The sequence below is a fragment of the Triticum aestivum genome, chromosome 1B (assembly GCF_018294505.1).
Source record: "Triticum aestivum cultivar Chinese Spring chromosome 1B, IWGSC CS RefSeq v2.1, whole genome shotgun sequence".
Classification (NCBI taxonomy): Eukaryota; Viridiplantae; Streptophyta; class Magnoliopsida; order Poales; family Poaceae; genus Triticum; species Triticum aestivum.
The window spans coordinates 301,471,601-301,543,689 of record NC_057795.1 but is presented as its reverse complement, the minus strand read 5'-3'; the positions used below and the strand labels follow the sequence as shown (position 1 = coordinate 301,543,689).

The 72,089-nt window shown below is 43.6% G+C and overlaps 1 long non-coding RNA gene across 9 annotated transcripts; it reads left to right on the top strand.

Moving 5' to 3' along the window:
• Positions 1 to 44,143: 44,143 nt before the first annotated feature.
• On the top strand, positions 44,144 to 51,479 carry LOC123120607 (uncharacterized). Of its 9 annotated transcripts, XR_006459540.1 has the most exons (11): positions 44,144 to 44,606; positions 44,715 to 44,856; positions 44,999 to 45,085; positions 45,706 to 45,831; positions 46,599 to 46,697; positions 47,196 to 47,289; positions 47,368 to 47,449; positions 47,569 to 47,689; positions 47,794 to 47,926; positions 48,888 to 48,929; positions 51,044 to 51,479. It is a non-coding gene; the product is annotated as an uncharacterized lncRNA (long non-coding RNA). The 9 variants fall into 9 exon arrangements; XR_006459539.1 differs by lacking the exon at positions 47,196 to 47,289 and having other exon boundaries at positions 45,761 to 45,831; XR_006459526.1 differs by lacking the exon at positions 47,196 to 47,289.
• Positions 51,480 to 72,089: the final 20,610 nt, after the last annotated feature.

The following is a 72,089-nucleotide window of genomic DNA, read 5'->3' as shown; positions in this document are numbered from 1 at the left end:
TAAGTCATTTACTGCAATCATTCTTTTGATACTGGTGCATCGCATTCATAGATATCAAGGGGATTTGTGGATAAGTATAAACTGCCAACCAAAGCCCTTAGGTCACCCATGTTAGTAACCTCGCCAGGAGCAGAGTATATGGCTAGTCTATGGTGTGATCGGTTACCATTAAGGATTGGTAACTACGTGTTCCCCTCAGACCTAATAGTATTGGAGTCGCAAGGACTGGATGTGATATTAGGCATGGATTGGTTATCAAAGTATGGAGGGAACATTGAATTCGCCAGTAAGTCGATTTTGCTTACCACCCCAGAAGGAAGAAGGATCGAGTATGTATCCCGGCATGTGCCGAAGAGAACTCAAGTAAATTCCTTATCAGGAGTTGTACAGGAGGAAGTACCAGTGTTGAAGGATTTTCCTGATGTGTTTCCAGAAGAGTTGCCAGGCATGCCACCGGATAAAGACATTGAGTTTTTGATTGAGCTTTTGCCAGGCACAGAGCCAATATCTAAGAGACCGTACAGGATGCCCGCAAAGGATTTGGAGGAAATTAAGAAACAGATTAAGGAGTTACTGGATAAAGGCTACATTCTCCCAAGTTCGTCACCTTGGGGATCACCAGTGCTTCTAGTGGAGAAGAAGGATGGATCGTTGGGGATGGTTGTTGATTATCGAGGATTGAATGAAGTGACAATCAAGAACAAGTACCCACTGCCGATGATCAATGATCTGTTTGATCAGTTGCAAGGAGCTAAAGTATTTTCCAAGATCGATCTGCGATCAGGATACCACCAGCTGAAGATTCGAGAGCAGGATATACCTAAGACAGCTTTTACCACAAGGTACAGGCTATATGAGTATACCATTATGTCATTTGGTCTGACTAACGCACCTGCCTATTTCATGAACATGATGAACAAAGTGTTTATGGAGTTTCTGGATAAGTTCGTCGTGGTGTTCATTGATGATATTTTGGTCTACTCGAAGAATGAAGAGGAGCATCAGGAGCATTTGCGTTTGGTACTTGGGAAGCTCAGAGAACATCAGCTATATGCCAAGTTTAGCAAGTGTGAGTTTTGGCTGAAGGAAGTTGGATTCCTCGAACATGTGATATCCGGAGAAGGAATAGCAGTAGACCCCACCAAAGTTGTCACTGTGACAAATTGGGAAGCACCCACGTCAGTTGGAGAGATCCTGAGTTTTCTTGGACTCGCAGGATACTACCAGAGGTTCATTGAGAATTTCTAGAAGATTGCAAAGCCCATGACGGAGTTGTTGAAGAAGGAAACCTAATTCAAATGGACTGAGGAATGTTAGGCCAGTTTCCAGGAGTTGAAGAAACGTTTAGTTACATCACCAGTGTTGATTCTGCCAGATCAGTGCAAGGATTATGAAGTGTATTGCGATGCTTATCGTCGAGGACTTGGAGCAGTGCTTATGCAGGAGGGAAGAGTTGTTTCTTATGCCTCTCGACAGCTTAAGCCCCATGAGTTGAATTATGCTACACATGATTTGGAGTTAGCAGCCGTAGTGCATGCGTTGAAGACATGGAGACATTTTCTCATCAGAAACCATTGTGAGGTGTACACGGATCACAAGAGTTTGAAGTATATCTTCACGCAGAAGGAGTTAAATCTCAGGCAAAGGAGATGGTTGGAGCTCATCAAGGATTATGATATGAGATTGCATTATTATCCTGGAAAGGCTAACGTAGTAGCCGATGCGTTGAGCCGCAAGAGTCATGTCAATACCCTCATGACCGGAGAATTACCCAAGGAGTTAGCCGAGGATCTTCGCAAGCTATGTTTGGAGATAATTCCAAGAGGCTATGTAGCAGCATTGGAGATTCAGTCTACTTTAATGGATAAGATCAAAGAAGCTCAGAAGACCAACAAGGAGATTGCCGAGATAAAGGAGAAGATGAGAAAAGGAAAAGCTAAGGGATTTCGTGAGGATGAGCACGATACCCTATGGTTTGAGGACCGCGTATATGTGCCTAATGACCCAGAGATCACAAAATTGATTCTGAAGGAGGCCCATGATTCGCCGTAATTGATTCACCCAGGAAATACCAAGATGTATTTCTATTTAAAGGATAGTTTCTGGTGGACCGGGATGAAGAAGGATATTGCGGAGTATGTAGCAGTTTGTGATGTATGTCAGAGAGTGAAGGCAGAGCATCAAAAGCCAGCAAGATTGCTACAGCCATTGCTGATACACGAATGGAATTGGGATAAGCTAGGCATGGATTTTATCACGAGATTGCCCAGGACTCGTTCAGGCTATGACTCGATATGGGTTGTAGTCGATCGCTTGACGAAGGTAGCTCACTTCATCCCAGTGAAGACCACTTACACCAGTGCTAAGTTGGCAAAGATATACATGACCAGGATCGTATGTCTGCACGGAGTTCCGAGGACCATTGTATCGGATAGAGGAACCCAATTTTACCTCAAAGTTCTGGAATCAGTTGCATGAAACTTTGGGTACCAGGCTAGAGTTCAGTACAGCCTTTCATCCATAGACAGATGGACAGACCGAGAGAGTCAATCAGATTCTGGAAGACATGTTGAGAACTTATGCACTAGATTATGGATCTAGTTGGGACGACAATTTACCTTATGCAGAGTTCTCCTACAACAACAGTTATCAATCAGATTGAAGATGGCCCCTTTCGAAGCTTTGTACAGAAGGAGGTGCAGGACACCATTGTTGTGGGACGAAGTTGGAGACCCGTCAATTGTTTGGACCAGATTTGATTAAAGAGTCTGAAGAGAAGGTTAAGCTGATTTGCGATAGGCTCAAGGCAGCCCAGTCCAGGCAGAAGAGTTATGCGGATTCTAAATGAAAGGAGACAGTTTACGAAGTCGGAGGCAGAGTTTATCTTTGTGTGTTCCCACTTCGAGGAGTTAAGCATTTTTGAGTTAAGGGAAAATTAGCGCCACGTTTGTGGGACCATACAGAGTTTTGGAACGTATGGGAGAAGTTGCTTACAAGTTGGAATTGCCAGAAGGATTGTCAGGAGTTCACGATGTGTTCCACGTTTCCCAGTAGAAGAAGTGCCACACAGAGATGGTCGATATACCTCTGAGAGATACAGTGCCACTGGAAGCGATTTAGTTGGATAGCGATTTGACCTATGAGGAGAAACCAGTCAAGATTCTCAAGTTTGCCAGCCAAGTCACGCGTGCGAAGGTTATCAAGTTCTGCAAAGTTCAGTGGAGCCACCATACCGAAGATGAAGCCACCTGGGAGCGAGAGGAAGACCTACTGAAGGATCACCCTCACCTATTTTCTAGCCAACCCGAATCTCGGGGGCGAGATTCATCTTAAGGGGGGTAGGTTTGTAACATCCCAAATTTTCAATTTGGAATGTTATACATTAGATCATCATTGCATATCATATTTTATTGCATTTTGGCTTGATCCTAGAAATTCTACGCAACTCAAGGACTGTAACATCCCAAATTTCCAATTTGGCATGTTATACATGCATATCATATTTTATTTCTTTTTCGTTCGTAATCCTCGAAATCCTAAGCAACTCAAGGACCTTCGGAGAGAGTTGGGGATTTTCTAATTTTCATATTTGAAATTTTTATCAAATAGTGAAGACGAGGATTTGATTTTAATTATTTTCTCTCCGGAAAATATTTCATTTAAAATAATAAATGAGGGGAGATAATATGACTTCTCCAAAATAATTGAAATATCGGAGGAAAATGTTAGAATCATTTTTGGGATTTTATTTGAATTTATCCGGGATTTTATTGTCCTAGAAAAATGTTGCATATTTTAAAAATTGCATTTTAGGGGCCAAGAAAAGTTCATCTTGTTCTAAATATTTTATTTAGACGGAGAAAACTTGTTTTGGAATTTTTAGATTTTTATTTATTTTTTTCTAGGAATTTTTTTTCCTCGGCGGAATGTTTTTAAAAAAAACTTCTTCGCGCCCGACTGGGCCGAAGGCCCAGCCGAGCAGGCCGGCCCAGCGCTGCGCCACCGCCTTCCCCGCGCCGCCGCCGTGCTTGGCACGGACACCGAGGGCAGGTCCGAGCCGGACTCCACCCCCGGGCGCCCCCTCGCCCAAGCCAGCCCCGCCCCCGCCCCCTATAAAGCCCGCAGCCCCGCCGACGCAACGCCACCACCACCACCGTAGCCCGTCGTCGCCACCGCAGCCCGCCGCCGCCTCCCGCAGCAGCCCCGCAGCCCGCCGCCGCCACCGCAGCCCCGCCGGAGCTGCCGCCCCGCCGGATGAGTCGCCGGAGGTACCCGCCGCCCGCCGCCGGTTTTCTTAAATAAACCCTCGGTTTTTTTTTGAAAACCCTAGATCGTTTTTTTAAAGATTGGTTTATTTTATTTTTCTTCGGTTTATTTATTTAACGAACGTCCGTTCGTCCGTTCGATCTAACGAACACGTTCTCTGTTTAGTTTCTGCTAACGAGCGTTCGCCCGTTTAGCAGTTCATCATTTTTCTTTTATTCGGATTTATTCCGCGATTATTCTGATCGCGATTTCTGATCCGATTTTCAAACCTGTTTATCTTTTCGCCCGTTCATCGGAATCAGACGATTCAAACGCCTGGAGTTTCATCGTGAAACCCTCTTTCCGAGTAATCAACTCAAACAAGATTTTTCTTCTGTAAAATTTGACCTAGATCCAGAATAGCAAAACGAAGTTGTTTCTTTCGCCGTTTGAGTTTTGTTGCTTCGTTTGATTTGATTCTTCTTGCCAACCGGAGTTCTTAAGTTGAACTCTCCAGTCAACCTCTTTTATCTAGAGTTCTACTTGTGCATCTTGATTGTTGCTTATGTATGTTACTGTTTGCTTGCGATAGAATTCCTGGAGTGCAAAGCGTGTTACTACGAGTCTCTAGGATACCCGGATCGTCAGCAAGGCAAGTAACACGTTGATCATACTCTTTTCATACCCAGTTTTTATGCATTAGTTTCAATCCTCAAACATTGCATGATTAGGATGCTTTAACATGTGGGAATTGGGAAGTAGTTGATGAGGTAGAACCTATTGCCCTGTTTATTATCAAACCCTTGGGAGTTACTTCTACGTTATGCGTATATTGCCATGCTATGCTCGTAGACGTGGATTGGGTTTGAGTGATATCCATGACAGATGTGAGATTGATAATTAATGATTTACTTAAGGTGGCAACTTTAATACACATCTGGGTGGATTGAGGCACCTGGGGTTACCAGTGATTGCCTGTTTTATTTTTGGAAATCCCGGGGTTACCGTGTGATTCTCCTATGGACCGCCACCCAGGCTCAAAGGGAACTGAGTCTATTCATGCTAGAAACTTCCGTGTGCAGCCGCAAGCTATTATGGGCTCTAGCATAGTTGAGTAAGTTGCGTGAAGCTCTTGAAGAGGTGGATCAGCAGGTAGTGGGTTTGTAGGTTTGGTATGGTCTGCCCGGAGTAGAGAGTTAATGCTTCTGAAAGACTGTGTCTCGGTCATCCGTCTCTCAAACACCATGCAGTGCGAGAATCAACGGAGGCGATCGAGTCTTGCAGGGAAAAGTGCGCAAACCTCTGCAGAGTGTACAATCTAATCATGGTTAGCCGTGTCCCCGGTTATGGACAATTCTGAGTATCTAGTACTTGAGTATTCGCATGTATCTCAACACTCCTACTAATTAATATTGCTTGGGTTGTTAATTACTTCTAATTGGGATCATTGAGTTGGGGTTTACCTTCTCAGATGATGTTTCAACTACCATGATAGTAAACTAAAACTGATTCCTTTGTAGTAGGGAAAAATTGGCTTTTCGCAAAATTGTAACCATAGAGCTTTCCACCAGCCGAATATGCATGTAGTAGTAGCATTACTCTGTTATTGCTCTTTTGTGTTACATTGCCAGCATATTCCATGTGCTGACCCGTTCTCGGGCTGCAACGTATTATGTTGCAGACTTTTCAGACGAGGAGTAAGGTTCGTAGGTCGTTGCCGTGCAGCTCAGCTATGCCGTTGGAGTTGATGGACTCACTTTATCTTCCAAGCCTTCCGCTGTTATCGCATTAGATGGCCTTAAGCCATATTATTGTAATAAGTTCTCTTTTGAGACATTCGATGTAATAAGTGTGTGATTGCTACTCTGTTATAAATCCTTCGAAGTACTGTGTGGTGTCAGCATTACTGATCCAGGGATGACACCTGAGCACAGAGACTTGACCATCTGAGGTCGGGTCGCTACAAGATGGTATCAGAGCACACGCTGAGTGTAGGACACGACCACTAAGATAAACCATAGGTCACACTTCTCTTCTCATTTCTGACTCCTCTTCTTTTCCACTCTTTAGGATGAAGGAGATGAAGACCAAGTTTGCACAACCGGATGAAGACACACCTTTTGGACGCCACTTGAAGGAAGTCACTAGGTACTTGAATATTGGAATAACAAGCTTCACTGGGACGAACAACGCCACTCTACCGGAAGAAGAGCGCTGGATGATTCAAGTACGAGTTCCAGGAAGGACGTTCTCACCAAATTCTAAACCCATAGAGTTTTCTTTCGAAGCACCCACTTGGAGCCTTGGCAAGAGTATGGTAGCTCATATTACCATGGGACGCATTGGAGAAATCTACAACAAGGAACTAGAAGATACCACCTATCAAATATGTGGGCGCCGAGATGAACAATGGGAGATGATCAGTACCAGGAAGGATAGATCTGTCGCAGCCTTTATCCAGGAACAAAACCAGCACATTCGACGTCAGGAGAACCAGATGTGCGCAGACATGATCGAGTTGAAGAAGGCGAAGACCAGGATCATCGAGCTGGAGGAAGAACTTAAGTTCACCCGCGATGGATATGAGGAGGAAATCAAGACGCTATTGGAGAAGAATGACGACCTAGTCGAGAAGATCGGAATTTTCATGGGAGGACCAGTTCCGAAAGAAGACCTCATACGTCCGGACAACTACATTATCATCGACGACACCGACTCGGATTCAAGCGATGATGATGATGAAGATGAAGCTGGAGCAGACATCATGGAGTCTTCCACCGATCAAAATTTCTAGATGACCACCATATGATAATAGTATTTTCCCCCATGTAACTAGTAGTAGTAAGCACTTTTGCGATAGTCCTAGACCGTTGTGTATGCCCTTGCTTGTTTGATTGAATGAATGCTTGTGTTTGCCTCATATACATATGGGTAGTGTTCCTCCCCTAGATCTTTTTCTATTCTAAATCTCTTCCATCTAAACCCATCAGATGCCTCCGAGGAGAGACCCCGAGTTTGTTTTCCCACCGGAGATCACCCAGTTGATCCAGCAGCAGAATGCCCTGATGCAGTTGTTAGTTCAGAACCAGGGCAATGCCAACAACAACAACCCGCCGCCAGTGGATAACCTCGCCCGTTTTCTACGGTTACAGCCGCCGGTGTTCTCCAGTAGCATCGAGCCAATAGTTGTGGATGATTGGCTACGTCGTATTGGAAGGGAGTTAACCACCGCTGGATGCACAGATGCTGAGAAGGTGCGTTTTGCCGCACACCAACTGGATGGACCTGCAGCAGCATGATGGGAGAATTTCACAGCCACCTATCCTATCGACACTGTCACATGGGCTCAGTTTCAGCAGGCTTTTCGCACTGCCCATGTCTCGACTAGAGCTATGCAGATGAAGAAGCGTGAGTTTCGCAACTTACGCCAGGGGAATCGTACTGTTGGCCAGTACGTGGATGAGTTTAACAAGTTATCATGGTATGCCCCTGATGATGTGGCCACAGATGCCGCGAAGCAGGAGAAGTTTATGGAAGGGCTGAATGATGAGATGAGTATGCAGTTGATGGTAGCAACTTTCAACAACTACCAGGAGTTGGTAGATAAGGCCCTGATGATTGAAGGGAAGCAGCAGTAGATTGATAATCGTAAGAGGAAGTATGGACAAGGAAAATACAATTCAGGAGCTCACCAGAAGCCTCGTTTGACCCCGAACTCTAGAGGACTTGTTCATAACCATGGAGGACATAACCATGCTGGAGGAGGATCGCATAATCATAATGGAGCAAAGAACGGGAATGGGAATGGAGCCAACAATAATCAGAACCGCTCTAACCCATCCACACCCGCAAAGAGGGACTTAAGCCAAGTCGTTTGCTACAAGTGCGGGAAGACAGGGCACTATGCCAATGACTGCTCTGACGGAAAGAATGGGAATGGAAACGGGAGCGCAGGGAAGAAGCCCAATCCATTCAACAAAGGACAAGTGAACCACGTTAACATGGAGGAGGTTGAAGAGCAGCCGGACACGGTAATAGGTAAGTTTTTGGTTCAGTCATTTACTGCTATTGTTCTTTTCGATACTGGTGCATCGCATTCATACATATCAAGGGGATTTGTGGAAAAGTTTAAGTTGCCAACCCAAACCCTTAGGACACCCCTCTTAGTGAGCTCGCCAGGATCAGAGTACATGGCTAGCAGATGGTGCACCCAGATACCCCTAATCATTGGAACACATGTATTTCCGTCTGACCTAATTATCTTGGAGTCGCAAGGATTGGATGTGATATTAGGTATGGACTAGATGTCAAAGTATGAAGGAAGTATTGACTGTGCTAGTAAGTCGATTTATCTTACCACCCCGGAGGGAACAAGGATTAAGTATGTATCTAGGCATGTGCCTAGGAGGAGCCAAGTAAACACCCTCACGGGAGTTGTACAGGAGGAAGTACCTGTAGTAAAGGATTTTCCGGATGTTTTCCCCAAAGAGTTACCTGGTATGCCACCAGACAGAGACATTGAGTTTTTGATAGAGCTATTGCCAGGAACAGGACCGATATCTAAGAGACCCTATCGGATGCCAGAAAATGACCTGGAGGAAATTAAGAAGCAGATCAAGGAGTTGTTGGAGAAAGGTTATATTCGTAGAAGCTCGTCACCTTGGGGAGCCCCAGTACTTTTGGTGGAGAAGAAGGATAAATCCCTAAGGATGGTTGTTGATTACCGAGCTCTGAATGAAGTAACGATAAAGAACAAGTATCCCTTACCGATGATCAATGATCTGTTTGATCAGTTACAAGGAGCTAAGGTGTTTTCGAAGATTGATCTACGATCAGGATACCATCAGTTGAAGATCCGAGAGAAGGATATACCCAAGACAGCGTTTACCACTCGGTATGGATTATATGAGTATACGGTCATGTCATTTGGACTGACTAACGCCCCTGCCTATTTCATGAGTATGATGAACAAGGTATTCATGGAATATTTGGACAAGTTTGTTGTGGTATTCATTGATGACATTATGATATACTCGAAGAACGAAGAAGAGCACGCGGAACACTTGTGTTTGGTTCTCGAGAAACTCAGGGAACACCAGTTATACGCCAAATTCAGCAAGTGCGAGTTTTGGTTGAAGGAAGTTGGATTTCTTGGGCATGTTATATCAGGAGAGGGTATAGCAGTAGATCCTAGTAAGGTTCAGTCAGTCACTTAATGGTTGGCACCCACTTCAGTTGGCGAGATCCACAGTTTTCTTGGACTGGCAGGATATTACCGGAGATTCATTGAGAATTTTTCCAAGATTGCTAAACCAATGACGGAATTGCTAAAGAAGGATACTAAGTTCAAATGGATGGAGGAGTGCGAGACAAGTTTTCAAGAGCTGAAGGAGCGATTGACTACAGCCCCAGTACTGACCTTGCCAGATATACATAAGGAGTTTCAAGTGTATTGTGATGCCTCTCGCTTGGGACTTGGATGTGTGCTCATGCAGGAAGGAAAAGTTGTTTCGTATGCCTCACGACAACTGAAGCCACACGAGTTGAACTATGCCACGCATGATTTGGAGTTAGCAGCCGTAGTGCATGCGTTAAAGACCTGGAGACATTATCTTATTGGAAACCGTTGTGATGTGTACACGGATCATAAGAGCTTGAAGTACATTTTCACACAAAAGGAGTTGAACCTCAGCCAGAGGAGATGGTTGGAACTTATAAAGGATTACGACATGAAGCAACACTACCATCCAGGAAAAGCCAATGTCGTAGCAGACGCTTTGAGCCGGAAGAGTTATGATAATGTTCTTGTGAGCAATGGAATGCCAAAGGAGTTAGCTGCAGAGATCATGGAACTATGATTGGAGATTGTTCCAAGAGGTTTTCTTGCAACAATGGAAGTTCAGTCGACGCTGTTGGACAAGATTCGAGAAGCTCAGAAGGAAGACAAAGAGATTGCTGAGATAAGAGAGAGGATGGGCGAAGGTAAAGCCAAAGGTTTTCGCGAAGATGAGCACGATACCTTATGGTTTGAGGACCGAATTTATGTACCCAACAATTCAGAGATCAGGAAGTTGATACTTCAGGAGGCCCATGACTCACCATACTCGATTCACCCCGGAAACACCAAGATGTATCTGGACTTGAAGGAACATTTCTGGTGGACTGGAATGAAGAAGGATATTGCCGAGTATGTAGCCGTATGTGATGTATGTTAGAGAGTGAAGGCAGAACATCAGAAGCCAGCAGGACTGTTACAGCCTATGCCAATACCCGAATGGAAGTGGGATAAACTTGGTATGGACTTTATTACCGGATTACCCAGAACGAAGGCAGGATATGATTCTATATGGGTCGTTGTGGATCGATTGACTAAAGTAGCTCATTTCATCCTGGTGAAAACAACATATACCAGTGCGAAGTTGGCCAAGATATATATGACGAGGATCGTATGTTTACATGGAGTTCTGAGGAGCATCGTATCAGATAGAGGAACTCAGTTTACTTCAAAGTTTTGGCATCAGCTACACCAGACCTTGGGAACCCGATTGGAGTTCAGTACAGCTTTTCACCCGCAGACCGATGGGCAGACAGAGAGAGTCAATCAGATTCTGGAGGATATGCTAAGAGCATGTGCGCTAGATTATGGATCTAGTTGGGATGACAATTTGCCGTACGCAGAGTTTTCCTATAACAACAGTTACCAGGCCAGTTTGAAGATGGCACCATTCGAAGCTCTGTATGGACGCAGGTGTAGAACACCATTGATGTGGGATGAGGTAGGAGATCGTCAGTTGTTTGGACTAGATTTGATCAAAGAATTAGAGGAGAAAGTTAAACTGATCAGAGACAGACTAAAGATTGCTCAGTCCAGATAGAAGAGTTATGCAGATTCAAAACGTAAGGAAGTAACTTATGAAGTTGGAGACAGAGCCTATCTACGAGTATCACCCTTGAGGGGAGTAAAACGATTTGGAGTTAAGGTAAAGTTAGCCCCAAGATTTGTAGGACCGTATCGTATTTTGGAACGGATGGGAGAAGTTGCCTACAAGCTGGAGTTACCAGAAGGATTGTCAGGAGTTCACGATGTGTTTCACGTATCGCAGCTGAAGAAGTGACATGCTGAGATGGCCGATATACCATTGAATGATACAGTGCCCTTGGAGGCGATTCAGCTGGATGATAATCTGACCTATGAGGAGAAGCCAGTTAAGATTCTTGAGTTTGATAGGCGAGTCACATGCAACAAGGTGATCAAGTTTTGCAAAGTTTAGTGGAGTCATCATTCTGAGGAGGAAGCCACCTGGGAGCGAGAGGAGGATATTCGCAGAGACCATCCGCACCTATTTTCTAGCCAACCCGAATCTCGAGGGCGAGAGTCATCTTAAGGGGGGTAGGTTTGTAACATCCCAAATTTCCAATTTGGCATGTTATACATAGATCATCCATGCATATCATATTTTATTTCTTTTTCGTTCGTAATCCTCGAAATCCTAAGCAACTCAAAGACCTTCGGAGAGAGTTGGGGATTTTCTAATTTTCATATTTGAAATTTTTATCAAATAGTGAAGACGAGGATTTGATTTTAATTATTTTCTCTCCAAAAAATACTTCATTTAAAATAATAAATGAGGGGAGATAATATGACTTCTCCAAAATAGTTGAAATATCGGAGGAAAATGTTAAAATCATTTTTGGGATTTTATTTCAATTTATCCGGGATTTTATTGTCCTAGAAAAATGTTGCATATTTTAAAAATTGCATTTTAGGGGCCAAGAAAAGTTCATCTTGTTCTAAATATTTTATTTAGACGGAAAAAACTTGTTTTGGAATTTTTAGATTTTTATTTATTTTTTCTAGGAATTTTTTTCCTCGGTGGAATGTTTTTTAAAAAAAAACTTCTCCGCGCCCGACTGGGCCGAAGGCCCAGCCGAGCAGGCCGGCCCAGCGCTGCGCCGCCGCCTTCCCCGCGCCGCCGTCGTGCTTGGCACGGACGCCGAGGGCGGGTCCGAGCCGGACTCCACCCCCGGGCGCCCCCTCCCCCAAGCCAGCCCCGCCCCCGCCCCCTATAAAGCCCGCAGCCCCGCCGCCGCAACGCCACCACCACCACCGCAGCCCGTCGCCGCCACCGCAGCCCGCCGCCGCCTCCCGCAGCAGCCCCGCAGCCCGCCGCCGCCATCGCAGCCCCGCCAGAGCCGCCGCCCCCGACGGACGAGTCGCCGGAGGTACCCGCCGCCCGCCGCCGGTTTTCTTAAATAAACCCTCGGTTTTTTTTGAAAACCCTAGATCGTTTTTTTTAAGATCGGTTTATTTTATTTTCTTCGGTTTATTTATTTAATGAACGTCCGTTCGTCCGTTCGATCTAACGAACGCGTTCTCTGTTTAGTTTCTGCTAACGAGCGTTCACCCGTTTAGCAGTTCGTCGTTTTTCTTTTATTCGGATTTATTCTGCGATTATTCTGATCGCGATTTCTGATCCGATTTTCAAACCTGTTTATCTTTTCGCCCGTTCATCGGAATCAGGCGATTCAAACGCCTGGAGTTTCATCGCGAAACCCTCTTTCCGAATAATCAACTCAAACAAGATTTTTCTTCTGTAAAATTTGACCTAGATCCAGAATAGCAAAACGAAGTTGTTTCTTTCGCCGTTTGAGTTTCGTTGCTTCGTTTGATTTGATTCTTCTTGCCAACCGGAGTTCTTAAGTTGAACTCTCCGGTCAACCTCTTTTATCTGGAGTTCTACTTGTGCATCTTGATTGTTGCTTATGTATGTTATTGTTTGCTTGCGATAGAATTCCCGGAGTGCGAAGCGTGTTACTACGAGTCTCTAGGATACCCGGATCGTCAGCAAGGCAAGTAACACGTTGATCATACTCTTTTCATACCCAGTTTTTATGCATTAGTTTCAATCCTCAAACATTGCATGATTAGGATGCTTTAACATGTGGGAATTGGGAAGTAGTTGATGAGGTAGAACCTATTGCCCTGTTTATTATCAAACCCTTGGGAGTTACTTCTACGTTATGCTTATATTGCCATGCTATGCTCGTAGACGTGGATTGGGTTTGAGTGATATCCATGACAGATGTGAGATTGATAATTAATGATTTACTTAAGGTGGCAACTTTAATACACATCTGGGTGGATTGAGGCACCTGGGGTTACCAGTGATTGCCTGTTTTATTTTTGGAAATCCCGGGGTTACCGTGTGATTCTCCTATGGACCGCCACCCAGGCTCAAAGGGAACTGAGTCTATTCATGCTAGAAACTCCCGTGTGCAGCCGCAAGCTATTATGGGCTCTAGCATAGTATGAGTAAGTTGCGTGAAGCTCTCGAAGAGGTGGATCAGCAGGTAGTGGGTTTGTAGGTTTGGTATGGTCTGCCCGGAGTAGAGAGTTAATGCTTCTGAAAGACTGTGTCTCGGTCATCCGTCTCTCAAACACCATGCAGTGCGAGAATCAACGGAGGCGATCGAGTCTTGCGGGGAAAAGTGCGCAAACCTCTGCAGAGTGTACAATCTAATCATGGTTAGCCGTGTCCCCGGTTATGGACAATTCTGAGTATCTAGTACTTGAGTATTCGCATGTATCTCAACACTCCTACTAATTAATATTGATTGGGTTGTTAATTACTTCTAATTGGGATCATTGAGTTGGGGTTTACCTTCTCAGATGATGTTTCAACTACCATGATAGTAAATTAAAACTGATTCCTTTGTAGTAGGGAAAAAATGGTTTTTCGCAAAATTGTAACCATAGAGCTTTCCACCAGCCGAATATGCATGTAGTAGTAGCATTACTCTGTTATTGCTCTTTTGTGTTACATTGCCAGCATATTCCATGTGCTGACCCATTCTCGGGCTGCAACGTATTATGTTGCAGACTTTTCAGATGAGGAGTAAGGTTCGTAGGTCGTTGCCGTGCAGCTCAGCTATGCCGTTGGAGTTGATGGACTCACTTTATCTTCCAAGCCTTCCGCTGTTATCGCATTAGATGGCCTTAAGCCATATTATTGTAACTAGTAAAAGTGCCCGTGCGTTGCAACGGGCAAACAAAAAAACTCAAAAAATATATAATGGCCAAATAAAACAATTCAAGTTCATCAAATTGTGCCAATCTGATGTAAATCCTGCAAATCAACTCAATAATTAAGAATAACTCATGCAAGAAAGAGGAACCTGAGCTTAAGAAAAAGAGGAACTTGCACACCATCCTGCTAGAATGTGCTTGAATGGACGCTCCTTCTGCACATGGTCCACAATCGTCTAGTGGAAAAATAAATCAAAAGGTCAATGTTTGTTTACCCACAGGGAGATCAATGTTTTGTTTTAATGTTCTACGGAGAGGTTGTGGCTCATGCCTCATGACAGGGAGATCAATGTTTGTTTTAATGTTCTACGGAGAGGTTGTGGCTCATGCCTCATGACATTTACAAGAGGAAAATTCAAATCATCTCTAGGTGCTAGCACTTAAAAGAAGGTACAGCCTTAGAGGTTCACTCTCAAGTAAAATACAAAATACGTAAACAGACCTGACAATACAACTCAATAGCCTCTATTGTGTAAGCTTGGTTCCCATCCCATGGCAAAGGTGGAGAAATTGCTGAGAACATGTTTGTTAGTTAAGGCCAACATGAAAGAAAACTAATTAAAATATCTGTGCGTTCCTTTTTTCTGATGAAAGTACTCCCTCTGTAAAGAAATATAAGTGCGTTCAGATCACTACTTTACAGAGAGAGTATGTAGCAAAAATGCACGTGTGTTGCAACGGGAGGAAAACAAATCACACGCCTTTAACCCAAGCTGTGATTTTAGGCATGAAATTATATTGTTGTTCATCATTTACAAAAACTTAAACATATAAGTATTCTGATGTTCTACAGATTGTTAATAAGTTGATGGTCATATTGAACAGCAAACTTGTGTGCCTTTACCTATAAAACATAAGCTATTTCAAATATGAAACTTGGAACGTAGCTTGACAAAAGTTGGAAGAGTCCAGTCAGGCTAGACATGGATTGGCATGGAGACTGAAAGACCAATCTCCAGTACAGGTGCGATAGCAAAGACCATGAGATTCTTATTTCTTTCCTTGAAATTACCAGTTCCGACTATTTAATTATTTATTTACTATAAGCAAGTGAGTAGATATGCAAAATAAAGGGAGAACAACTCTATAATCTTACTATGAAATGACCAGTAATGTTTTCCGGATCACAAAATTCAGAAACATGACACTGAGTGGATGAATACCCTAAACACTGACAAATTTATGGCTATTTTATTGTGAACAGTTAGCTCTTTGAAGTGTAGTTCCTGATCAGTTTAGCAACTGAACATGGATTGAGCATATTTATTATCTTTTTAATCTGCTTTAGCTTACAATTTGTACTGAATATAGTTCATCAGAATTTAACACTACGTGGGAAACTAAACTGAACGAGACCTTGTATGTAAAGCATACCTGATGCCTTGAGCTTACTACATAAATGTAGAGACAAAAATATCAGGCATAAACTGGTTAAATTGCAAGACTTCTGACTGATATATATATTGAAGCCCTGTCGCCAGAATAATCTATCAACTTCTATTCCACCTGGCTCAGATCGGCTTCAGTGTAGATCGCATTGTACTGGATAATCCCCACGAAATCAAATGAACCATGGACACTTGCCTACTCCTTAGCTGTGAACACCGGTAGCTTGGAACATCAGGTACACATGTTTAAGGTGCAGATCCAACCTTGAATACACTTGTTTCATCATTTGGATTTTCTAAATAGAGGTAAGAGTTTCACCAGAAAATTAGAACGTGTCTCAGTCCGTCGTACGCATGACATCAGACAGGTTCTAGGCGGAGGCTCGTGAACAGTAGAACAAGTTCACCAAATATGGATTGATAGTGAAAACACTAAAGAAAGAATCAAAAGTGTTCCTTGGCCATTACAAATCCATGTACATGAGGGGGGGGGCACTGCTAGCAGCTAGCTCATAGTTGTCGATGCTTCTTGCTGCTCCTGTTGTCCTGCCTCAATCACATGTGCATGTAACCAAAGAAGAATCGGAGAGATAAAATTAAGGGCAGAGAGCATGAGGACGATAAGAGAACATGCGTTGTTAAGCCACCATCGGCCCGAGCGCCATCAGCAGGCCGCACACACCAAGCTCTCCATCGCGCCACATCAATCTTCATCGGGAGGAATCTATGGTCTGCCTTGTACTGCAGGATAGCCAGAGACATTGATGAATTAATACACACGAGCCATGTTCGTCAACAAATTCAGTCCGTAGAACAACAAAACACCACTTATCCAAGCTAAAATAAATGGTTTGAGAAAAATAGAATCGATGTTGTGTACATAAACTCTTAGCTGATCACACTGGAACTGTGTCTTTTACTTGGTTCTCAAAAAACAAAATAGTACCCTGAAACATTGGTACTCAAATTTAGGTGCACTACTAGGAGTACAGAAACTAATCTAACTAATTTGAATATCAGACATTTTCATTTATATCAGATTTCAGAAAAGTTTTAAAAAGATTGCCTCTATCTTTATATATCCTTATAAGGAAATTAATAATCTTGCATTTTCAAGAATGGAAATGAGCAAGTGATCAGCTAAGACAACAATTGCGTACCAATCAATTAAAAAATACAACCTTTGTTCATTATAGCAATCATATATTATCATACGGTGCCAGTTTAAAATACTTGTACCATCAAAGAAGACACACACCATCTGATATTTCCCAGAGCTCTGAAAGTAAAAAACCAACAAGTGCAAGAATTGGAACAGAGAAGAAGCTTACCCGGGCAAGTGGGTGTGATGCCATTGGGGCTGGATGCGATGCTCGAGGCAGTAGAGCTCTCCCATTCTCTCTTGCCAAGCTCTACCTTCAATACCAGCCGCAGAGTAGCCGCCCGTGCTGCTTTCAAACTCTTCTTCCGTGCCACTGCAGGCGGACACTCTTTTTCAATCTCTCCCTCCGTTCTGCTGGTGCAGACCAGCCTGTCATGCCGCCCTGCCAAGCTCTCCCTCCGGCCCCTCATTGATGAAGTAACCTCCACCCAAAAGAAATCAACACAACATTACCAATATGCATAAATGAAGCTACACCTAGAGCCATAAACTGACAACTATACAAAGGAGCAGCTGATTAACATATGGGCAATATTCTCTAATTCAGCACAGAAAGGACAATTGACTAACTGGCATATGAGCACTACAAAATCTCGCCATCCATTACCACTTAAACTATCAAATTGAGTAGCAATACTAATTTTAGCAGCAATAGGCAGTGTATATCAGGAGTTCAGGACCCATTAGCAGCATACATATATCAATGTTAGCAAATGAAGCGATCAGCCATAGCATGTTTTCACCACAACACGGGCCAATAAGAATCTACCCAGCGCTGCCACAATATATGACTTGCAGATTAGAGAAGAGCCAATAAAAAATCTACCATCATGTTGGTACATGCGCTTGATTGATGAATGTTCTACCTATTAGTGCTAAGCAAGCATTGCACTAAAAAGGACCGTTGCATAGTGTCGGCAACTAAAACGACATCAAGGTTCCAGATGGGAGGTTGTGACCTGTGAGGTTGCCGATGTGATGGAGCAGATGACTTCGAAGAGCGGCAGCAACTGGATCATGACTTGGGGCAAGGAATCCATGGTGGTCATTCTCGTCCACCACGACGGCTCTCCCCTTCGCTCGGCCATTGCATCGGCAACTCCCCAGCGCTTATCTACGGCGCCGGTCGCCTCCGCCACCACAGCACCCCTCCCCGCGCTCCCACCACGCCGCCACACAGATCCAACTCCCCATCACTGTCGCCCCTGTCGATCCCCATCGATCTCGATCTGGAAAAAAATTGTGAGGGATGCGGCGGATCCTATCGATCTTGTGTGCATTCGGGGGCCGGGGAGCGAGGACGGGCACCGCGGAGCAAGGGATGGAGGCGCGGCGGCGGAGGGACCGTCGTTCTCGCAGAGCAGGGGGTGGGGCGCAGCGGCGGAGGAACCCTCGTTCTCCTGTGGGCAGCAATTTTAACGACGGAGTCTGGGCTGCGTACGAAACGTTTTTTCACTTACGGTCAGACTGCGGGTTGATTACTAAAACCTTTAAGGGCTTTTTTGCAAAATTGTTGACGACGTACGACCAGAAGCCATCGCTGGTTTATTAGTAGGTAAGATAAGATAAGTTCTCTTTTGAGACATTCGATGTAATAAGTGTGTGATTGCTACTCTGTTATAAATCCTTCAAAGTACTGTGTGGTGTCAGCATTACTGATCCAGGGATGACACCTAAGCACAGAGACTTGACCATCTGAGGTCGGGTCGCTACAAGGACCCACGGAGAGAGTTGGGGATTTTGTTATTTTCATATTTGAGATTTCTCAAATTTTTGAAAAAAGGATCAATTGGTTTTAATTATTTTCTCTTCGTATATTTGTTTTATAAAAATAAAAGAGGGGGAATAAAATGACTTTCCCAAAATAAAGAAATATTGGAGATTTAATATTAAATTCAAATAAGATTTTTATTCAGAGTTTTATCGCTATTTTATTTGAATTAGGAAAAATATGCATTTTTCAAAAATTGCATTATAGGCCCAAATAAATGTTCACCTTGTCCGGCATATTTTTAGAGGACGCGGAAAAATTATTTTGGAATTTTTGGAATCCGTTTAGTATTTCTTTTTTTCTTTTTCTACACGTCGGGATTATTTAAAAAAACGTCAACCGACTTGGCCCGCCGTGGGCGACCCGGACTCCGCCTCGCCCCGGGCTTTATAAGCCGCCACCCCGCCGCCCGAGCCCACCCCAACCGCCACCGAACCCTAGCCGCCCCAGCAGCCGCCGCCGCCGGAGTTGACCGCCGCCGTCGCCGTTTTTTTACGGTTTCTTTCGATAAACCCTAGATCTTGATTCGGGTTTTTTTTAATTCCGGTTTATTTTCGTTAGATCGGTTTTTCCGACGGTTTACTTATTTTGCGGACGTTCGTCCAAACGTTTGTTTTAACGAACGGTTTTCACTGTTTAGCCGCAGACAGCGAACGTTCGTTCATTAGCCTGTTCGTCAGTTTTTCTTTTTCTAGGGTTTTCCGCGATTATTTTCGATCGCGATTTCTGACCCAATTTCCGTTTTAGTTTGTCTTTTCGCTCGTTTATCGGAATCAGGCGATTCAAGCGCCTAGAGTTTCGTCTCGAAACTCTCTTTCCGTTTAACCAACTCAAACAAGTTTTGCTACTGTAAAATTTGACTTAGGTCCAGATTAGTAAATGAAGCTTGTTTCTTTCGCCGTTTGAGTTTCCTTGCTTCGTTTGATTTGATTCTTTTTGCAAACCGGAGTTCTTAAATTGAACTTTCTGGTAAGATCTCTTATTTGAGTTTTACCCGTGCTTGTAGTTGAGTGCTTATTGTATGCTTGTTTGTTTGCGATAGAGTACCCGGAGTGCGCAGCGTGCTAGTAGTAGTCTCTAGGTTTCACGGATCATCAGCAAGGCAAGTAACACTTTGATCATACCTCTTTACTACCTAGTTTTATTGCATTAGATCAATCCTCAAACAATTGCATGGTTAGGATCTGATTAATATGTGGGTTTTGGGAAGTAGATGAGGTAGTACCTTTTGACCTGTTTATTATCAAACCTTTGGGAGTTACTTCTACGTTTGCTTATATTGCTATGTTATGCTTGCAGACGTGGATTGGGTTTGAGTGTATCCATGACAAATGTGAGATTGTTAACTAATGGTTAACTTAAGGTGGCTACTTTAATACACATCTGGGTGGATTGAGGCACCTGGGGAACCCAGTGTTGCCTGTATTTTTTGGAAATCCTGGGGTACCGTGTGATTCTCCTATGGACTGCCACCCAGGCTCAAAGGGATCATAAGATTATTCATGCTAGAAACTTCCGTGTGCAGCCACAAGCTACTATGGGATCTAGCATAGTTGATTAAGTCGTGTGAACTCTTACAGTGGTAGACCAGCAGATGTAGGGGATGTAGGTTGGTACTGTCTACCCATCGTAAGGTGCTAACGCTTCTGAAAGACTGTGTCTCCGTCATCCGTTTCTCAAACATCATGTAGTGCAAGAAATTCAACGGAGGAGATTGAGTCTTGTGGGGAAAAGTGCGCAAACTTCTGCAGAGTGTATAAACTAATCATGGTTAGCCGTGTCCCCGGTTATCGGCGTTTTGAGTATCTAGTTCTTGGATTATCATGTGAATCTCGACATGTTACTTAATTTAATTTTGATTGGGTTAAATGATGATGCTTAATTGGGATTGAGTTGGGTGAACCTTCTCAATGTTTAACAACCACCATGATAGTTAAATAGAATTTATTCCTTTGTTGTAGGAAAAAATTGGCTTTATGCAAAACTGTAACCGTAGAGCTTTCCACCAGCCATATATGCATGTAGTGATAGCATTATTCTGTTCATTATTCTCTATGTGTTACATTGCTAGTATATTCCATGTGCTGACCCGTTTTCGGGCTGCAACGTTCATATTGCAGACTTTTTAGACGACGAGTAAGGTGCCTTAGGTCGTGATCTTTCACTCAGTGATGCCGTTGGAGTTGATGGACTCACTTTATCTTCCAAGCCTTCTGTTGTTATCGTTATTAGATGGCCTTAAGCCATATTTATTGTAATAGGTTCTCTTTCGAGACATTCGATGTAATAAGTGTGTGATTGCTACTCTGTTATAAATCCTTCAAGTACTGTGCGTGTCAGCATTACCGATCCAGGGATGACACTGATGCACAGAGATCGGACTGTTTGAGGTCTGGTCGCTACAGTAGCATTTTATCTTCTCTATTTTCTCTCATTTTTTATTGTTTTCTTGTTTTTTGGGCCCTCTCTTTTTTTTGCCTCTTTTTTCTTTCTTTTTTTTTGTTCGGAGTCTCATCCCGACTTGTGGGGGAATCATAGTCTCCATCATCCTTTCCTCACTGGGACAATGCTCCAATAATGAAGATCATCACACTTTTATTTACTTATAACTCAAGAATTACAACTCAATACTTAGAACAAAATATGACTCTATGTGAATGCCTTTGGCGGTGTGCCGGGATGTGCAATGAATCAAGAGTGACATGTATGAAATAATTATGAAAGGTGGTGATACGTCTCCAACGTATCTATAATTTTTGATTGTTCAATGCTATTATATTACCAGTTTTGGACGTTTATGGGCTTATTTATACACTTATATTATTATTGGGACTAACGTATTAACCGGAGGCCCAGCCCAAATTGCTGTTTTTTTGCCTATTTCAGTGTTTCGCAGAAAAGGAATATCAAACGGAGTCCAAACGGAATTAAACCTTCGGGAGAGTTATTTTTGGAACAAACGCAATCCAGGAGACTTGGAGTGGACGTCAATAAGCAAACGACGCGGCCACGAGGGTCCAGGACGCGCCCTAGGGGGGTGTGCGCGCCCCCCGCCCTCATGGGCCCCTCGTGGCTCCCCTGACCGACTTCTTTCGCCTATATATATCCATGTACCCCGAAAACATCGAGGAGCACCACGAAACCCTATTTCCACCACCGCAACCTTCTGTACCCGTGAGATCCCATCTTGGAGCCTTTTCCGGCGCTCCGCTGGAGGGGGAATCGATCATGGAGGGCATCTACATCAACACCATAGCCTCTCCGATGAGTTGTGAGTAGTTTACCACAGACCTTTGGGTCCATAGTTATTAGCTAGATGGCTTCCTCTCTCTCTTTGAATCTCAATACAAAGTTCTCCTTGATCTTCTTGGAGATCTATTCGATGTAACTCTTTTTGCGGTGTGTTTGTCGAGGTCCGATGAATTGTGGGTTTATGATCAAGTTTATCTATGAGAAATATTTGAATCTCCTCTGAATTCTTTTATGTATGATTGGTTATCTTTGCAAGTCTCTTTGAATTATCAGTTTGGTTTGACCTACTAGATTGATCTTTCTTCCAATGGGAGAAGTGATTAGCTTTGGGTTCAATCTTGCGGTGTCCTTTCCCAGTGACAGCAGGGGCAGCAAGGCACATATTGTATTGTTGCCATCGAGGATAAAAAGATGGGGTTTATATCATATTGCTTGATGATGAGGACATGACTACCTTGGATAAGACTAAAAATATTGCATACATGCATATTTGTCAGGTGATTTCTAGTGCAAACTATTCAATAATGTATTTATGTTATCCAGAACAAAAATACTTCACATACTTTTGTGTTTTGTCTAATTGCAGGTGTATGGGACATTTGTACAATCCACATATGAAGATAAGGGAAAAGGAGAAGTTTAGGTGCTGTTCAAAAAGTCTTCTCACGTCACTTTTGGGCCAAGAGAAGATAGAGTCCAAGTCTCTCACGTTCTCGATTCAGATTCGGACTGCACAGACATACCTGACTCAAAACGCCAACAACTTTTTCATACGGACTTCAAATTGGGTGATTCTTTTTTTATTGGAAAGTAGATTTCATGTTCTTTCCAGCACAATTGGAATCACCTTAAAATCCGTCCGGAGCGTTGAGTTATGGACGAAACAATCTGACGCTGCACCAGAATCCGAGTCAAACTACAAGTCCAAAGGTGTTACGTCACCTCCACTTGGGCCCATTGGCCTTGTACGACCTAGGGTTAGTTTTAGGCTGCCTTGGGACGTCCTCCCACCTCCTTGGCCGCCACCCCTTGCTCCTATATAAGTAGATCCATCTAGTAGCTTTTCGCTTGGGATTTGTTTAGTTAAAAGTTAGCCATTGCAACTTCGTGTACTTCGTTTGTGTCCAACGACCAGACCAAGACCGCTTACGGATCCCCACCTTTATCAATACTTCATATATACTCGCAATATTCAGATTGCTTTTATCATATTCTTGCTTGTTCTTCGATTGCTTGCAGGAATAGACCTTCGTGGTTAGGTTGATTGTGCTCTGGCGTGGTTAATAACCTCTCGGAGTTGGTTTAGCGATTGCTAAGGCGCAACGTCGTGCATGTTTGTAGTCGCATCGTCAAAGTCATCTTCACCAAATCGATAGTTATTATCTCATCGAAAGATCGGGACACCCTGCCTCTATCAAGTGGTATCAGTTTTCAGGTTGCTCGGTGAGAATTTCTAGTTTTCCTAGATTAGATTTATTTTCTTACCTATTGTCCAAGAAAAAGCCACACAAAAAAGTTAGATCTATTCATCCTTTATCCAAGCCAGTCTGAACATTTGCAATTTTCTATTCATTGCTTGCATAGTTGAATTATCGGTTGCATCGTCGTGTCAGTTGCTGGTCTTAGTGTCTAGTTCCTTTAGAGTTTCGAGTTCTGTTCACATTAGTCACGCCGCCGCTGCATCATTATCCCTTCCGCTGTCCACCATCCCATCCATTAAGTTCCACCACGTGCTACGCACTGTTCATTGTCATAATCATAGTTGAGGTCACTCACATCTTCGTCTGATCCAATTTGCATCTTATCTAATTTGTCTTGGAAAGAGGGAGAAAAAGAAGATAGAGAAAAAAAGAGAGAGAGAAAAAAAAAGAAAAAAAAGAAAAAGAGAGAGAAGAAAAAGAAAAAAACGTGAGAAAAAAAGAGAGAAAAAAAACGGATCTATCTAGAATCAATCTCGTACCTGAATTCGGATTGGAATCTGTTTTGCGCACTGTTCAGTAAAACATGTGTATCTTCCTCATACGAAGTCCGTTTTGGCTCCGTGAGTACTCATATTGAAGCTAGCGACAAGCCGCATCTAAATAGTTACATAAGCTATTTCAATATTTGATACCTCAAAATGGGCTTCTAAATAGGTCTTTTTGCCCTCCGAAGTTCGTGAACACAGCTTGTTCCGATTTTTCAGGCAAGTTTTAGAATTCTTTGACTCCTCATATCAATTCGGAATTGAGTGATTCTTTTGCATTGGAAAGCTTAAGTTAGTAGCATTCTTTGAAAATTTATCAGAAAATTGGCTCAAATTTTTCATGAGGAAAATTGGAGAGAGAGTTGTTGTATGTCCTGCTTGGCAGTTGTTTTCCATCATTATCTTCACTGCCGTTGTGATCTTCACTTATATCTTGCTGTCAAGAGCTACTTAGTATCCTTCATTGATGCTAGTTGTGCTACGCCGTGACCTCATTAGTGTTCTAGGCTCGCGTCTCTAGTCCGGTCTAGCCTAGGACCAGCACAGTACCGTCGTTGAGCATTTATTCAACATTGCATCTTTGAATTGATTATTGCTAATCTTTTGCTACCATATATAGCCAACCCAGCTCCACATATTTCTACACCGTGTATACGTACGCTCCCCTGGCAATCGCTTTACTCAATATTCGGAGTTACTTGACACTGCTGGTTGCCGATCACCGCTTGCTGCATGGTAAGAACTTGTAAGACATTGATATTTGCTTTACTGTGAGCGTTTTACCATCACATCCTAGTAGTTATAGGAACATTATTTTTGGATTTTGTTTCTTGTTCTACTAATCATGACAGGATCCAGAGTCAATTCATGGGCTTTGTCGATCGCGGGAGACATGCCACCACCTATGCAAATACCACAACCGTCACGACAGGTGCACAAACATCCAAATGCACATGATCAGGTTCATGTTTCTATACCACCATTTAATGGCCGTTTTAGACCTGCTTTATATATTGATGGGAGTTAGACATAAATAATATATTTGCTTCCCATAATTTTGATGAACGTAAAAAAGTTATGGTTGCGGTTGGTTCTTTCACTGGTTATGCTCTAGTTTGGTGGAGTGAATATTGTCGGTTACACCCTAATTATGTACCTAATACTTGGGATGATTTAAAACATGTCACAAGAGATAGATTCGTCGATGTTTATTATACTCGTGGCATGATTAAAAAACTGGAACATTTGAAACAAGGTAGTGACACCGTAACAAAATATTATGATGATTTACAAACTACCTTGTTGCACTCATTTTTAGAAGAAAGTGAAGAAGATTTTATGGATAGATTTTGGGGAGGATTAAACCATAATATTCAGGAGATACTAATTCATGAAGAGTGGTATCCTATGGACCATTTGTTTCGTCTTGCTTGCAAAGCTGAACAAGAAATAAAACGACGTGTTGCCCACAAGGAGAACAAGCGCACGGTGCACATTCCAACTGTTGATACAGATGTTTATTCAACTACTAGGTGTACTATGACAACCACATCCGTTGTTGCGAGGACTACATCATCTCCACCATGTGACACCTCACCATCGAGAGTGCCTGCATCATCTGAGTTGACTATAAGAGGTAATGACAAAGGTACAGATTTTCCACTTTTACATGAGAATGATGCATGCCTAGTTAACTTGAATACATCATGTGTTGAGCTACCCACTACTTTGATCACACCACCTATTTTAGAGAATTATGTTGATAATTTGACGTTGCCATGTGATCAAACAACTGAAATACCAACAATTTTGAGAGCACCTATTGAATTAACTGTTGATGCAAAAGAATCAATGTTTAATCATTTTGATATGACCTCTAATCTTGGTGATGATTCTGTGTCGAATGACTCACTGCATGTTTGCTTATCTAAGCATGTTGTAGCATGTAAATTTGATTCAAATAAGGTTTATTCACCAATGTTGGGATGGTTTAATGATGAACATTGTCAATCTTTTGAAATAAATAAGAGCTTCACTTATATGTGCAAACTGAGTTGCAATATTTTCATGCCTTCTAGTTCTTGTGATAATTTGTTGGCTTTAGATTTTATGAACTATGCAAGTTACTCATCTATTCATGTGTCATATATGCAAAAATCAAGGGAAGTAAAAATGGATGACGTATACACATACAATATGTACACCTTGTCTCTTTTGTTAGCCACATTTCAGATTAAGCAACGCCGAGGACGGCTTTGTTTTCAAGAAGGGGAGGATGATGAGGACATGACTACCTTGGATAAGACTAAAAATATTGCATACATGCATATTTGTCAGGTGATTTCTAGTGCAAACTATTCAATAATGTATTTATGTTATCCAGAACAAAAATACTTCACATACTTTTGTGTTTTGTCTAATTGCAGGTGTATGGAACATTTGTACAATCCACATATGAAGATAAGGGAAAAGGAGAAGTTTAGGTGCTATTCAAAAAGTCTTCTCACGTCACTTTTGGGCCAAGAGAAGATAGAGTCCAAGTCTCTCACGTTCTGGATTCAGATTCGGACTGCACAGACATACCTGACTCAAAACGCCAACAACTTTTTCATACGGACTCCGAATTGGGTGATTCTTTTTTTATTGGAAAGTAGATTTCATTCTCTTTCCAGCACAATTGGAATCACATTAAAATCCGTCCGGAGCGTTTAGTTATGGACGAAACAATCTGACGCTGCACCAGAATCCGAGTCAAACTACAAGTCCAAAGGTGTTACGTCACCTCCACTTGGGCCCATTGGCCTTGTACGACCTAGGGTTAGTTTTAGGCTGCCTTGGGACGTCCTCCCACCTCCTTGGCCGCCACCCCTTGCTCCTATATAAGTAGATCCATCTAGTAGCTTTTCGCTTGGGATTTGTTTAGTTAAAAGTTAGCCATTGCAACTTCGTGTACTTCGTTTGTGTCCAACGACCAGACCAAGACCGCTTACGGATCCCCACCTTTATCAATACTTTATATATACTCGCAATATTCAGATTCCTTTTATCATATTCTTGCTTGTTCTTCGATTGCTTGCAGGAATAGACCTTCGTGGTTAGGTTGATTGTGCTCCGGCATGGTCAATAACCTCTCGGAGTTGGTTTAGCGATTGCTAAGGCGCAACGTCGTGCACGTTTGTAGTCGGATCGTCAAAGTCATCTTCACCAAATCGATAGTTATTATCTCATCGAAAGATCGGGACACCCTGCCTCTATCACTTGAGTTTATCCCTCTACATCATGTCATCTTGCCTAATGCGTTACTCTGTTCTTATGAACTTAATACTCTAGATGCATGTTGGATAACGGTCGATGTGTGGAGTAATAGTAGTAGATGCAGGCAGGAGTCAGTCTACTTATCGCGGATGTGATGCCTATGTACATGATCATGCCTAGATATTATCATAACTATGCACTTTTCCATCAATTGCTCGACAGTAATTTGTTCACCCACCGTAATACTTATGCTATCTTGAGAGAAGCCACTAGTGAAACCTATGCCCCCCAAGTCTATTTTCCATCATATAAGTTTTTGATCTACTTTATTTTGCAATCTTTACTTTCCAATCTATATCATAAAAATACCAAAAATATTTATCTTATTATTATCTCTATCAGATCTCACTTTTGCAAGTGGCCGTGAAGGGATTGACAACCCCTTTATCGCGTTGGTTGCGAGGTTCTTATTTGTTTGTCTACGTACGAGGGATTTGCGTGTAGCCTCCTACTGGATTGATACCTTGGTTCTCAAAAACTGAGGGAAATACTTACGCTACTTTGCTGCATCACACTTTCCTCTTCAAGGGAAAACCAACGCAGTGCTCAAGAGGTAGCAAGAAGGATTTCTGGCGCCGTTGCCGGGGAGGCTTATGCCAAGTCAAGTCAAGATTTGATCGCCCAGCAACTAGCCATTTCTGGCGCCGTTTCCGGGGAGGTCTTCGCACAAGTCAAGATATACCCAGTACCCATCACGAACTCTTCTCCCTCACATTACATTATTTGCCATTTGCCTCTCGTTTTCCTCTCCCCCACTTCACCCTTGCCATTTTATTCGCCCTCTCTTTCCCATTCGCCTCTCTTTCGCTTACCTCTTGTGTGCTCGTGTGTTAGATCATTTATTTCATCGTCATGGCTAGTCCTCCTATCATTGTTAGTACTCTCAATCATGAAGTTCTTAATTTTAAACAAAGGGAGGGAGAAAATCTAAAAGATGCTTGGCATAGAATTTGCAATGCTCAAAATAGATCTACTAGGAAGCAATCTACTTCCGTTCTTCTCCGCATTTTTTATGTAGGCATTACTCCTTGGAATAGATATATCCTTGACACCATTACCGGAGGAAATTTCTTGGGTAGCCATACTTTTGATGCTTATAATGCTATGTTAGATTTGTTTGGCCCATCCCCTCTTTTGGTTAATGGAACTGCTTTAACTTTGGAACATGTGATGCAAAGGCTTGAAATTATTGAAAATAAAGTTGCCACTATTGAGTTAATTGAAAATTTGGATAAAAAGATCCACAGACAAATTACCCAATATGGATCTAAGGTTGGAGTTACTCTGAATTTTTTTAAAGAAAAGGAACCTATAGTTAACGAAAGAATAGATCAAGATTCCACAAGAATCGATAAACTTGAGGATATTATTACCAACTTAGGGTCTGCCTTTTCATCAAAATACTCCAACTCCTCCCACCAAAATTGCCAAATTAATGTATGTTCCTAAAAATAAGGGTGAATCTTCTAGTAAGGAAAATGCGGATCTCAAATCAATTAGTGTTCACCCCAGTTTTTTCACTATCATTAAGGAGCCTTTTGCTACAAAAGAATTTCTTGATTTCTTGCCTAGGAGTTTAATCATTACTAGAAAGAAGGAAACTCCTAAGGGTTATAAGTGTTCAATTGAGGAATTGAATACCAAAGATGGTAATACTTAGATCTATTCTCGCTTTTATGCCTAGCTAGGGGCGTTAAACGATAGCGCTTGTTGGGAGGCAACCCAATTTTATTTTTGTTCTTTACTTTTTGCTCCTGTTTAGTATTAAATAATTCATATAGCTTCTGTTTAAATGTGGTTTTATGTTTTAATTAGTGTTTGTGCCAAGTAGAACCTATATAGGATAACCTATGGTGAAAGTTAATTTGATCTTGCTGAAAAACAGAAACTTTTGCACGCATGAAAATAATTTTAATAAATCACAAAAACGTGATTTTTAGTTAATTATTTTTTAAGAAGATTAATAAACAAATTTCCTAGGACTTCCTATTTTGGTAGGATTTTTAGAGTTCCATAAGTATTCGAAAGTTACAGATTACTACAGACTGTTCTGTTTTTGACAGATTCTGTTTTTCGTGTGTTGTTTGCTTATTTTGATGAATATATGGCTAGTATCAGAGCAAGGTTTTAACCCTTGGCGGTGGCGAATCAGAGCCATATCGAATCCGGATTTCGGTGAACGGCGGCGGTGAGACGCGGGGAGGCGTATGGCGGCGGTAGATCGATCGGTAGCAGGGAAGGTTGTGGCGGCGGTTTCTGAAGAACACTTCATCAGAGTAAAATCCCACCCAACCCACCTTCCAGTGCTATTTTTTCTCCGGCGGCGTGAAGCGGGAAGGAGAACTGGTATGTGAGGTCCGGTTGCCGGATTTCCGGTCGTAAAATTCCCTCCTCTCCCACCAGTTATCTCGGGCGCGATACAAACCTTGCGGTGATGGCAAACCCAGCAGGAACTATGGATAGTGGAGTCCTGGAGCTCGAGTCCTTGCATTTGGATATGATAGAGGCGAAGGTGTCCTGATGTTCCGATGAGATAGCTATCGTTTTCCGTGGGGGGTCGACTTTGACGATCCGACTACGAACGTGCGAAGACGTCGCGCCTTAGCAATCACTAAACCAACTTCCGAGGGGTTATTGACCACGCCGGAGCACGATCAACCTGACCGCGAGGGTCTATTTCCTGCGAGCAAACGAAGAACAAGCAAGGCCGAGATTGCAATCTGAATATTGCGAATATAAGAGGAAAACTTTATTAATGAAGGTGGGGTTTTGTGACGTCTTGGTCTGGTCTTTGAAAACAAACGAAGTACGCGAAGTTGCAGATATGGCGAACTTTTAATCTAAACAAAACCCCAAAGTCTAAACAACGCCATAAGGGTTGTATATATGGAGGAAGAGGGGGGGATTTCTTGACCCTTGGAGGGGTCCGAAACCAACCGTAACTCTTGTTTCCCCACACATACGGGCTCTAAAAACAGCCTATACTCAAGTATTTCGAAATTACATGGGCCTGGCCCAAAAATAAGGTGGCGGAGCACCTAAAATAAGCTATGGACGAAATTTATGAAGGGGTATCTTGTATATTTCGTGCATGTCCTTGTATGTCACCACAGAGGCTTCAAAGTGCTGAAATATGCACTAGAAATGCCGTTCTGGTTCCCTTCGCGCGCACCTTCATCTCCATGCTTGATCCTGCTCCAGTGTTCATCCCTCTTGTCCATGCTAGGCCCTTCATTAGTAATCAACACAAATGTATCCAATTTAGGCAGCATCATATTCTCATGAACATTAGAATTGTTACCAAGAAAGGAAAGTACCTGGTAATTCAATTGGCGTGCGCGAGGTCTAGTAATTGGTCCAGTATGTATAGCAACAGGGGCTGTGGGTGTAACAATGATATTGATGTCCTCATCAGGATATCAAAACCCTTCGTCAAAATAGAGAGGACGACAAGAAAGAATTTTATGATTTTACTAAAACTATCAACATGATTTTTGCAAGCATTGACAGGAATTTCAAGAAAATTCAGGCCAGCTTGCAGAAACTGATACAGGAAGAGAGGACAGAAGAAGAAGAGCAAGATGAGGAGCCCCCTTCAGCGCAGGCTAGCACCTAACAATCCTCTGGGAAGACCCAAGCAGCTGCACACTCCAAACGCAGTAGCAAACAACACTGCTGTTCTGCTGTTTTGGTGGACAAAACCACTGGAAAGGAACTGAATTTGGATGGGACACCCAAAGCACCTTATAGGCACCCCAATCACACTGCAGGTAGACCTGAAACAAGCGCACCACATAGCAGAGTAGGACAGCAGGCAACAGCACTGGTGCCAATTGCAGAATTACCTGAAGATTTCCCCAGACAAGAAGTCAGAGCCAGAACCCCCCACACTGATGTGCGAAGAAACATCTTAAGTGTTAAGCTAGCTAAACTGAATATAGCTGAATTTGAGGGAGTAGGTGCAGATTCTTGGATACAAAATATTGAGCAATTCTTTGAAGCTTCCAGAGCACCACTTGACCAAAGAACTGAGATTGTTGTGTCTTATCTAAAAGGGGAAGCTATGCAGTGGTGGAGAGAAACAGGGGTTTTGGTTACAAACATGCCCTGGCACAGGTTTTGTTCCAACCTGACAGAAAGATTTGCGGTGACTTCTGTGTCTGAAAATGTTAAAGCTTTTCATAGTCTCACACAAACCAGTACTGTGGCACAGTACATTACTACCTTTGAGCAAAATATGAACCTCATGAGAAGAGATAATCATGTAGACCCAGACAGCTATTACATGCATAGCTTCATCTCAGGTTTAAACTCTTATATCCAAAGTCACTTGGAATGCCACCAGCCAGCAAATATGCAGAAAGCAATATGGCTTGCAAGAAGGATAGAAACCTGCCCTACTACAACCAGCTCCAGGAATTCTACAACTTATTACAGGAAACCAGTGACAGCAGACAATAACAAAGCACCTCTGCCTCCTGTGATTCCTGCAGCTACTGTAATCCAACAAGCAAGAGAAAAGGGCATTTGCTACAAGTGTAGGGAACCCTGGTTCCCTGGTCACAAACAAGTGTGCAAAATGTCCCGGAAGGCCCAAATTCAAGCTCTGCAAGAACAAACTACAATGAACCCTGATGTCATATATATTGTTGATGCAGGGGAGGAACAGTCTGACACTAAAGATGATAGCCCAGACACAGAACAGTTAAAAAAATCGATGCATGCTGCAAATGGAACACCTGAGGAACAACCAAAGCATACATTCACACCGCAAGTTCAAATTGGCTCAACAATGGCTGTAGCACTAGTTGATAGTGGGAGCACAACAACCTTCTTGTCACCTCTGTTAGCTCTTAGAGCTGGGTGTGAACTGACACCAGCTAAACAAGTGAAAGTCACTGTGGCAAATGGAGGCACACTACTCAGTGATTCCTCTTGTCTCCATGAAAACTATAACATCCAAGGGACATCCTTCTGTTCTGACTTTAGAGTCCTTAAACTCACTGGCTATGATATGATACTGGGAGATGATTGGATGTACAAGCACAACCCTGTCACATTTGATCTGCCCAACATGACACTGACAATTAAAGATGACAAGGGACAATTGACCACCTTTCAAGAAGAAAGTTTGCCCACTAGTCCTTGCTCATCTACACTCCAAGATATGGACCACCTCCTAGATGACATTTTATCTGGAGCTTTACTATAGATGCAACCTGTCAAAATGGACAGTGGACAAGTAATTGAGCATACACCAGAAATGTCCAAACTTCTGACAGATTATAAGGATACCTTCCAAGAACGTTCATGCCTACCTCCTAAGAGAACTTGTGATCATGCCATTAACCTTGAACTTGGAGCACCTGTTATAAATCAAAGATGCTACAGAATGCCCCCTCACCAGAAGAATGCAATGGAGCAAATCATTAAAGAGATCATTCAGAAAGGGATAATCAGATTAAGCAGCAGCCCTTATTCCTCCCCTGCAATCTTGGTCAAGAAAAAGGATCTCACTTGGAGATTGCGTGTGGATTACAGGAAACCGAATGCTTACACTATCAAAAACAAATACCCCATTCCCATGATTGAGGACCTACTAGATGAGTTACATGGGGCCACAATCTTCACTAAGATTGATCTAAGGAGTGGATATCATCGAATCAGAATGAAAGCAGAAGATATCGAGAAAACAACATTCAGCACACACATGGGCTTATATGAATTCCTTGTTATGCCTTTTGGTGTGACCAGTGGCCCCCATATTTTCACCAACTGATGCATACAGTATTGGGGCCACTTCTCAGGATCTGTGTCTTGGTTTTCTTTGATGATATTCTTGTTTTCGGCAAATCTTACAAAGAACACCTGGAACATTTGGCCCTGGTTTTTAAAGCACTCAGAGAACACCAACTGTATGCTAAACTTTCTAAATGCACATTTGCACAGAAGAAAGTGGAATATTTGGGCTTTGTTATCTCTGCTGAAGGAATATCTACAGATCCTGCTAAGATTGAGGCAAACACTCAATGGCCCACACCAGAAAATGTCACTCAACTCAGGAGCTTTTTGGGCCTAGCAGGGTACTACAGAAGGTTTATTAAAAGCTTTGGGATTATCTGCAGGCCCCTATTTGATGCACTGAAGAAAGATGCTTTTACATGGTCTGATCAACAGAATCATGCTTTCCAAACCCTCAAAACAAGTATGACTCGAGCACCAGTTCTAGCACTACCTGACTACTCCACCCCTTTTGTTCTGGAAGTTGATGCCTCTGGATATGGGATTGCAGCAGTATTAATGCAAAAAGGACAACCAATAGCTTTCCTTAGCAAATCTCTTGGTCCTAAAGCATCAGGGTGGTCCACTTATGTCAAGGAAGCTCTTGCAATCATTGAGGCCCTTAAACAGTGGAAACATTACTTTGCTTCTTCCTCTATCATAATAAGAACTGACCAGCAAAGCCTCAAATGTATCCAAGAGCAGAAGCTAACTGAAGGAATTCAACATAAATTGCTCATTAAACTCTTGGGCTACAAGTTCACAGTGGAATAAAAGAAAGGAAAGGAAAACAAAGTAGCAGATGCACTGTCAAGAGTCAACTATGCTCTGCAAAGTTTGCCCATTACTGCTACAGTTCCAGTTTGGATAAAAGAGGTGGCCAACAGTTACAAAAAGGACACCAAGTGTTCTGAATTGCTAGCTGAACTAACCATTGCTCCCAATGGACACCCTCCCTACACTCTCACCAGTGGGGTGCTGAGGTACAAAGGAAAGATATTAATTGGAAATAACACATAATTGAGGACGTCACTGTTACATGCTTTTCACACGTCTGAATTGGGAGGGCATTCAGGAGAGAGAGCTACTTATCACAGACTAAAAATCCTTTTTACTTGGCCTGGCATGAGGCAAGCAGTGAAATCATTTGTTCAACAATGCCCTGTGTGTCAAATCAATAAAGCTCACCACTCACCTTCACTTGGCTTATTGCAACCACTTCCTGTCCCTGATTTTGCTTGGACACACATCTCAATGGATTTTGTGGAAGGACTCCCTGTGTCTGAAAAAAAACCTCATACTAGTAGTGGTCGACAGATTCACCAAGTATGCTCATTTCATTACTCTTAAACACCCCATCACTGTGAGGGGAGTAGCACATGCATTCACTGACAACATCTTCAAATTGCATGGACTTCCCACGGTCATAGTTACTGACAGGGACAGGATATTTACCAGTCATTTGTGGCAGAAGTTGTTCACAAAAATGGGAGTCAAACTACACCTCAGTAACTCCTACCACCCACAAACGGATGGCCAAACAGAAAGAGTAAATCAATGCCTCGAAAACTACTTGAGATGTATGGCATTTGCACATCCTAGGAAGTGGCACCAGTGGCTTTCAATGGCAGAGTGGTTGCACAACACTAGTTTCCACACATCTCTCAACATGACACATTTTCAGGCTTTGTATGCCAAACCACCCCCTCTCATTGTTGAGCACATGCTTCCTCCACCTGAAGGAGATGATACACAAGCTGAACTGGACAGAGATACCATTTCTCAGCAGATCAAGGAGAACTTGTTGAAAGCACAAACAAGGATGGAATACTTCGCTGACAGGAAAAGATCTGATAAACAGTTGGAAGTTAGGGATATGATTTATGTCAAGTTGCAGCCTTACAGACACACCAGTCTCAGTATTCACTGGCACCTGAAACTGCATTCCAAATATTATGGGCCCTTCAAGGTCTTAGAGAAAATTGGATCAGTAGCATACAAGCTCCTTCTACCTGCTGATTGCAAACTTCACCCAACATTCCACATAAGTCAACTCAAGAAGCACCCAGGCCCTGATGTAGTACCAAACCCGAAACTATCACTTTTGGATGAAGAGGGCCACATCCTCATTCAACCTGAAGTTGTTTTGGAACGGAAACTCATACCCAGAGTTCAGGGAGATATTAGCATACTTGTGGTACAGTGGCTTGTGAAATGGATCAATCTACCAGTCGACAAAGCTACTTGGGAAGATGCTGCGTCTATCCAAAAGGCTTTCCCTGGTTTCTAGCCTTGAGGGCAAGTCTGTTCTCAACTGGGGGGAATTGTCAGGACAGTAGCAGCATCGACAACAACAGGAATCATTACAGTACCGTGTCAAGTGTCCTAGCGCCTAACAGCCGTCGATCTGCAATCCCACGGCAGCTGGAGGGCGTAACGCTTCGCGTTCAAGTCGCCCATCCTCAACCGTAGATCTCCAGATGAACGGCTCTCGTGGATGTAACCTCTACTTTTGAAATTATCACAACGCTGTAGCTGGCTGAACATGTCGCTATCTACTTTTTCCTTGCTCGAGCCTTTTTAAACCCTCCTCCGGCTTGTGGAGAGGGTATTCTAGATGTATCTGGGCTTTGCCCTTAAGCCGCCGTTGTTCTGGCTGGCGAAACGCTAGCTAGCCACTCTGAGATCTGGCTTGAAACAATCCCCAATTCCTCCAAGAAATTGAGTGTTTTCCTCAGTTCTTTTCTGAATCTTGGCGACAGTCCTAATTAGTCCCTGTCACAGTGCATCGAGCCCTGCAGGCACCTTGGATTCTGCTCTTCTTTGTATTTTTGTTCATGGCCTAAGCTGGTGTTTACCATGGCCCTTTTTATATCCCCTGCTCTCAACCCCAACGAACTATCTAATCTGTTTCTGCAATTTTAATGGCTCATTTTCATGTGTCAGATCGTTGTTGCCCAGTTCACACGAAGCTAATTACAGTAGACCTTCTATAGTATGGTGCCTACATGTTTTCCTATTCTCATTTTCCTACTATAATTATATTTGGTGTATGAGAGGCATGTCGTTTGGGTGGGCATTGAACACTACAGGTCTTCTGAAATTTAGCTCCAATCAACCATTGATCCAAGTCGAGTTGTAATTTACTCTCTCTTTCTTCAACTAGGTGCCATGGGATGTGTTCCGGCCGTGTCCTTTCTTCAGCCAGGCACCTCGGCAACCACTTGAGTAGCAGTGCAGCATGCCTTGGTGAGCTCCCTAACGTGGGTGATAAGTATAGCTGACCTGGCGTCGTATTTATATAGTGTTACAACTGCTGTACATCTTAATAAGTTGTCCTCAATCACTATGGATACAAAGCGTTTCCCTTACTATTTTAATTTCCATTGCAGCTTTCTAAATAAATTTTGTCGTCTCACCGAATATTAAAAAAAACAGAGGGTACCTTAAGTATAACCATAGATCTACCAAGTGGCAGTCCTTTCAAAGGATTTTTTTTGAAAGGTTCAAAGGAAAATTTCTGACTCGCTGCTGCTTTTACATTGACAATTCATAGCACACCAATTATTTGCTTGATTTTTTACTTAACATAAGAACTTTGTAGCTCAGGTTGACTAGAAGATAATGCAAGCGAATGCACTCACCAATTTAAGGCCTCCTTTGGTTCATAGGATAGGAATTTCATAGGAATAGGAAAAGTATAGGAAATGAGGTGGCATGCATCTGAAATCCTATGAATGCTCAGACTATAGGAATAGGAAACTAAATGTCATTTGGTTCACGGGATAGGAACACACATATAGGAAACATAAAGAAATAATGTCATTTGGTTTATGGTTAATAATGTGAACAATTATATTCCCTCTGTAAAGAAATATAAAAGCGTTTAGAACACTACGGAGGGCGCTGCTGGAGCCTGTAGGCTTGACGGTCGACAGTAGATGCTCTCCAGCTCGCCGGTGGTCGTTGCCCGTCTACTGGATGTGGCCGCGTCCCTCGCCCGCCGGAGTCGCTCCGGCGAGCTGTGCCGTTCTGTGCGAGGAGGGAGGACTGGACACAGATTTGATTCAACTTTTTTATTTCTTTTCCCATCCTTGTCTGCACGCGATTGAGCGAAAAAAGCAGGGAACAGTTATCCCCGCGCATGTCGTTCGCCATAGGTAATTTTCCATCAGCTCGGACCTAATGTTTCTGATCCTGTGAAATCTGAAGGAAAGGAACAAATCCCATACGGGAATAGAATTCAATTCCTGTAAACCAAAGGCCTTCAAAGGATTTTTTCCTACAACAATCCTATCCTACAAGATTCCTATGAAATTCCTGTAAACCAAAGACAGCCTAAGATGGTATGTTCTATGATTCTGATCTTAATTTCGTTGGCGTTTGAAACTACATAAGATGTCATATATGCATGCTACTAAAGTTCATTGTACTCCTGAAATCGATCATATGTGACATCTCAAATGAAACAACACAAAGCTTCATCTGGCTTTGTATTTTGAGGCAATGTCAATGAACCTATCGTGTTAAAAGAAATACGAGGATTTTCTCTTTGTAGCCTCTTATAAATGAGTGTTGACATCATCATTACAAAGTTAGACTTTGATCATGCCAGCAAGAAAACTGAAGCAACCATACTGTCGATATATTTAGAACAAAATTCTTTAGAGATGCATGTTAGCTACACAATCTTATCCATGTAATCTGGTCATCTTTGTTTTGGAAATAGAAATTGCTATTGCTTCCTGGGTGAGCTGAGGTGATCATGGCAGTGTTTGTTTTGTGGCTAGACCAGCACAAATATACTTCCGTTGATCTTAATCTGACATGGCATTCCTCATGTGCAGTTTGGGAAGACAATGGCATTGGTACTTTTGCCGGCATTTTGCTAGGAGATTATCATTTTATCTCTAAATATTTGTACTGACGCTCATTTGTTGGATGAATTTTAGATGGCCTTGTATCTCTGAATATCCACAAAGAAGCATAGCGGGAGGAGCCGGCACTGCTCTCAGAGTTCAGGCGATTCTGGCCGTTGGATTTTCTTTTATGCAATGTAGACCGTAGGATCCCGCTCGGAAGAGACCTTTTGCCGTTGGATCAAAAGGAAACATTGCTACAATGAATAGTAACTTTTTTCTGCGGATTTTCTTACTCCCGTATTACTGTCTTGCCTCACTGACGTGTGGGGTCGATACCTGGTGGACCACGCCTGTCGGTTGCCGTGGCTGGGATGGTGTTTTGTGTGGCTCGTCGGCGCCCTCCAGCGGTAAAAGATCTGGATCTTGTGCCACCGCCTGTGATTTCCATGCCCCGCCGAGGGCATATGTGAGATTTCGCGTCTTGCCCAGTGTGTCGTCTGGCGGTTGGCTCCTGGATGGATGAGGTCAAGCAGGTGTCAGGCCCAAACTCTAAAGATCCCCTGTTTCTGCGTGCCAGTTACGTCTACAGCCGTTCATCGCTCATCGGAGGGTCAACAAGCAAAGATAACGGTTCGCGGGTCTGGGTCGCTCTCCTTCGCCAATCGTCCATCCGACAGCTGAGATGGCGCGGGAAAAGCTATTCATCGCCCGACAACGCCATGTGCCCTTAGCTTTCTGCTTTTTGCTTTCTAGCTCTGTAATGGCTATAAAAGCCAGCCATCTCTTCCGTTCGAGGCATGTAAAAACCTATTGGGTGTAAACCCTAGCCGCCGGTGGCGTGCTACCTACTTTCCTCTTGCTAATGCGATGAAAACCCTAGCTCAAATTCTCCCAATTTCCCGACTGAAATCAGCTAGTTTAGTTAAAATTCAGTAGATCGGGGCTCTGGTCCTGACAATTGGTATCAGAGGCCAGTCCTTCCTCGGCGGCGGGGTTGATTGGAGCGCGATAGGGGTTGGCTTCGGCTGTAAAATCCCTCTTCAAGCTCTGATCTGGCGGCGGAGGCAGTTGGCGGCGGCCGGAGTGGCAGTGTTCGGGTACAGTCAGAGAGACAGTCTGGTTGCCTGAGAGCACTTCTCTGGTGGTAAAATCCCAGCTCCTGTGTTCTGACCGTGTACCATCGGAGGCGGGCGCAGGCGATGGCGTCGGCGGCGGTGACGAGCCATCCCACCCTCCCAACCCTCTATGGTGGTGATCACAGACGGCGAAATCATGACGGGCCATGCTGATTCAGTGTCCACGGCGGAATTGCAGCTCGAATCCCTCGAGTTGGACATTAAGACACTGCAGCGGGACCGAGAGGAGGATCGCAAGGAGTTCCAGCAATTTCAAGCGACAAGTAACATGAATTTTGCTACGATGCAGAAGAACTTTGATAAGATCCAGGACAATTTCAGGCGCTTACTGCTAGATCCGGAACCAGCTCAGGAAGATGGTGTAGAAGGACAGGGCAGTGTACAAGTGAAGGACAACCATATCAACTCACCACGAGTGGCGCCTGGTCGACCCAAACAGCTACAAGCACCTACTCCTCCTTCGGCGGCAATGCCTGAAAAAGCAGCACCTTTGCCAATTGGAACGACTGTTCTGCGTGATCAGACAGGTAAGGAGATGAACTTGGATGGAACTCCTAAAATTCCCTACAGACACCCACACTATGGGCAAAACAAGGAAAAAGAACAGTTTCAGACAGCGCAGAGAGATGTAGTTCAGCCAGAGGAAATGCAAGAAGATGAGGGGGCTGAGAATTATTACAGAAGAAGGAATGTTCTTACTGTCAAACCTGCTAAACTGAACATCTCTGAGTTTGAAGGGCAAGACCCTGAATCATGGATACAGAATTTGGAGCAATATTTTGCTGCAGCAAGAACTCCAATTGAGCACAGAACAGAGCTGGCTATTTCATATCTTAAAGGCCCTGCCATTCAGTGGTGGAGGGGTACTGGTTATGCACCATCTCATGTGCCATGGCACAAGTTTTGCTCTTGCCTATCTGATAGGTTTTCTGTGGATTCAACTTGTGATGTGGTTAGTAACTTTCATGTTGCTCATCAAGCAACAACAATGGCTGCTTATGTGGAACAGTTTGAGCAACTAGTGAATGGAATGAGAAGGGAAAACCCTGCTATACCTGATGATTATTATGTCTCCAGTTTTGTGTCAGGCCTCAATCCATATATCAGAAGCTTAGTGGAGTGTTTCAAACCAAAGGATCTGCAAACTGTTGTGTGGTATGCCAGAAGAATGGAGAAATCTCAGCCTCTGTCTCAATCAGTGCAAAGTAAGCAGTATGTGCCTCAACCAAGAAGACAGGTCATATTTGAACAGCCTAAATCACTGGTTACTAATACAATTCCAAACAGAAATGTGATCATACAGCAGGCTAAGCAAAATCAAGTGTGTTATAAATGTAGAGAGCCTTGGGTGCCTGGTCACAGGCAAGTGTGCAAAATGAGCCAGAGAGCACAAGTTCAAGCTCTTCAGGCCCAAGAGGAAGGAAATCCTGAAACAATTTATGTGGCAGACTATGATGATACTGAGCTGGAGAGTCTAGAGCAGTTAGCAGATGACACTGTATTGAAAATATCCATGCATGCAGCCATGGGAATTGGAGTTGCTAAAAATACTTTCATATTAACAGTTAAACTAGGAAATACTCTGGCTACAGCACTAGTAGATAGTGGAAGTACTACTACATTCATATCTCCTCAAATGGCTAGCAAACTGAATGTCACTCCCAGCCCAACACCGAAAACTAAAGTGGTGGTTGCTAGTGGAGGCATTCTCTGGAGTGAATTTCAGGCCAAGAACTGTCAGTATGAAATATAGGGCCATGCCTTTACTGACAGTTTCAGAGTGTTGAAACTAAAAGGATATGATATCATCTTAGTAGTTGATTGGTTGAGGAAATATAGCCCCATCCAAATGGATTTTGTTAAGATGGAAATGAAGATATCCAGTCTTGCAGGCCAGTTTCTAACATTTGTGGATGAAACAGTGCCCCCCACCCCTGTCACTGAAACAACTGACAACACAGAGAAACTAGTAGAACAAGCAGTGTGTGGATTTTTCTTGTTCACTACTGCAGGCCCCCACATGGTAGCAGTGGCTCAAGAAGTACCTGCTACATTGAAACCCTTGCTAGACCAATATGAGCAGCTGTTTCAAGAACCTACTAAACTTCCACCTAGTAGGCCGTGTGACCACAGGATTCCTCTGGTGGATGGAGCAAAAATAGTAAACCAAAGGCCCTATAGAATTCCTCAGCATCAAAAGGAAATTCTTGAGAAAATCATCTTAGAACTACTCAAAAATGGAGTTATCAGACCCATCACTAGCCCCTTTTATTCTCCTGTATTGTTGGTCAAGAAAAAGGATGGCTCATGGAGGCTCTGTACTGATTACAGAAAACTGAATGCTATTACCATCAAGAACAAGTATCCAATTCCTGTTATTGAGGATCTGTTGGATCAGCTAAAAGGGGCAAAAGTGTTCTCCAAGATTGATCTGAGAAATGGATATCACCAGATCAGAATGGCTGAGGAGGATATTCCAAAAACTGCATTTGCAACTCACATGGGCCTGTTTGAATATTTGGTAATGTCCTTTGGACTTACTAATGGACCTCCTTCCTTTCAGGCTTTGATGAATCTCTTGTTTGGTCTCCTTAAGTTTGTGGTAGTGTTCTTTGATGATATCTTGGTATTCAGTTTTTCCATGGAAGAGCACATAAAGCACCTAAAGCAAGTATTTGACATATTGCAAGCAAACAAGTTGTATGCTAAGCTAGAAAAATGTTCTTTTGGTCAGACAGAAATTGAATATCTGGGCCATGTCATTAATGCTGAGGGAGTTTCTACTGATCCTGCTAAGATTGAGGCTATTAAAGGGTGGCCTGTCCCTACTACAATAACATAACTGAGAAGTTTTCTTGGGTTAAGTGGATATTACAGGAGATTTATCCAGGGCTATGGGATAATTTGCAGGCCTCTCTTTGATTGCTTGAAGAAAGATGCATTTGCTTGGGCACAAGATCAACAAAATGCTTTTGAAACATTAAAGCATAAACCCACTCACACTCCTGTCTTAGCCCTGCCAGATTTCAAGAAACCATTTATTTTAGAGGCTGATGCTTCTGGATATGGGTTAGGAGCTGTTTTGATGCAAGAGGGCAGACCACTTGCTTATTTCAGCAAAAGCATAGGCCCTAAAGCTGCTGCATTAAGTACCTATGATAAAGAAGCTCTAGCTATCATTGAAGCTGTTAAGAAATGGAGACGTTACTTCTCTGCAACTTCCCTAATTATAAGAACAGATCAAGAGAGCTTGAAGTACATCCAGGAGCAGAAAATTACTGAGGGCATCCAGCATAAGTTGTTATTAAAGCTATTGGGATAGAACTTCACTATTGAATATAAGAAAGGGAAAGAGAATAGGGCTGCTGATGCATTATCCAGAGTAAAACATGCAGTTTCTGCCCTGTTTACTACAGTTGCATCTCCTACCTGGGTTAAAGAGGTAGTTAACAGTTACCAGAAGGATGACAAAGTCAAGGAATTAATTGCTGCATGCTCTGTGGATAAAAAGAATGGTAGTGCTTATTCCTTTAAGAATGGCATACTGAGGTTTAACAACAAAGTTGTAGTGGGCAAGACCACTAACTTGAGGCAGGAGATTCTAGCAACTTTTCATACATCTGAGCTAGGAGGACATTCTGGTGAAAGAGCCACTTATCACAGAGTTAAATTGGTATTCCATTGGCAAGGTATGAAGCAGGATGTGATCACATTTGTGAAGAACTGTCCTGTGTGTCAGTTGAACAAGGCTGAACATACACCTTATCCTGGTTTGTTGGAACCCCTTCCTGTACCTGATTTTGCATGGGCTCATATCAGCATGGACTTTGTAGAGGGCTTGCCTACTTAGGAAAACAAGAACTTAATTTTAGTAGTAGTTGACAAATTCACTAAATACTCCCACTTCATTGCTATGAAGCACCCCATCACAGTGCAATCTGTAGCAAGAGCCTTCTCTGACAATGTATTTAAGTTGCATGGCATGCCCTTGGTGATTGTGACTGACAGGGATAGGATTTTCACCAGCAATCTATGGCAGAGGTTGTTCAAGTCACTCAACATCAAGCTGCACATGAGCACTAGCTATCATCCACAAACAGATGGGCAAACAGAGAGAGTCAACCAGTGCTTGGAGAATTATCTGAGATGTATGTGCTTTCAGCAACCAAGGAAGTGGCATGGATGGCTGTCATTAGCTGAGTGGTGGTATAATACTTCTTTCCATACATCTTTGAAAATGACCCCCTTCCAAGCCCTGTATGGTTTTCCTCCCCCAATGGTAGCTGAATCTGCTCTACCTGACACTATTTGTGAGGATAATGAGAATTTGCTGCAGAACAGGGAGCTAGCAGTGGAAGTGATCAAGCAAAACCTCCTGAAAGCGCAAGCTAGAATGAAATTCTTTGCTGACAGAAACAGAAAGGAAAGAGAGTTAAGTGTGGGAGAAATGGTCTATCTTCAACTCCAACCTCACAGACACACTTCTCTCAGTTTACACAGGCACATCAAATTGCACTCCAAGTTTTATGGACCTTTCAAAATTCTGACCAAAGTTGGAAACCATGCATACAAGCTGCTTCTACCTGAAGACTGTCAGTTGCATGACACATTCCATGTGAGTCAGCTGAAGAGGCATATTGGTCCCAAAGTAGTGCCCTCCTCCAATCTTTCCCTGGTTGGTCCTGATGGTACAATCAGAATGGAACCTGAAGCTGTGTTGGAAAGAAAACTCATTCCTAGGAAACAGGGTAGCATAAGCATTCCAGTGGTCAGATGGTTGGTGAAGTGGGCAAATCTACCTCCAGAAGAAGCTACTTGGGAGGATTCAACCTTCATACAAAAAGTTTTCCCTGCATTTAGAGCTTGAGGACAAGCTCCAGCTCAATCGGGGGTATTGTCAGGCCCAAACTCTGAAGATCCCCTGTTTCTGCGTGCCAGTTACGTCTACAACCGTTCATCGCTCATCGAAGGGTCAACAAGCAAAGATAACGGTTCGCGGGTCTGGGTCGCTCTCCTTCGTCGATCGTCCATCCGACGGCTGAGATGGCGCGGGAAAAGCTATTCATCGCTCGACAACGTCATGTGCCCTTAGCTTTCTGCTTTTTGCTTTCTAGCTCTGTAATGGCTATAAAAGCCAGCCATCTCTTCCATTCGAGGCATGTAAAAACCTATTGGATGTAAACCCTAGCCGCCGGTGGCGTGCTAGCTCAAATTCTCCCAATTTCCTGACTGAAATCAGCTAGTTTAGTTAAAATTCAGTAGATGGGGGCTCTGGTGCTGACAGCAGGGCGCATGATTCTCTCTCCCGGTCCGCACTTCGCCCGATTAACCCTAGCCCCTCCGCTCCTTGCAGCCTCACCCGTCGCCGCGCTCCGTCCTCCTCTCCTCCCCGTTCTCTCCAGCCGCCGAGTTCGCCGCCGCCGCCGCCCTCCCCGGCGAGCTCGCCCCTTGCCATCGCCGGGAGGAAAGTGCAGAGCCGACGCTCGCGTCGCTGCTCCGTAGAGAGGAGCACGCCATCGAGACGACCCAAAAAGGAAACACCGCCGGCCGAAGCATCTATGGGGGCCCCATGGTTGCCGGCGACCGGACGCCACCACCGCCGCCGATGTCGTCGGCGCCCCCACGCCATGCTTCCGAACAGGTTCGCACGCCTCGCCCTCGCCCCCTGTTACTTTCGCCTCGCTGGTTCCTTCTTTGCACTCAGGGTGTGCTGGTACCGTGCTCTGACTCCCTGCTGCTCATCGCTTAGGAGGAGGATGGCCACGAGTTTGCAGTGGAGGGGGGCGCATCCATCGGCCGAGATCGTGAACACTGCCCTTGACGGCGTGCTGGTGGTGGCCTGAGTACCATCTGTCGGAGAGGAGAAAGGCATGCCTACCCCTTCTTGAGAGGTACCAACTCCATTGTATCTCTCCCGTTTCCCCACACCACCTTTTCCCCCCCAAAATCATGGCAAACCAGCCGCTGGATCAGCACTTGCATTTCTCTGTGTACTTGCATTTGTTGTGTATGCTGACGGTCTCTTTCTTGCAGCGGTCGTGTACAAGGCCAGAACGACAAAGCCGCTCCCACTGCTCCCCAGTGCAGAGGATTGCATATAGGCTCTATGACGCAGATTGTGTATGCCTCTTATTTATTTGGTTTGATTTAGGAATAGAATCACTGGCGATATGTATTTTATATTTAGACCTATGGAAAGGTATGTGACGTGACAGTGCAAAGCTTTTTAGGGCCATCCTATTTCTCCTGTTGGAAATTATGTCTCATATTTATTCTGTGAACTTCAGAACAAACACTCAATTTGCTCACTTTAGTAGTGTGTTATTCATCGCGATCTATGAAGCAGATCCTATTGAATTTATAGTTGCTATTAAACATGATACTTGTTGACAAGCAGACGATGTGTGCCATGATGAGAGCAACACAAGTAATGGTTGCGTTAGTGTTGCATATACATCACTGATTGTGTGTATCTACTCTACTTCTTAGTTGATTTAATAATTAGTGGCTCACTAATTAAACAAATCTGGATGCTAGAACTAATTTGTGCCCCTCTAATTAAACAACCCAGGGTGCTAAAACTTTCTGCAATGGAGCTAATTAAATAAACCAGGATGCTAAAAATAATTAGTGGTTCACTACTTAAACAAACCAGGAGGCTAAAACTTGCTATAATGGATTCTTGAATTGCTAACTTATATATAGCTCATGTCAATTGAGGATTGCATATATTCAAGCAGGTCGCCGGTGGTCCGTTGGTTGATGAATTTTGCTTATCTTCAATGTTCTATGTAGCATGCCAGTAATGCTTCCTCACCTGCTTGAAAAAGAAGCTGACTATTGCATATCTGGTCAACCTTTCCTAGGTGAGATCCCTCTTTCTTCTTCCTATTTTCTTTGCCTTCTCTAGGTACTCTCTCCGTTTTTATTTACTCTGCATATTAGGTTTTACTGAAGTCAAACTTCGTAAAGTTTGACCACATTTATAGAAAAATATAAACATTTATCATAACAAATCTATGTAATGTGAAAGTACATTCAATAATGAATCTAATGGCATTGATTTGTTATTGTATATGTTAATATTTTTGTTTGTAAACTTTGTCAAAGTTTACAAAGCTTGACTTTGACCAAAGCTAATACGCGGACTAAATAAAAACGGAGGGAGTAATAGATTGTGACCTCCATTTTGGTTCGGGTTAAGCTTTAATAAGGTTGTCGGGCATATAGAACACTTTAATTGTGATATAATGCATCTGACCCTTTAATCGTATACTCCGGGAAGTATAATATAGATGATATTTTTGAGTCAATTATAAGGTTTCGGTTACATTGGGAAGATAGAAGTCAATTATGAAGTGCTGCTTATTGGCAAATGGTAGTTCAGAACTTAAAGCTAACTAGCACAAGACGAAGACATTAGTAGCTTGGTTCATGTTAAGCTTTAAAGTCTGTACCGTTGTTCTTTTAATTCCATGCTTTCCATTTGTGTGTTCTCATTTTCTGCAACAATCACAATTAATGTTTGCTCGATTCATAGCTTTCGTCTCCTTCACCTTGCGACGCCTAAGTTTATTCAGTGTACGGCCTCTATTTTTATCGGCGTGTCCTAAAACTACTATCATTTATGCAGTCTTATGATAAGGTTATAAGGGTTGACTGCTCATAGAAGGTTATTGTTCAATCCATGGATACAGTCTAGCATCTTATGATAAGAAGAGAATATGCTAAGGTATCACTTCACTTACGCAAACCTTTTTTTTCTTCTCTCTGACATGTCCATTGGTGTTGGGCACCATTAGTGCTCCAGCTTATGCTGTGTTTGTTTTGCAAGCTGTCGCTGTGTTGTAATCTTTCAGTTGTTCCTTTGCATTATGTGGGAGACGCCACAATCTATCAAGTAGCTATCTGCAATTCTTTTTACCAAGGCACTTATACTTTCTTATAGATAAATTGCTTCTATACTCCAATACCTCCAATATCAGCCTCCAAAGTTAAGCATTCCAGGTTCTCAGTGTGCATCACTTTTCCCTCTTGCCGACAGAAAATTATCTATGAAAGAAACCTTATTATTAGTTCATGATGGAAAGAAACCTTGTACTGTTACATGAATGGCATCCATGTGCTGACACCATTGAGCTTAATTTAGATATGTGGATGTAGTCTTTCTGTTTGTGTGTAAGATAATTACTTTATCTATTTAGTTGATCCTTGCTCTTATTGAAAATAGATAGATTATCCGTGATGGAAGTTGAAGTTACTGTGATAATTGGTTTATCAATTTAGCTAATCCTTACTATTTTTACACCCTTCAGTAAAAAAAGGTTGGTCATTTTGATTCCTGCTACCAATTTGTTTGTCCTGTAAAGTGAGATACATATTATTAACTTATTTTATTTCAGGGAGATACATTGACAGGAAGTGCTCACTCGCTTGAATTGTTTCTATCGGGGGCAGAATTATTGTTGAAACATGCCACCGTGTGTAAGATGAATAGGAACTTTCAGAATTATTCCCAAACATGCCACCGTGTCGATCATTGGCGATATGTGCTGGGCGATCATTCCCAAACATGCCATCTGATTCCGTTTGCCGTATTGCAGTTGGTCTGGGATCTGAGCGAACCTGTCGCGCCCGACTTCGTCCTCCACTTGGTCGTAGCCATCCACAAAAAGAGGGGATGTCATGACAGCCGGGTCCTCACCTGTCTCCACTCCATAGCATGTACTAACCATTCTCAATCTGTCTTGATTAAGTTTGTGTGCTTTCTTCCTTGGTTGCCTTTCTGTTTATATGATTCGGTTTGGGATGTCCTGCTGCTCATCAAGGTCAACGGCGGAGCCGCGATATAAAGTTGGAGCGTGCCCTTTCGTTAGTGCCGTCGTTCTCTCCTCCACGGCTGTCGTTGTCACGAGCCCAAGTATCTTTGCTGGGTATCGACGGCATTGGTGGACCTAATAGGTCCGTCGTACATCTCCTCTGTTTTTATTTATCTGGTCAGCCAGGGTTTGTATCTACGTTTTTACTATCGTATATGTTACCTGTGGCATTGCCGCTCACCTGGCAATCATTGACATCATGTGGTTGTTCTGTGCTTCGTGGTGTTACTACTCCCTCCGTTTCAGTTTACAAGTCCTAAGCGTATACCTAGGTTGTCAATTTTATCACCCTAATGTAAATATATAACACAGAAAATTATACGGTTTGAAAATAGAACATCTGAAGTTTATATTGATATATTTTTTATAATATATGACTTGTATTAGGTTGGTCAAATTGACGACCTAGGGGCACGCCCTATAAACTGAGAGAGAGGGAGTAATATCTTTAGGATCCCCTCACTGGTCAGCATGGTTAGCTTCAGATACATGTTATAGGAAGTCTAAATACCCTGATAACTTTTCCCTTTTATGCTATTTTTATTAAGTGGTGATGGTAAAGAACTGGAATTATGTGAACATGTTGATCCTTTTTCTGATACTTTCATACCTTAAATTATATAAGCCATTTTGGTGGGAGATCCACTTTTTAAAACTCCTATTGTATATGATTCATGCTGGAGAGATGACGGAGTCACCATATTGAGGAAAGTTAGTCTGGCATCAGATTTTATATGGTCTGATGGTCAGACACTACTGGAATTTCATCATTCTATTAGTGAAATTTCATTTGATGATACAACATAATCCCTCCGTCCGAAAATACTTGTCCTACAAATGGATAAAAATGGTAAAACTAAAATAGGTCTAGATACATCCATTTCTACGACAAGTATTTCCGGACGGAGGGAGTACCTGTCAAGAGTCATAGATTACTACATATGAGGTACTGCAGTAATGCCTTTGCTCTGTATGCCTGCTGCCTAACTTGTATTCTATCTTACTTATGATATCCTGAATTGACGACTTCCATTCATTCATAGAAAAAGAAGAAAAGAGAAGAAGCATCAAGATATCATGCAAAGGTACTTCCATTGTGAAATATAGATGTGCTGCATTTGGCGCTGGTTTGAATAGTGTGCTGATACATTAGTCTAATTGTTCCTGGATAAAGCATTTGGCGCTGTTTTTCGTTCTATCTGTCTATCTTTGCCTTGCACACCTCAGAAAGTACATCACTATGACATTTTTCTTAGTCTTATAGACTTATTATTGTTACTTCTATTAGTCAAACACAATTTGAGAAGTGATTTTGGTTCTGTTGTGATTTCTCTCAAGTTACCGATCATATACTGCTTTCCACATTGTTCTTATTCCTGTGACTCGAGCAGACGACCGACGTCCCACCCTCGCGTCGCCCTCCTCGGGCGACTCGGTAGGGAAGCCGAGCCGCCGGCTAGCAACCACCCCCTGCCGACCTCTCCCGCATCGCCGCCGCCGTAGGGATGGTTGCGGCGGGGCAGATCTGACCCGCCGCATGCTAGCCCCTTCCCCCCGCACACCCGATCTCCTCCTTGTGCGGCGCGTTCTCCCCGCCCCCTTCCTCGTGGCCGCCACGCAGGTCCGGTGGGACGTGTCGGTACCTTGGCCGCGTCTTGGGGCTTGATGCGGGCCCCCTCCTTGCCTCCCAGCGTGGCCGTGTCCGCCCCTCTCCTGCCGGGATCTGGTGCTCCGCTCCCTGGTAGTGCCCGACGGCGGTGTCTCTTGCGGCAGGCCGGCCGGGTCATGGCTGCGTGCGTGTCTCCTGCAGGGGCGAGTCCAGCCTTGCGGTCGTGGACCTACGACCCTTCCTGCATCCATTACCGGCCGGCTTCAGGCCCGACGCACCCCGGGAGCCGCGCTCCTTCGGCTCGTCGTCACCTGAGCACCTTCGCACCCCCACCCTGATGGTGCTTTGGTTGGTTGTCCATCCTGGCACGTCTTTGATTCTGGCGTACTCACGGATCTGTGCCCCCCTTCCAGCTCCCTGGGCTTGCCGGCGTCCTTGCTGCTTCGGTCCCGGTGACACGGATCTATGCCACCTTCTGGATCAGCGCTCGCTCGGGCCTTTGACCCGTCACTCTCCCTGCCACCTCTCATTTCGCTCAGCCGCCCACCTCCGTGCCCCGTCTGTCCTTCAGCTGCTTCGTTGCTCGCGCGTCCGGCGGCGCCCGGTGCCTCTTCGGTGGCGGGCATGGCTCCCCTTAGTGCAGTTGTGGCCCCGACCTATCCATGACTTCCTCTTCTCCGATTCGTGATCCGACGGCTTGGGATTGCTCGGACACTGCCCAGGGCGAAATCCCTACATACCGTGCTGGCAGCCGCGACAACTGCGGGCGTCGTCCCCTTCTTGGAGGCGTTGTCATGGCCGTTATTTGAGCCCCTCTTCAAGCATCAGGGGAAACCGTAGCTCCGGTTATCCGGATCAGACGGTACGTCTCGGCGTCATTATCCTACACGAAGCTGCCGTCTTGTTTGCTTGCGGCGTCCTTGGATCTGGATCTGGAGATTATGATCGTCTTATTGTTGGTTTGGGCCACTTCTCAGGATGGCTAGTTTAGCCGTGTTTTTCTCTGTTTGGGCGAGCATCCCCAGCTTCTCTGCTCTGTGCACCATGTTCACACCTGTTGTCTTTGTGTCATGTGTTGTTCCACATCTTGTACTCGTTCTAAATTTCTTCTATCAATGAAATGACACGCAAGCTTTTCGTATTTGCGAAAAATATATTTGCATGACTCATAAGTCATAATGCAAAAAATAATATGTGTCCAAGGAAGCGGACCAGGATATATATTGCTTTCCATATATGTAGTCAAATCTACTTCCTTAGTCCTACCTGTTAACACTGAGTTTTTTTGTGTGTGGCTATTAACCAAGTAGCAGACCAGAATTTGACTCATTGTTATATGAATTAAATATGGATTGTGTCACGTCCACAGTAAGATATGTAGGGCAAAAGATCGGCCAATCAGGCCATTGCACTTCTTAGTACCTCAGCTATACTTGATGTGTAGTTGCATATTCTTGCTATATAATTTGTTCTGACTGCCATGCTTCTTAATTTACAAATGATGTCGCTTCCTAATTTTTTGTAATTACAATATGGTCTGATAGACATTTTATATGTTCCTCTCATTCTTTTGTCTGGTTTTGAGCTCAGATGTATTCAAGGCTGTCTTGCAACAATGCATCTTCAGGGACTTGGAAGTTTCATCTATTAAGAGAAGCCGATGCTTGTGCGGATTGCTGAATCAATCAAGATGGAAGCTGATGCAATTAGAGTCCCATTGGTACCATTGCCTGTGATCGCGATGCAGGCACTCACTCTAGGATCTGATGTATTTTTTTTTGCTAATCCCTTATGGTAGATTATAGTTCAAGTAGTGAATTCATCCACTTCTATACATATTTTCTTTTGTTGTCTGCTTTGTGTTCCTGCAACTCAGCATGATCACCAAAGGGACGTCTCCTAAAAATCAAGAGAATAACTAATTGCATATGCTTTTTACTTGTGTTCCTTTTGGGAGATTGAGATGATGCACACTTGAATTATGAGTGAATTATGTGTCCTTGGCTATTGAAAATTTTGTATTGTATTCTGGGTAGGTCATGATCATGTATAGGGGGCTGGATGAGTCTGAGCAGGGAGGTTTGTACTGAACTCATGGGCACTTGTGCTGTTATTTTGTCAGGAGATTATCATTTTATCTCCGAATATTTGTACTGAAACTCTGCTTGTTGGATGCATTTTAGATGGTCCTGTACAAGTTGTATCTTTGAATAGATGTGCAAGAATATATTATTTCTCATGGAAAACTGCTCCTTTTTACTAGCTAGAATTAGACGGGGTGATAAGCCACAATAGGTTAATTGGTTCCCTGTTGATTGTAGCAGAGGGCCTAGTCAATTCAGAATTTAGCAAGACTGAAGATGATTAGACGGGGTGATAAGCCACAATAGGTTAATTGGTTCCCTGTTGATTGTAGCAGAGGGCCTAGTTCAGGGTGGGAACGGGTCGGCCCGGACCTGGCCTTGGACCCGGCCCCGTTGGCCTCGAGGCCAATTTGAGAGGCCACGGGTCGACCCAATTCAAAAAATTCAATGGCCTCGCCGGCCCGATGGGTACTTCGGGTCGACCCAAATTTTATTTTCTTATACAATATTCGGTTGTGGTTACACATAGAATATTCTCAAAAATATGTTATAGAAGTAAAACAAATTATGACCTAAACATGCATGATTGAAATAATTAAAGTTTACAAATGAACCACAATATACAGTTTCAGTTCTTTACACGTCCAGTTTATAAAGGAGGATTGGGTTAATGGATTCCAGTACATGTACAAATGTTAGCTAGTTGATGTTTCGGCTAATTAGTACACTGTAATTAGCTGATCTCGCTAGTTGCCGTATAACGGTATAAGCTAAGCTAAAGATGAATTTGGTGATACCGATGGACTCCAGTACTCGGAGATGGGTCGGCCCTGCTGGCCCAATGGGTCACTCAGTGCCGGCTCTACTGGCCCGATTTTTGTACGAGGCCGACCAGACTGACCCATCGGCCTTGTTTTCTTGGGTCGGGCCAAAGACCCGATGGGTCGACCCGGCCCATTCCCACCCTGGGGCCTAGTCAATTCAGAATTTAGTAAGACTGAAGATGTTAACCACCAGAACATACTGTACATGTTATGTCACTGAATTCTAGATGTCTGAATGTTATCTCATGAATTTCAATTATGTCTGAATACCACTAGTGCATGCTTGGCATCAATGGATGTACAAATATACAGTGATAACATTGGCACATGATTTTTTTAAGGACATTAGCACATGAATTTCAGTACACCAGTACTCTGGATCGGTGAAATAACGTGGATGTAAAGAAGCAAAATCCTTTTGTGTTATCCATGTCACTGAAATGACAAAAGATTTCTTGTACATCTATTCATTCAAGTATTTTCTGTAGATCCACACTGATTCTCTTGCAGCAAAAGACCTAGGATTTATCCGTACACCCACATTTGCGAGTGCACATATATAGGCAAAAGGGTGCACAACTTGTCTCGCGAGCTATACACTGTATGAAGGAGAAATGAGGCGTGACAATACATGACCATGACCCGAGCATATACGTACACCCCCCCCCCCCTCCCCGAGTAGTTGAAAACATCGCCGGTGACGCAGAGACTGGACTGAAACTCCTCGAGTGTGGATGTCGGAAGCCTCTTAGTCATGACATCGGCGAAATGTTGAGCGGTAGGAACATGCAAAACTCGTATCCAACCAAGTGCAACCTATCACGTATATCGAGCTCGATGTGCTTCGTCCGGCGATGATGAACAACGTTGGCGGGGATGGCGATGGGTAGGGTATGAGTGGGTACAACCTCCTTCTAGCCAAACCTATAACCCCAAAAACTTTATATACCCACCCGCTTCAATATTCATGGTTACAAATTGACACCCATGCCCATACCCATCGGGTATCCTATACCCAACATCCAGTGGGTACAATATATAGCATGTACATTTTAAAAAACTCGATAAATGAGACTAAATTCAAGTGATGACGGCCGACGGATAGCCTCTTGAAGGCGGCAAGGGAGTATGAGCAGTGGTTGGTGGAAGCCCAACGCCGTGGGAGGCAGTAGTGGGAGTTGGAGCACGCTGGATCGAGAGATGGACAAGAGTGTGGTGGTGGTGAGTCAAGATTTCATCATTCTGAGGAGTCAAATAGGACGTAGTAGAAGCGGCGAGCTAGTGGTTGCAGGCCTATGAGCTAAGATTGATTTAGGGAATACTTCCTCCGTTTCAAAATATAGCGCGCCCACGCTTTTCGAGGTTCAACTTTGACCATAAATTTAACCAACAAGACCGACCGCGGCAGGAGCAAAAATTATATAATCGAAAACTTCTTTTGAATATGAATTCAGCGGTATAATTTTTGCTCCCGCCGCAATTGGTCTCGTTGGTTAAATTTATGGTCAAAGGGAAACCGAGGACGCACTATATTCTGGAACGGAGGGAGTAATGGATTTAAAGATGTGTCATATGAGTTGGATGTTTACCCCGTGTCATAGGAGTTATTTTACGTTATTAATTATTTCTATGTATCCATTGGGTTCCCATGGGCGCAATTTCTTATCCATTTATTTTGCGGGTATGGATTACAGGAAGGAGACACTCCCTCATGTCAATGATTCGCCTGTGCATCCCGTATTTTTGTAGTAGGGGTCGATGATGGCCGCAGTGAGGTCAACCAGGGAGTTCTTGGCCGCGAACTTGAGATGAGCTTCATCCAGTTTCCGCACCCAGACCCCGTTCCAGACTGCAGGATTTTCTTGGCATCATCCTTCATATTTTTGTAGTAGGGGTTGATGATGGCCGCGGCGAGGTCAATCAGGGAGTTCTTCTGCTTAAGGGTGCCCAAACCCTGTAGTGGCCACGGATGTCGACAAGCTTCTGGCAGGCCAAGCCCAAAATCTCGAGCGCTTTTACATTGTTGGTGGTGTCCACCGTAGCGAACTTGCAGTCGGGGTTGTTGACAAACTTGGCGAAACGCTCGCAAGGCCTTGTGGCCAGGTAGTAGTGATAGACGAGGACATGCACAATTGGGTGATGGCAACCTTCTTATCTTTCTCGTGTTGACCGCTGGTTTACTAGAGGTCAAAGCCGACCACTTTGTACTTGTCATCATTAGCAATCAACTACTCCATGGTCTTGATCGAGTCCTTCACCACGGTCGGGTCGTTGGTGTACACCACCGAGAGGTCCTTCTCCCTCACGTGGGTGTCCACATGATGCACTCTAAATTCCATTGGAGCGCCGTTAGATATCCTCTTTGTATGTGTTGTGGTGGGTGTACTTGTTGTGTTATGGGGCGCGATCAAAAGGTTAAAGGGACTAAGGTTATAGTGGTCGTGGGAATATATGTGAAGGCGGGACAGCATGGAATATCGGCATGTCCGAATGACCATTTTTGCAGCGCGTAACTCCAACATGTCGTACGTAACTGCATCGTGGCAACACGCGTGGCACAACCGCATGCATATGGGCCCCCAACATGATCGTGCGCCGACCCCATCTGCTGGTGTGCGTGGAGGGACGTGAGCAGAGTGCGTCGCGGCCGCCTCAACGACGAGCAGAGCACGCAGAGGGACGCAAGAGCAGAGCGCGCGAAGGGACGCGAGAGCAGAGCATGCCGTGACCGCCTCAATGATGAGCAGAGTGGCCAGAGGAACATGAGCAGAGCGCGTCGCTGCCGCCTCAACGGCAAGGAACCACATGCATATAGCAGTTGAACACGTAGGGAATAGTCATCCACAAGCCGGCGGATGCATATACCAGCTCGTACCTACCAACACAGACGCTAGTGCAGAAATTAATGGAGTTATACACGTGTCTCGCAATCCACGCACTTCCCGCCTCTTCCTTGATACGTCTCCAATGTATCTATAATTTTTTATTGTTCCATACTATTATAGTATCTTGGATGTTTTATATTCATTTACAAGCAATTATATATTATTTTTTAGGACTAACCTATTAACTTAGTGCCCAATGCCAGTTGTTGTTTTTAGTTTTTCAGAATATCACTACCAAACGAAGTCCAAATGTCACAAAACTTTTTGGAGAGTTTTTCTGGACAAAAGAGACACTGAAAGCGTCGGGAGAGGGCCAGAAGATGAAGCTTCAGCCCACGAGGCACCATGGCATGCCCTAGTGGCTCGTGGGGGCCACGTGGCTCCATTTGACCTAACTCCGCCTCTATAAATTCTCTAAAATCGGAAAACAAATAGAGAGCCACCCAAAACCCTTTTTCCGCCGCCGCAAGTTCCCGTTCTCGTGAGATACCATATGGAGGCTTTTTCCGGCACTCTATCGGAGGGGGAATCAATCACGGAGGGGCTCTATATCAACCTTGCTGCCCTTCCAATGATGTGCTAGTAGTTTACCACAGATCTACGGGTCCATAGTTAGTAGCTAGATGGCTATGTCTCTCTTCGATCTTCAATACAATATTCTCCTCGATGTTCTTGGAGTTCTATTCGTTGTAATCACGTTTTGCGATGTATTTGTTGGGATCCGATGAATTATGAGTTTGTGATCAGATTATCCATGAATATTATTTGAGTCTTCTCTGAACTCTTTTATGCATGATTATTTTAGCTTTATATTTCTCTCTGATCTATTGATTTGGTTTGACCAACTAGATTGATTTTTCTTGCAATGGGAGAGGTGCTTTGTGATGGGTTAGATCTTGCGGTGCTCAATCCCAGTCACAGAAAGGGACATATGACATGTATTGTATCGTTGCCATTAAGGATAAAAAGATTGGGTTTATTCATGCCTGAATCTACTTTGTCTACATCATGTCATCTTGCTTAAGGTGTTACTCCGTTCTTTACGAACGTAATACTCTAGATGCATGCTGGATAGCGGTCGATATGTGGAGTAATAATAGTAGATGCAGAATCGTTTCAGTCTACTTGTCTCGGACGTGATGCCTATATACATGATCATTGCCTTGTATATCGTCATGATTATTCACTTTTCTATCAATTGCCCAACAGTAATTTGTTTACACACCGTATGCTGTTTTTCAAGAAAGAAGCCTCTAGTGAAAACTATGGCCCCCGAGTCTACTTTTATCATATATTAAAAATCTAAAAATACCTTGCCGCAATTTTTCTTTCTTTATTTTATTTTGTATTTTTGTTCTATCTATCAATCAAGCACCATACAATTTAATCTTGCAAGTAACCGCCGAGGGATTGACAACCCCTTGTTCGCGTTGGGTGCAAGGATTTGTTTTTTTGTGTGTAGGTACTGCTAACGAGGTGTTGCGTGGTTCTCCTACTGGATTGATAACCTTGGTTCTTAATTGAGGGAAATACTTATCTCTACTGCACTGCATCATCCCTTCATCTTCGAGGAAATCCCAACGCAGCTCACAAGTAGCATTCCCCCATCGGTTTCCCGCCACCAGCGAGTGGCTAGCTCTATATGACCTAGGCAGCAACGCACCGTAGCGACAATGTGCACATATTTAGTCCACACCCATCTACCATTAATTATACCAAGCATGTCAGGCAACAAAAGCTTTGACGTCGTCCCCTTCATGGGTTACATCTTCGACGAGGAGAACAAGCCGGAGCAGGTCGGAGAGCAAGAGCTTCATCAATCGATGCAGGTGCCATGGCCCATCGACAGCGATATCGTCGTGCCGTTCCTCTGGCGCACAATGGACATATTGCAGAGGAAGTGGGAAGAGCGGTTTTCCATCCACCATGCAAAAGATTCAGAGCTGCTAGGCGGCATGATCGATGACCCACCCAAAGAGCCGCCGTTACCGGTGCTCATCGAGAGCCTGATGCCCCACCAGGAATAGGCAGGGGTCCTCCGTGATTCAGTTATGAGACAGCCTGTTCGCCGCCTCATCACTGCCTCCGGCAGTCGTACCATCCTTGATCCCAGTAATGTGGTGGCCAGGCTCAAGTGCCTCGTTGGCGGAGTTGACATTCTCGACGAAGTAGAACAACACCAACGTAATATCTTGGGGATGCATGTCATGGATGGAATTTTCTACCAGTTAAGAGACATGGAGATGGAGCCGTTCCCAAGTGTGTCATGCCCATGGCTGTACGTTGTCAAGCTCTACTAGACGAGGCCCAGCGATCCCAAGAGCCCCCCCAGCACCAGCAGCTCCGCAGGCGGAGACAAGTACTATGGTCGCCGGTCCGAACACACTCAGAATGAACGGTCGCAAAGGGTGCTATGCTGATCATGGAGCCCGAGAAGACCGTCATTGGAAGATTGCTAGCACAACCTTTTAGCCTATATTTCATTATAATTGCATGGTAATGTTGTTGTGTCTTTTGGGCGTTGCCGCATGTGGCATTTTAAATTATCCTAAATATGTAAGATAATTATTAACCGTTGCCATTCTAAATTTGCCTCAACTATGAGCAGATCGTGCGGAGGGATGCGAGCAGAGCATGCCGGGGCTGCCTCAATGGTGAGCAACCAGCTGCATATAATAGTTATGGTCAACTGCCTGGCACCCGTGGGAGGCACGACGGCCCATCCATCAGACATGATGACAATATCTGGACCGTGTGTGATAGTGGGCAGACACGTACACATCCACATCCAGGAACTATTTCTGGTTTCAAACCCAAAACCTTCAATGTATTTTGATCTTGTTTCCCGTCACATTCTAAATTACCATGCAATAAGTAATTGCAAATCTATTCACACCGTTCAAACCTAAACATGTTTCCGCTTAGCACTAGGCTATAAAAACTACCCACTCGAAAATTACTACACATTCCTCTCCTCATCACAAAAAATGATCTTTCTTGTTAAGTTGAACCTTGCGTCTGCCATGGCCGGTAGGAGGAGTTTTGGGTCGAGATATAACCAGGGAGCAAAGACCAAGGCCGCGGAAGCAACAGAGAGATCCCCTACAGCAGATATGTCCCGTCGCACCGTGGAGGCCTCAAACAAACTCTCAGGCAAGGGCTCTCACAAGTGCTCTCACCGCATTGGTGGCGGTGCTAAAGTCCTTAGCCGTCGACGACGACATTCTTACTGAGCTAATTAAGCAGTAGGAGCTGATTGCCAGCTTGGTGAAGCTCCTGGAGATTAGCGATGCCTTAGTTGAGAAGGCGACCGGCCTCGTCGTGCAACTCATGGGTGACAAGGCGAAGCTCTGCCATGAGCTCGACAAGAAGAAGGAGGAGGCCGACGGCTAGAAGAAGCCGCATGAAAAGAGCAGTGCCTCGGCGGTGAAGCTGAAAGCCGTCGTCGAGGAACTTATGGATGACCTGAAGAAGCACCGCATCGAGTGCGAGCTGCTGGTGGAGGAATATGTGGCTGCTGTCAAGCAAAGTCATGAGGATGTGAAGAAGGAGATGGAGGAACTCCAGCCCAGCGACTAATACGTCCATTTTGCATCATGATTTCCTACTATTATTTATAATGTTTTATGCATAATAATGCTTTTGGGAGTAATTCTAATGCCTTTTCTCTCATAATATGCAAGCTTACACAAAGAAGGAGAATGCCGACAGCTGGAATTCTGGACCTGAAAAAGCTATGTCAGAGTTACCTATTCTGCACATCTCCAAATGAGCTGAAAATTTACAGAAAATTATATTGGAATATATGAAAAATACTGGAGCAAATAAGTACTGAAGGGGGTCCACCTGGTGAGCATAATAAACCAGGGTGCGCAAGGCCCGCACCCTGATGGCTTGTGCTCAGCCCAGCCCACCTCCGGTGCCCATCTTCTGGTATATACACTGGTACAACGACGTGCTATACAAACGGTTTTTAACCCCTTCCCACGACGACATTTGGAACCGTCGCGAAGTGAGTGTGGGCAATAGGGTGGTCCATCCCACATGACCCAGAAACTGTTAGGGATAGGCCCTCCTGGCACACAAGCTGGCTCGTGTGCGATCGGGTGAGGCATCGAAACCCAATTGTTTCCGTTCGTATGTACATCCCACACGGTGAATCCTAGAAAAACATTTCCGCTCATATGTATATCACGACAGTTTTTTGTGTGGAAACGTTTGTGGAAGGTGGCCTAATGCAAACAGTTCCCTGCCGGAAGCCGTGTGTGATTGTTAGTTGATCGAACACGCCTACTTTCTAGAAACCATGCATGTTGTTTGAGTTCATCGCCCACGGTGTTGTCTGAGTAACCGTATGCAATAGAAAACCCCAATAAGTAGGGTAATTAGCCTATTATTGATAATCCATGTACTAATCAAATTGATATTTCTTATAAAAACACACCAGATATTTCATATCCGTATGACAACGACCAGGATTTCATAATCGAATTACATCAGATAGCTTCGGCACTCAGTTCCGCCATTACACAACAACACCAAGTTTAAAATGCAACATCAAAAACCTTTGGAAAGTAGCATCATACACGGTAAATAGACAGATGAATCTCATCTTGGAAATTGCAGAAGCGGAAGGCAAATGTTGAGCCTTCAGTGATGTTGAATGTCCTTGCAACTTTAAGCTAGTGGCTATGGATAATTGCCCGCCCAACCTTCGTCCTCTTTAGCAAGACGTCAATATTGTACTGTGGGTGTTGAATGAATACCTTCCTCGCCTCTTGACCATGCTGGTGGTTTGAGAGGTAATCATTGGTAAACTGCTTTGAAAAGTAATGAAAACAAAGATATGCAAACAAGGTAAAAGAGTTAGTACCATCCTATAGTTGACTGATGGCACAAGGGGTAAAAACAAGGTAAAAGAGTTAGTACCATCCTATAGTTGACTTTTGTCTTCTTCATTGTGCAAACAAAGTTCTTGCTATTATTCTTTGCAAGTTTCTTCATCCTAACAATCTTTCTGAGTTTCTTAACTTGACTAATATTCATGGACATCTCATTTCCCCATATGAAAAATGGGTCGAACAGTGGGTCTAAGCCTCTGATAGCAGGACATACATGTGCAAGACCAAATTGTAAGAAACCTAAATATTAGAATGATTCCTGCAACTGCACAATAATGTCCTATTAGCAAAAGGACCATGCTTGAACAAACCTCGATGGTAAACCGCAGTGTCTCCAATTGTTTCCTTGCAACACACATAAGGAAGATCTTGATCAGGTTAAATGAGAGTTGTTATACTATCAGTAGAATATGTATTGAGTACAACCAAATTTGATTTATTTCACATGCGTAACAATACAAAATTGTACCCACAGCAAATGAAAATCAAATTGCAGAACTGAACCAAACAGTTAAATGGACAGCAGACCAAATGAACCAAAATAGTTAACTAAGCATGATATTGCAGAATAGAAACATGTACTAGAAGATAAGATAGTTAACAAAACAAAGAATGCTTGAGAACACTACTACGAAATGTAGCAATTGTTGGACCAAACTGTTAACTGAACATTACATTTCAGAGGACCAAAGTGTTAACTGAACATTATATTTCAGAGGACCAAACTGTAAACATCAGATTGCATATTAATATTACAGAGGACAAATCACTAGAAGGCATTAGCGGTGGCCTCGAGAAAACAACACGAATTTTATTTTAAAGTAGACAACCGCGTGGCGGTGTCGACGGTGGCCTCGAAGACGAGGTGCTCCTCCAAGATCTGGCGGTCGGCATGCATGGCAGCCATAGCGACCTCGTGCGCGCGTGCGGCCGTGATTTGCTTCTCCGCTGCCAGATGCTACTGAGCTCCATGTTATACTGCGTGCAAAATGGCTGTGGGCGGCGCTTAATTTGAGGAGGGGGACAGTGATTTCGGCGGAAGGTGTTGTGCCGTCGGTCGAGGCATGTGGGACGGGAAAGGAGGAGGATGGTGTGGGTGGGGTGTGGATTACCTGACCATATTGACGAGGCCGCGTAGCAAGAAGAAGGGTCGGCGGTGAGGAGGCCGTGCAGCAAGAAGAAGGGTCACAGGCGAGGAGGCGGCGCTGCAAGAAGAAGGGTCGCCGGCGAGGAGGCGGCGTTGCAAGAAGAAGGGTAGCCGGCGAGGAGGCGGCTGAAAGTGCAATCTTGCCCTTAAGTATATTTTTGATGTTGAAGACAAAATACATATAGGGGACTAACCATGTTTGCTGAGTATATACACAGGTCATTAGTCCTCTGGTTTTAATGTGCGTCATGGATACATCATATGAGATATTACTCAAGCAAATAATCAGTGAGGAAAGGAGCAAACAAAGACGAAGTATCTTGCTCTTTTATACATTTATTGAGTAATAGGGATCTCGCACTATTAAGAGGGGATCCGAGGTATATGATCAAGGCTTGCTCACAATCTACCTCACAAGAAGTTTTTCACAAAGACCAAAGTCCCTAGCAAAACTCCTTAGCCAAATAAAAACCACGACTCCTTCCCTTCATTTTATCCACAAGCTGAAACCATAGCCGGATCATCCGGACTTGGCCCCGGATCATCTAGGCTTGTCCCCGGATCATCCAGACATGTGCCCGGATCATCCGGGCTTTGGCCGGATCATCCGGATCCTGTCCCGGATCATCCGGATAATATCGCTCCCACATCACAGAACCTTGGTGGGTGAAGCCGGATCATTCGGGCTTCCTTCCGGATCATCCAGGCTTGCTTCCGGATCATCCGGGCTGTCCTCCGGTCTGTCCGGCCTCCACGCAGCACTACTGCTACCACTTTCATCCAGAGCTATAGCCAGTTCATCCGGATGCTGTCCAGATCATTCGGATGGTCCTCCAGATCATCCAGGCAAGTCAATGTCTGCTCAAAACGGCTCTAATTCATTGTGGGTATAAATAGCTCCTTACCTCTTCGAGATAAGGTTGAACACTCCACTTCAACACGCCCCAAGAACACCAGTGCTCTCTCTCTCTCTCTTGCTCAGCCATGAAATCTTAGATCCCAGTTTGATTCTTGAGAGTTTGAAAGATTTGTTCCAATCAAAAGAAAGATCTTCTCCCCCTCCTTCTTGTGACCAAAGCAAATGGTGATTTGAGCAAGTCTTGAGTTTTTCCCTTGGATCTTATTACTCTTGGAGGTTGGAGACTCCTAGGCGGTAGGAGTCTTTCGGTGAGGAATCAATCATTGTGATTACCCCCGGAAAGTTTGTGAGGGTTTGGAGACCACCCCAAGGTCTACCACCAGTGGTTGAGAAATGCCCCCATGGTGTTGTCTCAAAGGTAGAATAGGGTGAGCCTTCGCATTGGTGTGCCTTCGTGGTAACATCCACCTCTCTAACAGTGATGTAGCTTCCCTATATGGAAGTGAACATCGGCATACATCCTTGTCTCTTGGAGTTGCGGTTATCTCTAACCCTAACTTCCTACTTGTGGTTACTTGTCTCTTAGTCTTTACTTATATCATATTATGCTTGCTTACTCTCCTACTTGAGCTACTTGTTTACCTTGCTTAGCTCATAGCTACACACTTGCAATTGTTAGGCCAAACTTCATATTCCGCATTATTGCCTAAAATTGCTAAGTAACAATTAAAATTGTAATTGTACCTATTCACCCCCCTCTAGGTCCATCTCGATCCTTTCAATTGGTATCAGTGCCTTGTGCTCTATTCTTGTGGCTTAACCGCCCTAGAGCGAGATGAACCCCGATGGGACTCCCCTTGGTGCAGATCCGAAGAATACGGGTGCAGCTTCCACGGAAGCCAAGTCCTTCACTTCGGAGGATTAGGAACGAGATCTTGATAAGCAAAAGGAGGAGCATGATGCCTCTCTTGAGGCCTTGGTCCAAATGAGGATAGCCACACTAACCACGATACTTGCACCTCTTTCTGGTGGTGCGGCCTCGAGACCAGCTGTGCCTACTCCCCCACTTGGCCAACAACCTCCTAGTAATGAACACTCTAGTGTTCCTTGGCTTTATGCAAGACCTAAAATTGAGAAACCTAAGTATAACCCTCAAGGCAAACCTCCTTTACTTGATGACACTACCGATTTTGCTTTGTGGAGAGTTGCTATGCAGGATCATCTTCGTTATGGAAATGATGAGATGTTGGAGATCTTGGAGTATGGCTACCAAGCTGTTGACCCGAAGAATCTTACTCCAAGAGAGGTTTATGACAAGAATCTCAACGACACAACAACCATGTGCATAAGAAGAGGTATGACTGACAAGAAAAGGAGACCATACATACATATCACAAGTGCCAAGGAATTATGGGATATCATTGTGAGGACCAAGACCGGTACTTCCACTCTCCGGCTTGCTCAATATGAAATTGCCAAGGGTCAGTTGCAAAACTTTTGTATGGAGAAAGGTGAATCTCCCAAGCAACTACTTGAGCGTCTCATGACTCTCACTGCCGACATTGAGTCATGTGAAGTGTGACAAGACACAAGATGGATTCAACTTGACTAAGCGATTTCTCGTGGATAAGTTGCTTCATGCTCTTGCTCTGTATCATCACCAAATGGTGTGGGACATAAGACAACACCATGGATTCAAGGAAATGACTCCATATGATATCATATCCACTTTCCAACTATTTGAAGAGTCAAAGGCAAATGCCACAAAACATCTTGCCATGCATGGTACCTCAACATCAAAGATCAATCTTGCATTGAAGGCCAAGCATGTATGTGAAGAAGAGCAAAGTGAAGAAGAAGAAGATGATGATGATGAAGGATGGTGATGAGATTGACTCAGATGAGAGCCCGTCATATGAAGACATTGCTCTCTTTGTCAAGAAGTTTAGCGCGGGAAAATTCAAGGGAAGATTCCAGAAGAAGAAAGTGAGGAAATGCTACAACTGTGAAGAAACCAACCACTTCTCCAACGAGTGCCCTTATGAGAAGAGAGAAGATAAACCAAGGTTTCCCAAGACCTTTCCCAAGAAGAAGTTGCCAAATCCTTTGAACTCCAAGCTCAAGAAGAGAGATGGGAAAGCAATGGTTGCTCATGAAGAATCCGATCCGGATGATGTTAGTGGTGTTGCCGGAGTTGCTCAAGATTCTCAAAACACTTTGAGGCTAGTCAACAAGAGTGGTGATGTTGTCACCTACAACTATATGAAAGACTACAAGGGCAACGCTCACAAGTGCCTAATGGCAAAGGCCGTGGTAGAAGATGGAGAGGACCAAAGCTCTCCTGACAAGGTCAAGGTAACCCCACGATCAAATCCTCCTCTTTCACTCCTCCTACTCCTAGTGATGAGTATCTTGATGCGGAGGATAGTTATGAGGATGATGATATAGATGATCCTATGCTTGCTAAACTTAAATAAGTTCATGTGCTCCCTCAAAGGAAAGAAGCTCACTATGTTTCGTATGCTTATGGAAATGGTGAGTAAGCACACCATCACCATTAAGGAACTTGAAACCCTCGTCACCGAGGAAAAGGAAAAATATGAAATCCTTGAGCGGAAAGTCCAATATGACGAAGCACTAAATGATGAACATGCTTGAAAATTGGTGCAAACATTGATGTTCATACTAAAGATCTTGCCTCCTTGAAAAAGGCTAAGGACTCTTGCGAAGAGTTGATGAATGATAAAAGTAAGCTTGTGAAGTATCATGCTTCTCTCTCTAAGGATTGTGAGCTCCTATCTGTGTCCCTCAAGACTAAGGAAGAAGAACTCACCCTTCTTACAAAGAGTTTTGAGACGCTCAAGCTTTCTTATCTTGAAACTCTAGCCGAGGCCTACTCTTATCCTATTATCAATATTGATGCTTGTACTACTAACTCTAGTAGTGATCTAGCATCTATTCTTGAGGAGAATCGCTTTCTCAAGGCTCAAATCGAGAAAGGTCTCATGACATGTGCTCAAGGACAAAAGAACCTTAATGAGGTATTGAGCCAACACAATGAGGTGTTTGCCAAAGAGGGGCTCGGGTTTGACCCAAGCACAAGCAAGAAGAAGTCGTCCTCTCAAAAGTGCACCACCCCTCTAAAAGAAACATTTGTACGAGAAGGGCACAAGGAGAAAGGTAAGGTTGTTAGTGGGAAGGACACAAGGGGCATGCCCACTCTCAACAAGCCAAAAGAGTTCATGCCTCCATCCTATGTACTTCGTAATACCAAGGATGGATAAGTTTATGTAAAATTTGTTGGCCCTCGAAATGCATTCCGATCCTATGCTATTTGGGTCCCTAAGACCCTTGTGACTAACTTGAGAGGTCCCATTGCAAAATGGGTGCCTCTAACCAAGTCATAATTGTGTGTAGGTTGCCTTCTCCGGTGGAGTAAAATGGGTGATTGATAGTGGATGTACCAATCATATGACCGGAGATAGCAAATTGCTCTATGATTTCATGGAAGCTGTTCAACCATTTATGAGCATTATGTTTGGTGGAGGATCAAAAGGACAGGTACTCGGGTTGGGCAAGGTGGCTATCACAAATGACATGTCTCTAGCAAATGCCATGCTTGTTCAATCCCTTAAATATCATTTGCTTCCTGTTCGCCAATTGGCTTCTGTTGGTTATGATACATTGTTTGGACTAACGGATGTGAAAGTCTTTAAGAGAGATACTCTCGAAGTGGCTTTGTTGGAGAGTTGGATGTCAACCTTTACACGATTGATTTCTCGAAAGAGAGCACATTCCATGCAACTTGTCTAATGGCCAAGGCCGAGAAGGGGTGGCTATGGCATCGCCGACTAGCCCATGTAGGCATGAAAAACCTTCAAGATCTCTTAAAGGGTAATCACATCCTTGGACTAACCAATGTCTCTTTTGAGAAAGATTGTGTGTGTAGTGCATGCATAGCCGGGAAGCAACATCAATCAAAGCACCCACCCAAGAATATCGTGTCTACTTCAAGGCCTTTGGATATCCTTCATGTGGATCTTTTTGGGCCTCCTTCATGGGATAGTCTTGGTGGAAAAAATATGGGCTTGTCATTGTTGATGATTATTCAAGCTATACATGGGTGTTCTTCCTCAAATCCAAGGATGAGATGAAGATCACCTTCATTGATTTTGCCAAGAAAGCACAACGCAAGTTTGATAAAGACATCTTGGCAATAAGGAGTGATAATGGCTCAAAGTTCAAGAACTATACCTTGGAAGAATTTCTTAGTGATGAAGGGATTGAGCATCAATATTCTGCTCCATACACTCCTCAACAAAATGGTGTAGCCGAAACGAAGAACTGTACACTCGTGGAGATGGCAAGGTCCATGTTGGATGAATACAAGTCGCCACATAGTTTTTGGGCTGAGGCTGTCAACACTGCGTGTCATGCATCAAACCGGCTCTTCCTCCACACTATATTGGAAAAGACTCCATATGAGCTCCTAACTGGGAACAAGCCGAATGCCAAGTACTTTCGTGTATTTGGGTGCAAATATTTCATCCTCAACAAAAGAGAACGGTTAGGAAAATTTCAATCCAAAACAAATTGAGGGCATATTTGTTGGCTATGGATCAAACTCTCATGCCTATAGAGTCTACAACAAATCCACTGGATGTGTTGTAGAAACTTGTGACATGGTGTTAGATGAATTTAATGGCTCCCATGGGGAGCAAGTTGATCTAAGTGATGTAGGTGAAGAAGATTCTTCTCAAGATATTTTGACTATGGGTGTTGGTGCACTTCTTCCAATGGAACAAGAACCTCATAATGATGAGGAAGAAGATGAAAGCTTCACACATCATCAAACCACTCCAACACCCATACCTCCTCAAGCTCCTACTACTCAACCAATGCCCATAGTCCAAGTACAAGAAGATGTTCAAGTCCCTCTTCATGATAATATTCAAGAACAAGTTCATCATCAAGGGCAAGAACAAGAACGTGCAATCATTGATAATGAACCTCAACGAATGCAATATGAAGAAGAAGATCTTCCACCACACATTAATGATCCATATGTTGAGGACATGGATGATGGACATGAAGTTGAACCTCGCGAAACCCTAACCTCATTCATGCCTCGAGTGGCCGGTCGTGTTGATGTTGATAAAATTCTCACCGGCATATCAGAAGGTAGAGTCACCCGTAAACAATTGAAAAACTTTTGTGCTCACTTCTCGTTTGTGTCTAGTGTTGAGCCTCTCAAGGTACAAGAAGCATTGATGGACAACAACTGGCTCATTGCTATGCAAGAAGAGTTGAACAGTTTTAGACACAACCAAGTGTGGTCGTTAGTCGAGAGGCCAACTACGGAGCACAATGTCATTGGTACAAAATGGATTTTCAAGAACAAACAAGATGAGAATGGTGTAATCATCCGTAACAAGGCAAGGTTAGTGGCACAAGGGTACTCACAAGTTGAAGGTTTGGACTTTGGTGAGACCTTTGCCCCCGTTGCCCGTCTCAAATCTATTCACATCTTACTTGCTTATGCTGCTTTCAATGGTTTTACATTACATCAAATGGATGTGAAGAGTGCTTTCCTTAACGGTCCTCTACAAGAAGAAGTATATGTATCTGAAAGGATCGAGAAGAGGTGTCTAGAGGGGGGGGGGGTGAATAGACTCTAAGCAAGAAAAGTTGCAGTTTTTAAATTCTTTAAGTTGAAGTGGAGTTTTGGCACAAGTTTAACATTCACAATACATATCAAGCAAGCATGCAAATAGTATATGAGCAGCGGAAAGTAAAGCATGCAAATTGCAAGAATGTAAAGGGATGGGATTGGAGTGTGCAAACGCAATTTGGAGACACCGAGAATTTTGAGCCGTGGTTCCGATAGGTGGTGCTATCGTACATCCACGTTGATGGAGACTTGAAGGGTAACAGTTGCGCGAGTCCACGGAGGGCTCCACCCACGAAGGGTCCACAAAGAAGCAACCTTGTCTATCCCACCATGGCCGTCACCCACGAAGGACTTGCCTCACTAGGGTAGATCTTCATGAAGTAGGCGATCTTCTTGCCCGTACAAACTCCTTGGTTCAACTCCGCAATCTTGTCGGAGGCTCCCAAGTGACACCTAGCCAATCTAGGAGACACCACTCTCCAAGAAGTAACAGATGGTGTATTGATGATGAACTCCTTGCTCTTGTGCTTAAAATGATAGTCTCCCCAACACTCAACTCTCTCTCACAGGATTTGGATTTGGTGGGAAGAAGATTTGAGTGGAAAGCAACTTGGGGAAGGCTAGAGATCAAGATTTATGTGGTAGGAATGGAATATCTTGACCTCAACACAAGTGTAGGTGGTTCTCTCTCAGAAAATGTATGTTGGAAGTGTAGGCATGTTCTGATGGCTCTCTCTACGAATGAAGAGTGTGTGGAGGGGTATATATAGCCTCCACACAAAATCTAACCGTTACACACAACTTACCAAACTCGGTGGGACCGAATCGTGAAACTCGGTCGGAGCGATTTAGCAAATAATGTGACCGTTAGGAATTTCGGTGGGACCGACATGTCATCTCGGTGAGACCGATATGGTTAGGGTTAGGGCATAACATAATCTCGGTGAGACCGATTACACAAACACGGTGAGACCGATTTTGGTAATAGATACATAGAGGGTTGGTCAGGCAAACTCGATGGGACCGATTCGCTAATCTCGGTTAGACCGAAACGTTACAAAGGGGAACAGAGAGTTTGCATTGTAATCTCGGTAGGACCGATTACACAAACTCGGTGAGACCAATTTTGGTAATGGACATACACAGAGAGATTACAATCCCATCTCGGTGAGACCGAAAAGACTAGGGTTTGTGGCAGTGGCTATGTCATCTGAACTCGGTGGTGCCAGATAGAAAGATTCGGTAGGGCCGAGTTTGACTTTTGGTTTGGGACATATGTGGATGTGAGGAAGTGGTTGAGGGTTTTTGGAGCATATCACTAAGCACTTTGAGCAAGAAAGACATTAAGCAACACCTCATCCCCTCTTAATAGTATTGGCTTTCCTATGGACTCAATGTAATCTTGGATCACTAAAAGTAAAATGTAGAGTCTTGTGCTTTTAGCTTGAGCCAATCATTTGTCCTTAGCATCTTGAAGGGGTTCCACATCCTCTAGTCCATGACACTCCATTTTTGAACTTATCTGAAACATACTAGGTAAAAGTATTAGTCCAACAAGAGATATGTTGACATTAATTACCAAAATCACCCAGGGAGCACTTGTGCTTTCAATCTCCCCCTTTTTGGTAATTGATGGCAACATACATCAAAGCTTTAGATAAAGATATAGAGAATAACAAGTAAAGCTTTGGAAAGACATGTAACATGCATAGGCTCCCCTACATGTATGCAATCATGTAAATATAGAATATAGGAGCATGTGAATGCATAAGCATGACAGAGTAAGCAATGTGTTACATGTATCTTGGCTATATGCATCAAAGACAATGATGTGAATATGGGAAATGTACCTTCATGCTCATGAGTCCTTCTTGCAAACAGTATGTACATCAGCAAGAAATCTTCATACACATGACTGTGATGCATATACTTACCTTGTGGTCTTGAGTTGGCTTAGGAAGGAGTGGACCTGCGTAAACAAGGTTAGATAACACAGATACACCTACTAGCCAGAGCAAACAAAAGAAACCACAAGAATACCAAGACTGGGATGACATGTAGAGAGTGAGTACTGAGTACCACATTGGATATAGACATGTCCCCAAAGGTAAAGATGTGCAATGAATTCAAGGATTTCCTTCCCTTAGAAGTCTTGCTCCCCCTGAATCTAGCATGGGATACTGGAAGAAGATAGGGAACAGAAAATCGGAGCAAAGAAAAGAAACAGAGCTAAAGCAATCAATCAAATATGAACATGTCTTTCCCCTCTTAAAGACATGTGACTTCTCTCCTCTTGAACACCGAGCATCTGGAGTATCTCTCTCTTCCTGAGTGTTCCTCCCCCTATAGAAATGATTAAGCTTTGATGTGATCTCTCTCTCCCCCTTTGACATCAATTTCCAAGAAGGGCTCTTCTGGATTTTTGTCACAAATGGGTTTGGTCCTTGAGTCACAGAACAAAGCAGCAAGTCGAATGTGATGCTGGTAGAGGACAAGAATCACTGAGTGGAGCTGGATCAGAAAGAATGCAGGAACAAGTGGCAAGCTATCTTTCCTGCAGTGAAATCGGTGGCACCGAGTTGTGTGCTTCGGTTGCACCAAAAGAATTCGGTTGGACTGAAAGCAACAGACCAGTGGGACCGAGTTCATCGCAGAGAAAACACTTGTCACCTCAGCTCACTAGATAAATAACATCTCACAAGGATTTGCAAGGAATTAACTGAAGGATTTGCAATGAATTGGATGGAGGGAATGCAGAACAAAAAGAAACAGAAAAGAAATCTAGATGAAGTTTTTTTTGAAAGGGGAAACAAATATGCATGAGACAAATGCAAGAGCACAAGAACTTCATCTAGAATTGGTCGGCGACAAGGTCACCTATGTTAGAGTATATTGACTTAGGAGTCAAGTGAGATCACTTGATCATAGGTCATACTCATCGTTTAAGCTCAAAATGGGGTTACCATTTTTTGTTTAAGAATTTTGGTGTATTCGCATCTTGTTGAGTTGCTTTGACTCATGACTTGGAGTAAAGCTTCTCTAAGATGGAATAACATACCTTGGGTGGTGGTGTTGATCGTGGTCATGTAGTTGAACTTGTGTGGGTTGCTCAAGGTTGATGTAGCTCATCAAGAGTTGGGAGCACCACTTGGAATTTTAGTTCATCTACCTACATGGGTTAGTTTTGCAAGGAAAAAAACTTGTGTATCCAAAATGACAATCATGATACTCAATGTAGAATTTGTCAAAGGATATGTTTGAAGGGTTTCGTGCTTCCTTGTCTTCAACCACCATTGTGTAGAAACTTGGTGATGTAGAGATTGCTCAAGATGTGAGTGAGTTGCAATCTCATAGATTTAGATTCATCCAAGTACCTACAAGGGTTAGATAACATGCAAGGTGCAAATATATCCAAGACATAAGATTGTCATCATAAGAGAAATATCAAGGATTAGTCATAAGCTCATGTCTTGCATGTATCCAAACGGAGTTCCTACTCCAACTTTGAAGCATCAATGATGTTAATGTTGGAAATATGCCCTAGAGGCAATAGTAAAATATTTATTATTATATTTCCTTGTTCATGATAATTGTCTATTGTTCATGCTATAATTGTATTAACTGGAAACCGTAATACATATGTGAATACACAGACCACAACATGTCCCTAGTGAGCCTCTAGTTGACTAGCTCATTGATCAATAGATGGTTATGTTTTCCTGACCATGGACATTGGATGTCATTCATAACGGGATCACATCATTAGGAGAATGATGTGATGGACAAGACCCAATCCTAAGCATAGCACAAGATCGTGTAGTTCGTTTGCTAAGAGCTTTTCTAATGTCAAGTATCATTTCCTTAGACCATGAGATTGTGCAACTCCCGGATACCGTAGGAATGCTTTGGGTGTACCAAACATCACAACGTAACTGGGTGGCTATAAAGGTGCAATACAGGTATCTCCGAAAGTGTCTGTTGGGTTGGCACGAATTGATACTGGGATTTGTCACTCCGTATGATGAAGAGGTATCTCTGGGCCCACTCGGTAATGCATCATCATAATGAGCTCAGTGTGAATAAGGAGTTAGTCATGGGATCATGCGTTACGGAATGAGTAAAGAGACTTGCCGGTAATGAGATTGAATAGGGAAACCGACGATCGAATCTCGGGCAAGTAACATACCGATAGACAAAGGGAATTGAATATGGGATTGATTGAATCCCCGACATTGTGGTTCATCCGATGAGATCATCGTGGAACA